The 72,089-nt window shown below is 38.8% G+C and overlaps 3 long non-coding RNA genes across 3 annotated transcripts in view; 2 read left to right on the top strand and 1 right to left on the bottom strand.

Moving 5' to 3' along the window:
* Positions 1 to 14,394, top strand: part of LOC140940231 (uncharacterized) — a 17,778-nt gene extending 3,384 nt beyond the window's left edge. The window contains exons 3-4 of the long non-coding RNA XR_012166314.1: positions 10,643 to 10,695; positions 13,945 to 14,394. This is a non-coding gene — a long non-coding RNA (uncharacterized lncRNA). The remainder of the gene's footprint in view (positions 1 to 10,642; positions 10,696 to 13,944) is intronic.
* The window catches only part of LOC140940242 (uncharacterized), a 17,501-nt gene extending 68 nt beyond the window's left edge, over positions 1 to 17,433 (bottom strand). The window contains exons 1-7 of the long non-coding RNA XR_012166324.1: positions 17,293 to 17,433; positions 13,200 to 13,469; positions 11,918 to 11,937; positions 10,637 to 10,661; positions 9,706 to 9,788; positions 7,232 to 7,301; positions 1 to 1,058 (exon numbers count right to left, since the gene is read on the bottom strand). The exon at positions 1 to 1,058 is cut by the window's left edge and continues 68 nt beyond it. This is a non-coding gene — a long non-coding RNA (uncharacterized lncRNA). The remainder of the gene's footprint in view (positions 1,059 to 7,231; positions 7,302 to 9,705; positions 9,789 to 10,636; positions 10,662 to 11,917; positions 11,938 to 13,199; positions 13,470 to 17,292) is intronic.
* A 31,748-nt stretch (positions 17,434 to 49,181) lies between these two features.
* LOC140940549 (uncharacterized) lies at positions 49,182 to 53,370 on the top strand. The gene is made up of 2 exons (XR_012166360.1): positions 49,182 to 51,451; positions 51,542 to 53,370. It is a non-coding gene; the product is annotated as an uncharacterized lncRNA (long non-coding RNA).
* Positions 53,371 to 72,089: the final 18,719 nt, after the last annotated feature.

The following is a 72,089-nucleotide window of genomic DNA, read 5'->3' as shown; positions in this document are numbered from 1 at the left end:
CCAAACTCAGTCTATTTATAAACAAACACTGATATGCTACTTTTATAGCGGTGCTCCATGCACGGCGCAGAGCCCCATAGCTAAGGAAATGTGGCAATCTACCCATCCGAGAAAATTTGGTAATCACATGACCATACACCGAGCGAGCGCGCGACCATCTGTCTGCACCACAGGCATACCAATGTAAAATAACTCAATCAATAGGTATGGCAACCCAAATGCAACCCAAGGTTTTATTTGAAAGGGAATCACATGGCCGCCCGGACTTTTAGAAAGAAAAAACAACAACAAAGTTGTGTCTTTTCGGTGTTATTTTTTATGTTTACACTAATGTGGATAACGGAGAAAGAGCTAGAGCAAGTTATTGAAAACAAAGGACCCCACAAATTGCATGGGAAGAAAAACATGGAAATTCAAACTGGCGTTGAGAAAATGAGAAATGCTAGTGGCCAGCAAGGTGAAAATGAGCGGCAGTCAAAAATAAAAGGGAACTGAGCACAGGAAACATTATTAGGTAAACACATACGACAATTCCTCCACAAAAATAATGTGTGAGTAGGAAGTTTGACGTTTTAGTCATACAAAACAGCATTGTAGTCGTGAAAAAAAAAACGGCAAGGGAAAGACAAAAAAGCATGCTGCACATGCAAATTTTTTTTTCTAATTAGATGAAAAAGTGTGCTGCACATGCAATTTGTTTTTTTGCTAATTAGATCTATTAGTCTTGAGGCCATTTTATTGTCGTCCCCATTTAGCATTACACGATTTAATTTTTTTGTTTACACATATCATTAACCAGAGCTTTGCTTTTAGCGCGGCTAAATCTATATATTAAACTTACAGGTACATGTACAGCAAAATGTTAAATTAATTTTTGCCCTTTAAAGTGATAATTGATTCAAAGACAAAAAACATTACACTTATAACATTATATATAAGAATAACCTTAGAACCTTAAAACATTTTTTGCAACAACAACCATAAACATGTCCTTTTATTTAATTAGTTTACTTTGTTCTTTGTACTTGTCCACCTCTTCATCACAGAGGATCACCACCCTATGTGCGAAATAAGAAATATTGTTACATTGCTATAGGCTACAGGTCACCTGAAATCTTACAATGAAACTGTTTTCTGCCAAAAGTCTCTGAGCCGGCAACAGTGCAAAATCTATGAAATAAAACTGTCACCGTTATATGTGGCTAAATATCGTTTAGGCAAAGTTAAACTCGAGCTAGTTGGCCAGCAGTCTTCTTCCACTTCAGTATGTGACCTACGGGGCGGCCCGTGGGGAATTGCAGGGCTCCTTGTTTGCCCTTTTGCTAGTGTTGCTTTGCATTGTAGCTTTGCTTGCTGATCGTAGCGGATCATTTTTAACCTTCTTGTGAATCATTGCAGATTCTTGCTGATCGTAGCGGATCAATGTTTGCCTTCTTGCGAATCACTGCGGATTCTAGCTCATCATTAGCGATGAGTTTACCCTTGAACAACAACGGCTCACCGAGGTTTACATGTATTTGTAGGAGTTCTTTTTATAGGCTGTAAGACAAATTGAATCTCAGTATTTTCCTCGGCTCTCCCTTGGGTAACATTGAAACTTAACAATTATTGAAAGCAGTGGCTTATTACAGCATTAATGACGTTACACAATATTTATTCCTGGGGTGTGGGGGACCTTTTGGCCTCTGATTTGTTTATTCCTATATTTATTCAGGCTCCAAGAAGAAATAAGCATATCAAAACAATGTAGCATACAATTAAGACACAGGGGTTTCAATAAGCACTGACTACTGACGAAATGTGTCAGCTACATTGCTCAGAGAAGTCGGCTTCTTTTCCTTCAAAGAAGAAGCAACTAGTTTGAGTAATGTAAAGGACAAAAATATAATTTGTTCACCCGAAAATGTACAGTGTAACTTAGTATAATTATCATTTGTTCATTGCTTGCAGGAGTTCATATTATTGTGTGGCTAATAAATCAAAATTTGACTAAACCCCAAATCTTCTTGAATGGAAATCTCGCTCTTTTATACTCAGTTTAGTCCCCTAAACACTGGAAATCGCTTATTAGGGCTTTGCAATTTTAAAATTTTCTGAGGGAGCATGCCCCCAGACACCTCTTGATAACGTGGACTGTTGATACAGTCAGTTACTCCCTTGTCTATTCAAATCTGCTGGCTACTTCAATTTTATTGAAACCTCTGCAGACAGGCAATTTTTTTAGCTGTTAACCCTTTCTCCTAACATTAGCAATGCACAATCAACAGAAAAGTTATGAGAATTAATAAAAAGATGATGCTGTGACCTTTTAACAAATTCTCCCACTTAATCCTTTAAGGCAATGTATGGAGATCAGTTGGGAGAGAATTTGTATGCAAATATTGAGACATAAAGAGTTAAACCATTGTTACGCTATTTTACATGTCAGTGGTCTAAGGGTATGTTTCTTTTTGGCTTTGCCTGTTCGGATGCGTGTTGCAGGGGCCAATAAGGTTGAAGGTACTATGAGTTGATGTTTTTTTTAACCAATGAGATTCTAAACATGACATTGCTGCGCTAAAGGTCAAACAAGGGCACTTTGAGACTGGCATTTTGTTTCTTCACAATTTAGTCATCTTTTGTAATGGCCAAAGGTGTTTAGAAGCATAACATTTAAATATCTTCATGATTCAAATGCTGAGTACAGTGATGCAGCTGTTTAAGGGTTCATATTTTAGTGTGGCTGCTGGTTCAAGACATTTATGACCTAATTCGGTTATTATCGAACAGCACAACGTGAAGTACAAAAATTATATTTTTCAAAGGTTTACAAATGAAACATTAATAATTGGTATTTAGATATTGACTTTAACTTGCCACCTCAGCACCGGGTAGGCCAGTTCTTGCTGTTCTTTCATTTACAAACACCCCCTGTTGTCTTTTGCTTTAGTGGGTGCAAACATGTCAGTGGCTATGCTTCCAGTGCTGGTCCCTTAGATCCTGTTCCACCTAGTCAACACTGGTTCTCAGCTATGTCAGCCCCATTTTTCACATATTCTGGTTTAGCTAGTTTCTCAGATTGTAGGAGACAATTTGAGTTGCCTGTGTATAACTTAAAACCCTGCTGTTGTTGAAGGAAATTATTCACTCTTGGCTTTCTTGGAAATGGTGTAACCTCCAGGATTCCTTTGCCCATTCCCACTTTTCACAATTATTTGTTGCTTTCTGCAGCTCATTTCAATTTCTCCTTTTCAGCTTGTCATATATCTGGCATAAACTAGTAATAGTTGACACTACCGCTGCCCCCGCTCTGTATATGGTCGGTCAATAGTATTGTTGCTTGTTGTGTAGCTCTTTGAAATATACCGATTCATAATGAAGATTTTCACACATATTCCATGCAATAGGTGAGATAAATACAGCAAATGCAAGGTTCCATGCACAGTTTCAGCTTGATTTACGCAGCTTTGATCAAAACAGTCTCAGTTCCGAGAATAGTTTATTCGAAACCATAAGAAAAGATTTAATTAGAAGTTATTTTTCGTTATTTCTCTTTCTCTTTTTACATTCAGTTCATTTTATTTGCTGGAAATAAACCTTAGAAATTAAAAGGACGTTTGATCAATTCACGCTCATGCATTCTAGTCTTATTCTAAACTTTATTGCGGAAGGACATCTGTGAGCAGGGAAAAAATCAGCACAGAATTTGATTGTCAGCGAATTTCTGTAATCATCCATCGTTCTGCTAGTGTTAAGCTAGCCGTTGTTCACTCATCTTGCTTGTTTGGGGCTGAGTCTTATTCCGGTCGAAGAGAGAGAAAGAGTGTCTGGCAAGGTTTCCGATATAAATCAAATATTTGTGAACTGGTGTCTGGCAAACTCTCCAAGTGTTTATATATACACAGTTATACGCACCCTTTAACTTCATCTGCGCTTAACAAGTGTCTTTTGGGCCATAACTTTCAAAACAACTGCTCCACAGAATGTCACTGATAACACATAGCACAAAATAGTATCGAAGTATGCCTGCACGATAAATGTCACAAAATCTACCTAAGCAGTCCCTTCAGGATTTTCTGTCTTTACGTCATCCTAACCATTTCGTACTTGTGAGCGCGAACAATAGAAACATCATCATTACCTACTGATTCCTCACGGCCCCTGTTCAAGCAATTCAAGATTTTTTCTGGTATTTTTTCTGTTGGCTTCCCCCTCGATGCCCGGCTTTCCCCTATGAATCCCTACAAACTCATTGTTGGACTTACTTGGCTAGCTTAAGAGCTTTACAGTGTAGTTTCTCATTTTGACTCTTGGATTGGTTTCCTCTACATGCCAGTATTATAGTACTCCAGAAAGGGAATTATTTTATGAGTTCAGCACTCAGCTGGAAAAGCTGCATGTACCCTTCAGGTTCCCTATGTCCTGATGAGGAATGGAGACTGTATGTATTTTCTATGTTTTTAGTTAGCTTGCTTCTGCTCTCTTTGTAACTTTCAATTGCTGTATTTTTCAAGAAGGGTTTCCCAGACCCTCTGTAGAGTTATCTTTATGTGCAGTGTGTCATGAGTGGGATGAAGGTTTTCAGGGTCTCTCCTTTGTTTTGCCTTCTGATTACAGACTGCCTCTTGCAGGTGATTTAGAAATTTTTTGGACATATATGGTCGGAGGTACTATGAGTTGATGCGAGGAACCAATGAGATTTTGGCATCTAATTATGACATTGCTAAAGGTCAAACAAGGGCACTTTGAGACCCCCATCTTGGTTCTTCTAAATTTTTCATCTATTGTTACAGCTAAAGGTGCTTAGAAGCATAACATATAAATATCTTTATGATTCAAACATTGAGTACAGCGATGCAGCTGTTTAAGGGTTCAAATTTGGGTGGGTGGATGGGTGCTGCTTCAAGACATTTCTAACCTAATTCGGCTATCGCAAATTATGGTACAATGCATGTATTTCATAATTTCTGAGTTCTGTTACACATGCTTCGAGGTAGAGTGTAAAAGATCATATATTTTTCAAAGTTCTTCAAATGAAACGTTAATAATTGATATTTAGATATGGACTTAAACTTAGAAGTATGCAGCCTATAAATTGTGGTTTTAGAAGCTTGAAAGGCAGCTTATTTTTTTAAAAGCTGTACCAACTAAGTTGATCCTGTAAACAAGCTTTATTCTCTCACTTAAAAAAGGGACAAAGTCCACCATCTTCATGTGCTAGATTACTGTGATAAGTAGAATTCCCTCATGTACGAACCGTGAAAGGGGAAAAGTCCAACACTTACAGGTGCAAACTGTTTGACTACATCTCATGTAGACTGGTTTTTCACAGTCAGTAACTTCACATAGTAACTTGAATGTATGAAGACCTCTTTAGTTTTGTAACCAATGCCTTAAGTAAAGGCTCTTTTCTATAAACAGGCAATAACTTATAACATTTGTAGAATCGAGTCATCAGGGTAAGAGACTGTTTCATTAAGTAGAATTGCACATGGCAACCCCGTGAATAATGATGATGCAACCATCTACAACAATAATAAAAATCGTGACGTTTCCTAGCTATTCAGTATTCGACAAGCCCCAATTATCTTAAGAAATCATAAAGAAACCTTCGAGTCTTTTCTCTAAGCAACATTTGGTGACTTGATATTCAAAGTACTTTAACAATTTGTTAACAACTGCATCACTAAAATGGAGGTTGGGTGCCTGGAGTATCCAAGGGCTTCCACTATTGGCAGCAAGTCCCTAGATTGAAATAATGCCCGCATGACTGACACAACAGCGCAACCCAGCCATGAGCCCCTACACGAAAGGAAAGGAACAGGCACCCATCCCACTGAAAAACATCAGTGGACAAAAAACGAACAAAGCCTAGGGGGAGGGGGGAGGAGAAGAAAATGGCTGACAGAACCTAGCACAAAGGACAACTGAAACACGCCAATAAATCACATGATCGATGTAGCCAGCCACTGGGCATGTGCATGCCAAAGACCGCTGACCTCAGGCACTAAAGGCGCTCTTAGTTGTTAACTCCCTTAAATTGCATTTAAATGCATTTTATTTTGCACCAGCTCTCCAAAGGAAAGACGAAGAAAAAATGTGAATCTATAGTATGAGGATGGACTCAGCTATGCGTAATGTTTTGCATTTTCGTTAATGTACGGCAATTTCCAATTTTGCAGAAAAAAATTGTCTTAATTTAGGATTAAAAGAGTAGATTCTTGGTACAGTTACACTGAAGCGTTCAAAACAGCTCATGCACGTTAAAAGTACCTATGTTTAGCCTTGGCAGATAATGGCCAAACAGGAAATGTTTTAAGCAATAGCTATTACATAGGCAAGGCCATTTTTGTCATTCAGAATGAAGTTTGGGATCACTTGATCCAAGCACAATGCCTGTGGGTTGCCAGTCTAGCTATTTTGTACAAAGAGAAATCAAGTGCCCGAAAGCTCTGAAAAAATTGCAAACTCGTAATTGTAGCTTTGAATGAAAAATGGTCAGTACTTCACGATTAAACTCTTTAAAAATTATTGCAGTGGCAGATACTTAACATAGATATAAGATTATTTTATAAGAAAAAAGGTAAATTGAACAAAGGTCAAACAAATTTTAAATTTCAATATGTTGCTTATCATAAATAAACAAATTCCTTCATGCTGTGTCAGGTGTTCCATAAAAAAAAGTGATCACATTTTACTCATAAAGAAACTGTATTATATACAGGATAGAATACATGTAGAAAGGCAACAATGTATTTTAAAAAATCAATCCTTAAATCAGGGTGCAAAAAATTTTTTAAATTTGCCATTCGGGCAAGCTGAAGCTAGAATATACTAGCCCAAACGTCATTTCAACTAGCCCCCAAAAAATTGATGAGCAGAATTGATTTCACAGTTCTTGATCTGTAATTTGAATTCCTCAAAAAACTCCACTTGCCCATCGGGCAAGTTAAGAACAAAATTCACTAGCCCGATAGCAAAATCCACTAGCCCCAGGCTATCCGACACTACTGTCTTTCTTTGCTCGCTGCTTAAATCCACTTTCACATTATTCCCATACAGTAAAAATGCAAAGAAGATTTCAAATGTTGCTTGACTTGGTAACAATACTCTGTTCTATAACTGAAACCACAATAATGAAATACAATGTTTTCCCTAAGGCTTGCATTTGGACTTTTTATTATTGTCTACAGTACCACTGTATGGTAAAAGGTTATGTGACACACCAAGGGTTAGTGCATTGTTGCCTTACCATTTCAGTGTTTGCCTCCTGATTTCCTTCCTCCTCGTAGTACACTGCAGGCTCTAAGCTAACTTCTCCACTGAAAACAAGAATTTATTGTACATAATTAGTGTAAATGTCTTCAAAACCGTGAGCAATTCCATGAAATGATTTCATTATTTTATTTCTTAGCAGCAGTAGTGTTTATTATATTTTATAGCTTGTGATAAAATGGAAACAAAGGAGAGTTCCTTAACACCCTTCAGCACATGTAGACTCTGGGAAGATATACATGTAATAATAAATTTGTAAACAACAAATTTGCCAAATTCCTGGAATGTTGATTTACAGACATGTATGCATTTTACATAATGCATAATGCATAAAGGTCAAAGATTATGGCAGATTTTTGCAAAGTATTAGACACTAACTAACACGAGCCCGCAAAATAGCTAGAGTTAATCTAGGTAGGTAGTGGAGACTGTTTACAGAGTAAATTTACATTTTGCATAAACCTACATAAAGGCAGTTTCCAAAATAAAATGTACTCCATTTTTAAAGGGTGTTTTTTTTGTTTTAAAAGATTTTGACCAATCATAAGAGTTGAAAACAATAGCCGAGAAAAGTTTACAATTTTTACATGTTCCTCACATAGGATTTATGTGTTACTAAGACTCAGTCAAGATTTTGTTGTAAGGAAGTTGGTTAGAAAACAAGGAATTAAGGTGATTCCCTAGTAAAAGAACCTAACATAGATTGTAGATGAAACTTGGTACACTGATGTGACGAGTCAAGAAGATGATAAAAAAGTAATAAAAAGTGGGGGTCATCGTGCTCGTTTTGACGTCACAATGCTGACAAATACGGCTATTTTGGACCCTTTGACAAAAACTGCGCGCAGCCCAAAACTAGACAAAAAGGAAAGATTTTTTCAATGATGCATGTGGTATCGCACAGAATTTGACTTTAATGTATTGTTTATCCACTTACGTACCAGAAAAATGCCTTTTAATGCCCTTGTTTTTACTTTACACCCTAAAGTAGAATTAAATTGGACACGCGCTATTCGACACGTGATAGCTCAATCCGTACAATTTAGTAAAATTGCCAAAAAACTGAACATAGATTTGTGCCAATTTTTTTCTCACTGAAAGAAAGCACTGTCCTTATTAAAATCACGAAATAAAAATTGGGGGTCACCGTACTCGTTTTTGCGGTAGAGCTGCAGAAAGTGCTCACCACATGCATTTTCCTTGATTTTTGAGAGAGGACTGGGTCGAGTTTCAAAATAGAATGTAGGTGAAAGGGGGGAAAAAGTATTAAAAAATCCGTTTTTACAGAATTTACATCGAGATGTCACATTTAGGACACAATGTGATAAAGAAAGCGTTTAAATGAAAATCAAAGTGAATAAGCACAAATTAAGCATCCACTATCGAGGTTCTCTGCACTGCTTACGTTATGCACATTCCCACCACATTGAGTCTCACCTCGGCAAGAAACAACCGCAGGCAAGAATTGCAATAGCGTTTCTCTTCGGTCAACTTCATTTTAATAATGTTACTTCACATGCTCTTTTTTACGGAGGCCATCTTGTTATGCGCAGTAAGAGGTGCGCAGTGCAAAACCAGGGAATCACCTTAATATACATGCTGCTTGTGTAGTAGTGTTGCAGAGATAATGGTAAAATCAGCACCTTTTTGCTTTCCTACATGTTCATTGTGTTTGGTTCTTTCCTTCTTATCTGGACAATTACCAAAAACTTGAGGCATTGTATTGTCATCTCCAGTTTCTGATTTGCCTGAAGCAATTTTATTGGTTAAAATCAAAATTGAGAAACCATCTTCACTCCGATGAAAATCCTCTCAAAAAGGACCAAAGAAAGGTACAGACAAACATTCAAAAATGATCTGGTTTGATTTGTGGCATAGGAATCAAGAAACCATAAAGCACTTGGGATGCCTGTGGTTTGGATACACTAGCATTTGTCAACTTTTGATGTGCCTGGGTGGTAGTACATGTATAAGAACAATCTTTTAACCCAGTTTTTAAATGTTATCCACTGATAATATTATTCTTTTGCTGAAATTTGTCATAACTTTCCATCAAATTAAAATTAATCTAAATGGCAAAGTGAACCATTACATGCACATAATAAGGCACCATTGTTTTTTTCTTTACAAAAAAGGCATACACTGTGAGATTCAAGTTCTGTTTTAATTTCCTTATGAAGTTGGCTTTATCAATTCTGATATAGTTGCCTGTCCTAGAGACACATATTAATAATAGATTTAAAGCATTATCTCAATTTACGTTCTCAATGCAACTTCAAAATCTAAATTAAAAAAATTGAGAGCAATTTGTTATGTTCATTTTGAATGAATTGTCACATCAGATTTAGTTAAGTTGCTTTAGGACTACAAAATATGTTCACTTCATGAGTGTTTGTGGTCACTCGAGCTAATTGGGTTGGCCGCCTTTAAACTTTTTAACTGGCAACTTACTAAACGATGTTTAGGGGCTGTGTTGTCCTCTGAGTACAAACTTGCACAGGTGTACCATTGTCAGTTACATTTAATTCTGGTTCCTGTTAGAGCAATAAATAAGGCAAACTGTGAGCTTTACTATTACATTGCAAAAATCAACCAGCATTCATTGTTTTAAATTGGCCACATTGGGAAGTTTTCAATCTTTAATTTGACAGAATGCAGTATGTCATGGATAAATGAATGTCACTTCCAAATACCGTATTTATTCTGTCAAGCGGCCCTCTTGGAATAAACATCCACCCCCCACCCCTACCCATCCCCCCCCCCCCCAAAAAAGAAGAAGTGGACATGAAGAATATTGTTTATGATTTCTTTAATGCCCTCTGCTTCTCATCGAATGACCTGGCCATTTGCAGATGTTACACTGTGAGACATCGATAAGGCAACACCAGAGAGTTTGCCTTTTGCCCTTACTGAAAATGAAATAGAAATTTTGACTAGGTATTACTAAGAGACTTCTCCAAAGACCAAGTTCTTAGTCTTCTTTTTCAATGAACAGTTGAAATTCTCCTTTGGTTCACCTTCATGTTTGTTATTATTTACTGTTTTGTTGGAAAATTGACCTACTACTGGCTGAAAATAATGAAAATTTAATACCCAGCCTCGAACAAGCGCCAACCTCAAAAAAGCTCACACTCTCACGGCTCAAAAAATTTAATAAGCACCCAGGGTGCATAATCAATACAGTAATTCAAGTAAGCAGATTGAGTGACATGTTGATTTTACTAAAATTGTCAATATGGTAGCATACAGTGTATGTTTCTCCCACAGGCTGAGAAGGTCTGGGTTTGAGATTCTATGCATTGACATAATTTTATCTACAAAATACATGTAAAAATGTAAAGTTATGATTTTTAAAATTAACTGAGTGTAATCTGTTACTTACGTCTAGCTTATCAAGATCCTGGTTGCTGTGAAGAACAAAGAAATCAAAGAAATCAGAAGGTACCGTAAGAAGACCATTATTATTAATAATAATGATTGTATTATGGTGCCATTAGTTCTAGTGGGCTTGTTATTAACAGCTGCCTTTTATGCCTTTAGTTCTTAAAGTATATATCTATTTATTTCAATTTGATAATACTGTAGGCCCTGCAGTGCTGTCACTAAAGGGTGGGAGCCAGGGATTTCCCCCGGCTCATATATGCATTACTCCCGACTACTTTCATGGGACAAATAAAAATAAAAAAACCTTTGTAACACATTATGAGTCATTAGTGCACAGCTGTGATGCTTACTTAACCCTTTAAGTCCCAATAGTGACCAACATCAATTTTCTCCTAACAATCTACATACACTGTCAAGAGATAAGTTATGAGAATAAATAAAATGATCACCCAAGAGAAAATACCTTGATCTATTATCAAATTCCCTCAACTAATTTTTGAAGGAAATGTATGGAGATCAGTTTGGAGAATTTGTATGTGGATACTGGGGCTTAAAGGGTTAACTGTCCTCAGCTTGCACCCACTTGCAACAATTGTTAAACTGATCAATCAGAGTGTATGCTGTACTATGGTTACTCAATAATTATTATTATTATTACCAATACAGTGGAACCTCGACATAACAAGGGGCGAAGGGAATGGCAAAATTTGTTCGCTATAAAGAGATTTTGTTATATCGAGGTTCTTTTTCATTTATTTTACTATTACTAGGGCAAGGAAAATCGTTTGTTATACCGAGGACTTCATTATATAGAGTTTCGCTTTATTGAGGTTTCACTGTAGCATAAAATATAAGTTAAACTGTCTTGGTATGCTCTAAGAAAAATATTGTGGGGTAAACAAAAATGTCCTCTTCAGGTCCCACATAAAGAATAGCAACAGCGGCAAATATCAGCATAAGCAATGCTAAAAACAATAAGAAATAATAATTTATTAATAAGCACTGCATTCTCCTAAATGTAAATGCACAGCGCTTGTTCAGGGCAAGGGGGGGGGAGTGGGGTACCCTCTTTCAAGTAGACTTGGTGGTATTCAAACTAATCAGCCCCACCAGCCTTACTAAAATTGTGCGAAGTTAACGACATGTAAAAGTTTTTTACTCTGCAATAAGGATAGCAGGTCTAAAGGCATAAACATAAAAAGTAATGATATTAGACAGCCACTTATTTCGACTTTTGGGCATGTTATACTACAATCATGGTACCATTTTCAATACTCACATATGTCCAATGCTGAAAGGCTGCAGTAACATTAAAAGAAACAAAAGAAATGTGAGAATACACAAATCACAAATATTGAAAAAGAAAATAAAGGACAGTTGTTGTAAACAGGGTGGTAATAGAGTGGTATCTGTGGTACAATACAATTCTTTTCAACTATTGTACACAATGACTTAAGAAAGGAAATGCTATTGTTTTTTTATGTGAGTATAATCTTGTAGTAGCCTACAGGATGTATATGAATGTGATGGACTCTGATTCATAGATTGGTGGTCTTGTGGAACCCTTTCTCCTGACTGGGAAGGTTATATTATACGTAAATAATAATAATATACATATACATATATATAGCGCCTTTCTCTTAGTGATCTAAAGCGCTTTACAATCAGGACTCGATTTGTAACTTACTATAATGTTCCCTTGATCCATTGACGGACTGTATCTTTGAATTATTAAATGAAAGCAGCGTAAATTTCGATTGAAAAAGTAGTAGTGGTTAAGGTGGCTGAACAAAGTTTTGCTGGCGGTCAGCGGTAACTCGCGTGACAGCGCGTGTTTCTAATTAGACAAACAAACATGACGGCGAAAAAACACTGGTACACAGAAGACGATTTCTCAAAATCTACGCATTAAAATTTTGTGATATTTGGCAGAATTATTACTTTTATCGTCTTTTAAATAATGAGACTTTAAGAGTGAAATCGCGAGAGCCGCTTGCTCTCTTTCCCTTCCCTCCCACACAAGCATTTTTGTCTTCGAAGGACACGCTAAAATGCAGGCCTGTAGTGATTGTCACGCAACATATACCTACGTTTCGTGACAGAGATCAGAGAGAGAAAACCATCGCTCTCAGTTGATTTTAGTCTTAACCAAGGCGAACGCCAACGACAAACTCTGTACTCGGCTCTTTTGCACCATGTTTCAACACTGTTGCAAGTTGACATCGGCTTTAAGATATCACGCATTGTTTTGGCGGGTGCAAGTTATCAACAAACGATGTCGATTTCATTGTGTTCAGTTGGAGTTATTGATTCACATGAATGATGAATGCTTCCCTAATACGAGGTATTTTATTTTTAGTTACCCGAACTCTTTTGTCTCGGTCACTCAAAATTTAAAAACACGAGAACAGTTTCGAAGGGTCACACTGTGAGGGCTTTTGTTGTTTTCCATGGTACCCTGTGGGTATAACCGCGTGACATCTGTTTGACATTTAAAATAGCGTGTATGCGTGACGTTGAAAACTTAATCGTAAGTTATGTATTAATTATACTTAATTCACCTTCTATAAAAGTGCGCCTTTCTGTCAGGTGAAGTACAAGTGGTCACGTGATGATAACTTCGCTCCGGAGGTTTCACTTCATTTTCAATGGCCATAATGAGATATGATCCGTTTGTACTTGAGGTGTTGAGGCGCTATTTACAAGCAAATAATCTGCTTTAAACACTGAGACAGAAGCTTGTGTCTCAGGTCTTTCACTTTTCGTAACTCCTGTCATATGGAATCACCGCGCATGGCAGTCAGAAGTAGGCAAATTTTGGTACGTTTTCACTGCGAGAAATGAAAAAAAGAGAAACTCCAAATTAATACGTATGCTAGCGACTATCTATATGTTACCCGGCGTTTGCTTTGAATTTTTTAGCTTCTTTGTTCAGTTGTTCGACCATTTTATCGGCGTGTTTGATTGTTCGGTAGGTGGGTCTATGCTGTCATGTTATAATGGAGTTCAGGGGAAGGACGCGTTTTATTTAACCCCTAGACGTCGATTCAATCAATCAAAAACTTTATTTCACTTCGAATTTCAAAAAGATAGCATAAACTTATGCTAATATCCCCGTAGGAAAAGCAAAAACAAATAGAAATTAAATGAAAAAGGTAATTAGAATAAAGTAATACTACATATTATGTACAAATTTAAGATAACGCAGACAAGTATTCTGATGATTGTAAGTTTTAAAGGAAGCAGCAGATTATATGCGTTAGGTCGTAAAAAATAGTCTCACAATATTTTTTATACATTTCGCAGTTTGGTATGGAAATTGTCCAGTAGACGCTGGAATTGAGGGTCAATTCACAAACCATAGCCTGCGTGTGACAACAGCCTGGACCAGGGGACTGCAGAAAGGAATTCCATATAAATTTGTTACGGAGCGTATCGAGAATAGAGATGTTAGATACTTCAAGTAAGATTGAGATTTCAAAGAAGTTCGACTGCTGTGAAGCCGTGTCACTACCCGAGTCAGTTACTTCTGAAAAGGTGACAATAAAACGTGAAGTCGAGGTAGATGAGGAAGAACGGTGCAAGGCTGTTCAAGATTTCTGAAGGGATGTAATGAAGCTGGAACGTCTGCTACTTTTAATAATTGTACTGTCATAGTCTCAAAAGACTTTAAATTGTAACACATGGGAACAATTTTTCACGCTAACTCGATTATTTTCGTGGATATTTTGAAAAATAGATTTCATTTTTTGTTTACCGCTTTGTTGGCAATTAAGTTCAAATTGGTCCAGAGGAGGAATTTTATGTCGTCAGAAACAGCAAAGTTGAATTGCAGTTAATTGCAACGAGAACTTAATTTGCAACGAGAGTTAATTTCCATTATTTTTTTCGTTTTTGGGTTTGTTTGTATAAAATCCCTTAGTCGAGGGAATCCCTCAAACGAGAACGGGGGTCTTTTTTGCATGAGCATGCGCACCGAGACCTGATAAAGAGCACGCGACCAGTGACAGCGACCGTGGTGCATAGTCATAGGGACCAAATTCTTCACTTTGAAAGCTTGCTTGAGATTCAAATGGTAGCAGGCACTTAGGAAAGACCTTCGTTGTAAAAGATAAGTAAAGAAGTGGTGATTTAATATTAAAGTGGAGACTGATGCGCTGAGCGAGTTCAAAGAGCACGTTTCTCAAGGATGTCTGACACGAACATGGCTGCTTGTTGTTGTTTGGCGCTCGACTCGTGTCTTGATTCCCCTTGAAGAACCGCAAAGTTTGGCGTAGAATACATTGCTGATGGGAAGCTATTGACCAAAATGTTCTTTATTTAGTGTTTGTCTATAAATCGGATGCAAATTAGTTTCTCGATGCCGTGGAGGATTTTTGTCAATAATTTGTGGATAGCTGATTTAGCCATATTTCGGGAGTGGATTAATAACGATCAGTGGGCGACTACCCCGTCGTTATCAGTTGGAATAGGAAGTTGTTCTCTTGAGTATTTACCGATACAAAGTTTGTTTATAGGAAAATTGTAGAACTTCTTCTTTTGCGTGGACTAACATTGTAACGCAACTTTTGGTCGGTATCGCATGCTTACTGTACTTCTTGGGAAACCCAATCGTTTGTTTCATCAAAATCGGTCATCAGATTCGACTTTAATTTCGGTCCTATTGAATGCAGTTTTGACTGTGTGTCATTGATATTCATTTTTTTATTGTTCGAGATATACAGAGTGACTACCACCGACATTTCACCAGGTGACTAATCTACGTCTCGTGTGCTCTTAATTTTGTAGCTTTAAAGTGCTGGGAAAATTGTAGAATATCCTTTCCCATTTCAAAACAAAGAAAAGTGAAAGTGTTTACTAACATCAACAAACTTTTCGGCACTTTGTTTAGACTTTGATGAGGTCAGTGCAATCCTACAAGCACTCCATATACGCGCGCTGTTATCCAGGTCAAGTGGGGAGATGAAATTTGATAGTAGCTTGTGGTATGTTAAAGCCGGTCTACTTCGCTTTTGAGCCAATGTTAGAGTTTTTTTTACAAACTACACATTTTGTGAAATCACGAGCACATTCGCCAAGACCAACGAGCAAAATAATCGCGATGATGATAGCTTTGAGACGCGCCATTTTGATGAAGGCAGACCCTGTGGTGAGCCTCCATGCACATCGCTTGTTCAGCGGTCGCGCATGCTCATGCAAAAAAGACCCCTGTTTCAAACGAGGATTTTTACAGATAAATTCCGAATAGCCCACATTCGATATATTAAAATTCTAACATAACCCCGAGGCTTTCTGGTCCTTTTTTGTTTTTGTTTGGTTTTCTTTGTGTTCAAATCTCTTCTGGGAATTGCGAGACAAAGGAATCGTGAAAAATTTGCATTTTTGACCCTAAAGCCATAGGAAACCCACGCTCTAACTTTACGACGACGCTTAACGACTTAATTTAACGATACTTTAAGCGTTGTTAATTTCACAATGCTTTATGTGGTTTGGCTCTCATTTCACTGTTGGTGTCACGCGCCGGCTGTTATTATCGTCTCGCGTCTCGCTTTGACCACAAAGCATTGTGAAATCACAAAAAGGGTCCACTTGAACATAGTTTTTGCATCGTAAAAAACTTCCATTTCACTTCGCACCACAGCAGATTCAAGAATAAAATAAAACAGGTAAGATTTTATGTCTTTTTTAATTTCCATTTTCAGTTTACAAATAAGAGCGTGGGTTCCCTATGCTAAAGCTTGGAGACATGTTAGAATTTTAATATATCGAACGTCGATTATTAATAGTTATGAATTCAATTCATCAGCCCCGCTCTTCCCTGCTGCGTCATCAAGCCCTCCCCGTAGTTTCAGTTTGTTAAATATTCGTGAGGGTTGTACGTTAAATAAAGGCTGTTGAATAACAAAAGAGAAGGTGTGAATTATGAAATAAGGTGTCTTTAGAACCCTCGAAGCAAATTAAAAGTTCATAACTTCACGCATGAACTGTAAATACCCTGTAGGAAATTGAAAGCCGGGTTACCTGTTTAGACAGAGTTCTCGTGATGTACAGGGCTAAATTCTGTCCGGCCTTCTGTCGGTTAAGTTAACTTAACATAAAAAAATAATTGCGTAGTTGTCTGAAGAACCCTCATACCACAAATAAAAAAGCCAAATAGTTTTTGTTTCGAATGTTAGGAATATGTCTGATACTTTTGAATACTTTCATCGCATTTTCGCATGGAAACTTAGATTTTGCCGGTGTATTTCGTGGAACAGTGTAAATTGTTTGTTAGTCCTATTTTGAGCCTGGGCTGCACGATAAGCGTGTTTGTGGTAGTCTAACCGAAGCATTTTTTGCAATTTAGCATCTGTAGAGCACGTTAACGGCAAATAACTGTGAGAGATGCTGACGTAATAACGCTCCTTTTTACGTTGGAAACGGCAAACTAAAGTCTGCCGTCAACCTGTAAAATTGTTGCATGGTCTAGCGGAGAGTCTTTTGCCACTGGACCTGTTGCGCAAATCTCATGGCTTAAGTTGATGTCTCTGAGCCCGTTGTAATCGATTTGGATTTTTTAACCACTTGCTTAACCTTTACATTAGGTTATAACTTTTCCTTGGATTTATACTTTTGTTAATCATAGTTAAGTATTGTTTTGTGTGCTATCCTTACCTTTTCTGCCTTTAGCCGCCATACTTCTCTACTCGCCCAACATACAGCACGTTGTACCATAGTTCAGTGTGGAGTACAGTTGTTTGTTAATTAGGGTAATCCCCTCCTTTGGTAACGGAATGCTTGCATGCCCAAACAGATTCGATGTTTTGACAGTCAGTCACATCCACCATTAATCCATTCAACTGAAACGTGAAGACACTTGATCGCGCTGTCAGAAGTATTTACTTTATTTTCTTGAGTTTTTTTTGTTGGATTTCGCTATCGTGTTGGATTATTGGATTTCTCTATGGATGACTTAATAACGTTCGCGACAATGTACTTGCAATCGATTACGTGGCAGCTCTGTTGTCCGAGAACTCTTGTTATCATTGCAAACAACAATGTTTCATTTACGTGATATTAAAGAAAATTTTGAATCTAACCTTTCTGCTTTTTTTGGTCTTGTGTTTGTTTCTTTTGCTCTTTATAAAACAAAACCCGTTTACTTTATTACTTAGGGCCTGATTACATGAAGGTGGGGGACCCCAGGTAGGTGAGGTAACACGTGGCAAGTCACCCCACCTAACATGTAAACGTGATCACATTAAAATGAGAGATTATATGGACAAACGGGTTACCTCAACTACCTGGGTCCCCCACCTCCATGTAAACAGGCCCTTATACGGAAGTAAGGTCAGGAGCATTAAAACTCTTTATGTGGCGTTTTGTTTCACGTAAAGCTGGGATTTCTACTTTCAGTTTCCGAACGATTTTGAATATTGCTTCGGACAGCAAATTAACGGCGATAATAGGCAGATTTCGACAACGGCTGGATTTGACCGATGGCAGAATTGGCAAGTTGTGTACCGGAAGTCGCGTTCAGTCCTTTCCTCGCGCCTTCTCATTTGGCATTGCATTTTTGTCTTTTATATCAACTGTCTTCTTTCGAAAGGCACGAGTAGTGTGTAATTAAAGGCTATACGCCTAAATAAACTTGATGTTAGAAAACTGTGCACGAGAACCGAACAGTTAAGCGTCAAGACAAAAGTAAGGCATTAGACAAAAGCAAAGTGTTACAGAGGAAAACGCTAACAACAAATTAACAAATCCGCAATGTGATTTGGAAGAAAAAGTGCATAGTTTACCGCCTTGATATTAACAGAGCTCTCTCGCGCGCAGCGGAGCACCATGGGTAAAAAAAATTTGGTAACCTGTGCATCCGAGAAATTTTGGTAGTCACGTGACCGTACACCCGCCCGCCCGACTATCCATCCGCACCACAGGCATACCAATGTAAAATAACCCAATCAACATACAGGCAACTTGAGGTTCTTTTAGCGGAAATCGCATAGCCACCCGCGTCTTGTGAAGCAGAGACAACTAAAGAGTCAATGAAGACGAATTTTTTTCTGTGCCCGTGTTGTCTAAAGTATTAAGCTTAAATTAATTGTCATGTCCACAAATTTGGAATACAGAGAAGAGAGAGACAGAGAAAAAGAGAAAGCGGGCGACAAGCCAGCAAAGCTCAGCGAGAAAAAGAGCGACAGACAGAGCGAGAGATAAAAGGCAAAGGAGAAGTTTTTTCTGCTGGAAAAACAACATGAAACTTTTGTAGCGGCGGTGGGAAAATAAGAAATGCTAGCGCCCACCAAGGTGAAAATGAGCGGTAGTGAAAAAAATGAACAAGAACACGCACGACATTTCCTGCATAAAACGTGTAACCAGGAAGTTTCTGGAAGTTTCACGTTGTAGTCGTGCAAAACAACGGCAAAGAAGTGTACAAAAAAGTGTGCTGCACGTCCAAAGTTGCTTTTTTGCTAATTAGCCCAATTGTTGTTTTTTTTTTCACCGTTCTCGTTTCCTTCGCTGCTTAGCATTTCAGGATTATATATTTTGCTTAAGCAAACTATAAATGTTATCAGAGCTTCTCTTTTAGCCCTGGCTGAATCTATATATTATTTTTTGTTCGCAAACCAGAATTTTCATGTCACCTTACCTTAAAACCTGGTGGTTGTGGCTAATACTTCTTTAACTGGAGGCCAAAAGAGTTTAAAGACGAAGCCATCAAATTATATTCACTTTGAAGTTAGACAGGTAACGACAATTATGGTGGCCGACAATTGCCGTTCGTCAAAAACGACATAAATTTGTTAATTGTAAATTGAACTTTAATTATTTTGAATTGAAAGTGAAGTGAAAGTAAAACGCAAAATTATTATCTTTTTCATTGAACTGGAAATAGATTAATTTTTTTTTGTTTTCAACTCAAAACAAAACATTTTTATTATCACAAGAAAATAAAGATAAAGGTGAAATAAAAGCAGAAGTAAAATTAATATGCGCAAGGTCGGGAACTGCCATTCAATATTTAGCGTTTGTTTTTTTTGGCATCTACTTTTTGGCATACATTGTCTGTTTTAAAAAGCATTTCGTCAGCATTTCTATGGTAACTTGTCGGCATCTCTATAGCACTCACGCTTTTAAGGGAGCTATATGGTGGCCGACAACTGCCATTCGTCAAAGCGACATAAATGTGTTAATTTTAGATTGAACTTTAATTATTTTGCATTGAAAATAAAGCGAAAATAAGACGTCAAATTATTTTGTTTTTCATTGAACTGGAAATAGATTCATTTTGTTAATTTTCCAAACCAAACAAAACATTTTTATTATGAAATGAAAATAAAAATAAAAGTGAAATAAAAGCTGGAGTAAAACTAATTTGTTTACGGCACACGGTATTTAGCATTTGTTTTTTGGCATCTACTTTTTGGCATACATTGTCTGTTTTAAAAAGCATTTTGTCAGCATTTCTATGGTAACTTGTCGGCATCTCTATAGCACTCACGCTTTTAAGGGAGCTAGATCCTTGCCCGAAGCTGTACTTGTTCTGACCTAAGGAATTCAAACCCGACACAGTGGAAGTATCCGATTGCATATGCACCTGAATATTCTAGAAACATGATCAGCGCAGCATTTCTTTAACGCAAAAACCACTTTAAGCCTATTAACCCTTTTTAGTTGTAAAACAGTTGGCTTTCTCATGTGAACGTCAACGCCACTTTACAATTCAAGGACCGTTTTTTGCAGCTAAGGCTCTTTGGCTTACTTGCTTTCCGCTGAAGGAAATTCCATCGTCAGGCTTCGATAGCTCTTTCACACTCTGTCGATCGCACCCTCTCCATATAAAGTAATATCGCGGAACAAATGTGCACAATATAATGTCCAAATATACAGCAATGATCCACGCTCAATTATTTCAACGTCCTTTTAACAATTCCAAGTTCATTTCGTGCATATGATCTTGTCAGTGTTCTTTAGAATATTTCCATTTATACAAAACCCATCTTCGGCTGGCTACTCTTTTGTGTCGGGAAAAAAAGTGTACGCCTTACTAGTACCCTCCAGAATATGCCAAACATATGCGCAAAAGGCACTTTGAGCAAAAGTAATACTAAGTAAGGGAGGTAAGAGTAAAGTGTATAATTTGACTTTAATGAATATATTAATAAAAAGCGCCATCTGACTTGGTCGCGCGTTATAAGAACGGTCACCTCCATACAGAAATGTCTGGGAAACATTTTGGCGAGCCGCGGCGTCGTGCTTCGGGAAACAATCCCGACAATCCAAGTTCTTTTGCTCCTTATCATCATTGGCGACCAATTCGGCCAGCGAAAATTCCTGATCAAGGACTTAGCCTGCGTGTCAGACACGTGTGGAAATCATGGGGAGCGGGGCCTGGGAACGAGGTTGCTGTACCCTCGAGGAAGGGGGATAATCGCGTCGCGTTTCTCGCGCGTAGTTTTTTTTCGCAGCGACATTGCCCCTGGCGTGACCACTATGCACTTGCTTTGTTTTCGGCTGCTGTTCAAACATTGATTTTGACGGGCAAAATGTCTCGAATTATTGTCATTTTTGACAGTTTTTGGACCATGTGCTCCCTTTTCCTAAGGGTCACACGCGTGAAGTTCAAATTGCTTCTGAGTAGACAACATGTGCACCTAAAGAAAACAGGATTTTAGTTGCTGAGACCTTAATACTACAAATTCCGTCAATTTCGAATTCATACCTGAAAAAAGGAATGTAACTTGCCCCGGACGTCTAAAAGCCACAAGGTGTATTAACTTTTTATAGATAGTATGAGGGACATGTGTACTGAACGAAACTGCTAAAGTGACGCTGGAACTCAAAGCGACTCGTTAAGTTTTGCTAACTTCCGCACTGATTGCCCTACTCGGTTTTCACTGCGTCTTTACTAAGCCAATCTCTGCCTAGCAGTGTCTTTGGATCTAATAAAACCAGTGGAAAGGTAAATTGACGTCAGAAATTGATTGTTAATAAACGCAATTATTGGGTAATTTTCCCACACTTGTTTTAAAATGGCATCATGTATCATGGCTTGTTGGCCGAAAAGTTTGTTTTCAAGGTTTTTTTTTTTTTTCGACGTGCAACCCTGGACAATACCCCATAGCCTTTTTTGTCCTTTTTATTTCAAAAGATCGAGTGATGATAGGTTTCGTAGTAATATGGTTTGGAGTCTTTGTTGAGCACAATCGGTAAGGCCTAAATTCACTTTCACTAGCTTGTTATGCGTGTGATTGGATTGTTTTACATAGCGCCTCTTAAAAACAAAATGGTTATTTTGGTGTGAGCGCGTAAGTGCTTGTAAAGAATATGTCCGTGCAGAAAAGGATTGTTTTATCCCAACTGGGCTACAGAATTCAGTCATTTTTGAGACATAGCCGGTTATTTTTTACAAAGGATAGGTTGTTTTGTTGAGTAAACTTGTCGAACGCAAAAATTCGGCCTGATTTGTTTTCCAAGAATTCGTTTTCCGGGCCTAATCTACAGTGATCAAGAGCCATTATGGCTCTTAAATGTGATCGAAGATGATTGCTATTTTGTGGGTGTATATATACGGCTGTCAATTCGATGTGAGATTTTTTTTCACTCTAAAATCACTTAGCGTTAGCTTTCCCTAAAAAGTCACATATGTGCCCTTAGATTAACTGGTTTGTGGATTGCAAGGTTATTGTTTGATTTAAATTATAAATTTATTGATGGGAGCTTTGCTTTTAGCCCTGGCTAAATCTATATATTAGTATATCATTTATAAGAAACTATTATTTTTAAAAAATGCACTTTGCTTGGGTGTCAATGTATTTAGCACGAAAGTGCTAATTAGGGACACTATTTTCACTTCTCCTAGTGGAGAGGAGACTGCCATTTTACGTGGTCATCCGAGCCACGCGAAGGTCTAAAACTCCTGGCCTCAGTCGTTCAAAAGGTGGATAGCGCTATCCACCGAATTAATCGTTATCCAGTGGATAGGGTAATTGTTTGTTTTGGGCTGTAATACTTATCCCTTAATTTTTAGGAAAAACGATAAGTGTTCAAGGATAAAGAAAAGCGTAAAAAATTTTAATTATCATTTCTTTGATTGCTTTTAATTTATTTGATAGATAGTGCTATCCAACGTTTCAACAACCTGGGTCTGGATTTATCGTATTTACCTACCACAATATGCCGAATGTAGGAAACATGCATACATCCCCATACTTTTTTTCCTTGCGCCCTTTTGTGTTCCACTTTTTCTTTCAAGGAAGTGAGGTCTTTCTCTCTAGGTCTTAGCATGGCGATAAAATAAAAGAGAAGTTTTTAAATTTGATATTTAAGAAACCAATTTCGACGTCTTTTTAAACGGGACGGGTGTGCCTTTGTGTAGTGTTACACATGATTGGCTGATATTTGAGTGTCCATTGGAGTTAATTTCCATGAAAACTAAAGTGTTTAAATTTTAATGGCCCTTTCATAAAAAAGACCCAGCTGTGAGGGAAAAAAATTAGCATTGTTTGGTTTTATTTCTTTTCTTATTTCTCAAAAAATTACTTTCGACATAACAAATGCCAGCCAGACTGAGAGGAAAAATGTTTTAAAATAGAAAAGTAAAAATCTTTCTTCTCTCTTGAAATTTTCCCCGGACGAAAGTTACCGCTTTGTATAATACATGTAAAACAACTAATTACCATGCAGTCGCAGCTGATAAAAAGCTAGACAGCTGGACTTTTTTATTAGCATGCATAGGCGAGGCGTTTAAATTAGGGCACAAAAGCTCGTTCTAATATCCTGCAGAGTCGCAAGGACATACGTGAGCTTTTCTGATCGCCGGGTTTCTTATGCGCCTCACAGTGCTCACTATTGGCCTAATTCTTATGTGTGCGTGACGGTTGGGAGCAGTGACATGTCAAAATTCACAAAAGGGAGTTGGCAAGGTTCGCTTACAGTAAACGACAATGTATGAGTAGTTCGAACTTTAAAACCTTCTTGTGAACCAAAAAAAAAGGGTTTGAGAGAATTCCCTTATGTAAAGTATTTTCGAGGTATCCCATGACTAATAATTTAAGGACAATTTAAGGATTTCATTTTAGAAATTGTTTATAATTGCATCACGTGACCAGCCACGCCTCGTTTTATCGAGAAATTCGTTGAGTGGAAATTCCCACCACATAAAGAGCAAGCCGTTTTCCACTTGTAGGTCCCAACAGTGGCTACAGTCAATCTTCTTGAAAAACGGTTGGAATGAGATTATGTCAATTCTCTGCTTGCACTGTCACGCAATGAAAAATAAAAATGCAAACCATTCAATACAGAAGGACTAGAATCTGGGAAATGAAAAAAGATAAGTAAACAAAAACCCTTGCCAAGAATCAGGTCTGTGAAATATTTCAAATGCGAGATATTGGGAAAAACGGTTTACCTAAATTTATAAAGCTTTGTATGGAAACGCCAGGTTGGTGTCCCTTTCAGGAACACCAATATGGCCGCTAGATACCAACAGAAACATCTGTTTTCGAGTTTTCCAACTAATGCGTGAATTCTTCGCTTGAGGAACTCATAAAGATTACAGTAATATTTATTCTGAGACAAGGAATGTTTAGATTACAAAATCTCTCAAAATCGGGAATGTTTTTAACCCACATAAGAGCTTTCCCGGCCGCCAGCTAAATGCCGCGTCACGCAAAAGCCTGGAAATTCAAGCGTCCTCACGCAAAACGAAGAACCCTTTCCAACGAAAAATTTGTTTATGTAATACCTCGTGAAAGTAGAAACTCAGAAGAATCGATAGTTTCTTAGTTTGATTTTTGGTGAGGTCACGTGCAACCTAAGAATAAACATCCTTCTTTTGACGAAAATTTTGGTCAGAGGAGGACTGGCACTAGTTAATGAACACCAAATACACCTACCAATTGTAACTCGTCGAACCATTTCGTGCTGATTATAGGGTCACTGTTTTGATACAGAGAAACTGTAGCTACACGTTTGGCAAGTGGTGGGAATAGTTGGTTACAATTTTTGAACAATAGAGGGCGTGGTCGTTCACATGACCAATTATTTTGGATCTTTTTTTTTCAAGTTTTTTTAGTTTACTTTACCTTACTATCAAGAGAGAATGATTCTCTCTTGTTACTATCTATAATTCCTCGTGCATGTCTTTAACAATGGTTTTTGGAAAATGTGCCAAAAAATAATAAATGACCTAGACCCAGGCCTTAATCTACTTAAGTACAGAAAAATCAGTAAAAAGAAGACAGTAGACGGAAATCAGTTATACGAAACGTAAAACAGAAAACAGAACTCGGGAAACAGAACAGGGAAATCAGGATGAAATAAACGAAAAACAAAAGTCAAAAAACAGAAAGAAAATTGTTCAATTCTCTACACGCTCTCGATCTACACATTTCCAGAGATAACATGTACATGAAAATATAACACTTTTATCGGAGCTTTTCTTTCTCTCTGCTCTCAAATAGTCATGTAGGCGTTAAGTTTATTCACTTTAAAACCTTGTTTCCAAATCACTGTCTCTAAAGCTCAACTAGTTTTTTGCCGTCGTACGCAAACATGCAATCTCAAACAACTTTACTTAGTTCCATTCCAGAGCGCAGCGTTGAAGGTAGTTATCTTACTGCTCTTTGAATTGTTTGTATCAGAATTAAGTGGTTGTGCTCTATTGTTTTTGTTTTCGTTTTCGTGGTTATTTTCCTTTCATTTTCTGTTATTCAAAGGTATCGCAGCATGTCAATGAAGTATTTCTTTGAGTGTCAGATTTTCTGTAAATGTGTTGATAAATTTTTCCCACCAAATTAGGTCCTACTTATTCTGGCAATATGGGGCATAACAACGAGTTCAATCTTTTGTCGATAAATGTTCGTGGCATTCGCACTTTTGAAAAGCTCAAAGCTGTTTTTAGCTGGCTTGTAAATTCCGATGCTGACATATTTTTCTTGCAAGAAACATACAGCGCAAGAGATATTGAAAATATCTGGAGAAAACAATGGAAGGGCGAAGTGTTCTTCTCGCATGGCAGCAATCATAGCAGACGCACTGGTAAGGGATAATTTAGATTTCAAAATACATTCTGCAAAGGTAGATTCTCAAGGTCGCTACATTTATCTGGAGGCTTATATTCATGATTCGCCTTACTTTATTTTAAACATTTATGCTCCAGATAAGTGTAGTGAACAGTTTCTCTTCTTCAAAGACTTATCGGATATTCTAAAAGGTGCAAGAGTGGAACAAGATCACCCATTTATAGTCGATGGGGACTTTAATATCATTCTTGACCACGTTATAGATGGGCAGGGCGGTAATAGTAAAAGGAAAGACTCCGGAAAAATTATTAAAGACATATCCGCTGAGCTTGATTTAGTGGACATCTGGCGCATAAAAAACCCCACAATTACAAGTTTTACTTGGCGTCAAAAGAAACCATTCATACAAAGGCGCTTAGATTATTGGCTCGTACGCGATAGTTTACAAGATGACATAGATTCAGTGGACATTAAAACGCCAAATCAGACCATTCAGCAATAATAGATGATCTTGAAAAAGGACCTAATTTCTGGAAATTTAATTCAAACCTAGTTAATAATTCGGCTTATTGTGAACTTCTAACCACTGAATATGCCTATTGGTTCGAGTAATTCAAAGAAGTACAAGATAAACGTGTCTTATGGGATTTAATTAAATACAAAATTAGACAGCAAACAATCAGATAAAGCAAAACTAAAGCCCTCGAAAGAAGAGCGAAACTACAAAAGGTTGAGGGAGATTTAAAGTAATGTTCGGAAAAATGCGATTCCGATCCGAATACAAATTGAAAAAACTGGAGGAACTCGAGTGTCTTCGGACGGAATATGATAGTATGTATGATTACATTACACAAGGTGCGATCATTTGTTCTCGGGCAACTTGGTACGAATTAGCCGGGAGAAATAACAAATATCTTTTGAATCTGGAAAACTCCAAAAGAAAGAAAAGCACCGTGCGGAAAGTGTTTAACAGGACAGCAGGGGCGTAGCTAGGATTTTTTCAGAGGTACGCAAGATTCCCCAAACTAATTAATTAGACAGTCCGTTGTTAAATGAATGGTACTGTAAACGTAAATAATTATATTTTAACTATCTTATCCTTTGCTTTTTCTTCATTATTCACTTTCATATCTTATTTTATTATTATTAGTTTTTTTTAACCTCGACTTTTTCAGGTACGCGCGTGCGTACCGTGCGTACAGGTTGCCACGCCCCCTGGGAAGGAAAGTTAACTACAGACCCTAAACAAATAATGAATGAGTTAGAAGCATTTTTTTCTGACCTTTATGATGGTGGTGCATGTGCATACACGGGGTCATCTTCCTCATTTTTAAGTGATCTCAATGAAATTCCCCCTTTGTTAGAGGAAAAGAAAAAACGTTTGTGAAGGCAAATTGGGACACGGAGAGTGTTACAATGCTTTGCAGACATTCCAAAAGAACAAATCACCTGGAAACGACGGCTTAACCGTTGAATTCTACCTTGTTTTTTGGCCTGTGTTTGGAAGTTTGTTGGTTGAAAGTCTAAATTATGCCTTTGAGTACGGAGAGCTTTCAAATTCACAGAACAGGCGGTTATAACTTCAGTTGAAAAGAAAGGAGAAGAAAAAAGGCAAATAAAGAATTGGCGTCCAATATCTTGGCCAAGCGGTTGGAAAATTTGCTCCCCGAAATAATTCATTTTGATCAGAGCGCCTTTGTCAAGGGGAGAACTATTTTTGAAGCCATCAGAACAGTTGACGATGTGATTGAACATACGATCAATAGGGATATATCGGGGACCTTAGCGGCCATAGATTTTGAGAAAGCTTTTGATCTCTCTGGGAAGGACATTTGGATGTGAATGATCTTTGTGACATCATCAAGATTCTAGGTGTTTATTTTGGTGGTGATGCTAAAAAAAGAGAAGAACTGAACTTTTGCAAGACTCTGGAATCAATTAAGAAAACGATTAACTTATGGAAATGGCGAGGCCTATCTCTTATAGGCAGAATGCAAATTTCTAAAACCTTTGCCATCCGTAAACTTATGTTTAGGGCATCGGCTATTCAGTTTCTAAGGATCTCGTGAAGGAAGCTGATCTGCTGATTCGATCTTTTATCGTTTTGTTTGGGACGGAAAGGACAAAGTAAAGCGCAACGCAATTATTTCAGAAGTTGAGAATTGTGGCTTGAATATGCTTGCTACTAGATACATGATTCGCACCAAGTGAGTGATATGCTTACAAAAATTTTTAGGGGATTATGAAAGTCCATGGAAAATGTTTTTAGGCGAGCCTCTGAAACCTGTTGGTGGGAAGTTTTTACTGCTTGTAATTTTTAGGTCTCTAAACTAAATATTTCTCTGCCAGCTCTCTCTAAGCAATGTCTTGTTGCATGGTCAGAATTAAACGAAAGGGAACCTAGTTCAGTACACGAAATTACAAATCAAGTTATCTGGAACAACAAGTTTCTCTGTGTTGATAAGAAATCTGTTTACCGAAGAGATATTGCGTATCAAGGCTTTTGTAAAATCTGGGACTTATTTTCAGTTGATGATGAACAACTTAACCCTGAACAAAGTTTTTTCATTATGAGTGTAATAAATTCCATGCCAGCAGCATGGCGTTTGTTAACTTCGAACAGCTAATATTGCACCAGTGATTTCTCCTCTGTCAAATACACCAGCTATTTTGATAAATGATATCTTAATTCCAATTCTTCACGCTTTTTCAAAATTCAAAGCACATCTATCGGTCTTTTCTGGCGAAAAAACAAACTAGAGCTACCGCGAAAGAGAAGCTCATCTGCCCGTAGGGCGTGTGAGGTGCGAAAAAAAATGTATTTTTAGCGTTTCTCCCCAGTCTCACTCTCTGTTTTCAGCCCCGTGCCAGACCTTTTGACTGCTCGCGCGTACTTGAGTACGCAAAAATACGGACTGTTTTACAGTCGAGTGAAATCTCTACCCTTTCATATACTTAGAGCCTGAAAAAGATATCCCTTTCGGGCGGAGCCTCTCCGTATAGGCCCTTAGCAGATGATTGACTGAAGTTACTGGCTTCATCTCTCTCCTTTTCATCCTGTAGTCGCCTTTTTTCTTTTGGTCCCCGGCAACCTTATTGATCCCCTTTGCTATTCCTTCTTCCTGGGTTTCTAGTTCTCTTGGTGAGATGGTTTTAAACACCCTAGGGAAGTTGGCGGGCCGGCCTCGTACGGGGGTGCCAGCACCCTGGGGTAGTCCTTTCATCCTCTTGAGATTTTACTTGTCTTTTAGTCAGGAGCCATAATCGGGGTAGGAGACCGCAACTAGTACCTTTTCCAGTAATGGGGTTAGTTCCATCGAAAAAGCCAGATGTGCTATTTTTAGCACAAATTGTGCCATCTCATGTGACACGTGCGCGCATTTTTTTGCGATGACGCTGCGCAAAGGATAACCAAAAAAAAGCGCGTTGTAAATTGCCTCCGTAGGGGATGAGTAATTTCCATTTCTGTCATCATTGCTTCCTCAGAATATGAAGCCAGACCTCGAGGACAACCTCTTTGACAATAACTCTAAATGTGAGGACTGTGAATGTGATTCTACTTATATTAAACAACGCGGTGAGAGTGTCAGAGATGTCGTGCGATGGATATCCCGTTCGCACGAATCAAACAAAAGAAAAACTTGCGCATGCGGGGAAGAGGAGGGCGGAAAGTTAACAACAACGTAACAACAAATAACTATAACCATTTTTCCTCAAATATATCTTTGACTTCATAATAAATACAGCGCCACAAGCTTCAAACCGCGTCTACTGGTAGAATTTCAATGAAACTACTTTAAATATAATAATTTTCCCGGTTAACGTTACCCTCGGTAGCGTGGCGCAGTGGTCTAGGAACCGACTCTCTGTGCAGATGGTCCAGGTTCGATTCTCTGCTAAGCTTTTTTTTTTCTTTGTTGTATATATGTTGTTTCGTTTTGGTTTTTGTTTTTAATCATATTTTTCCCCTTGGCTTATTAGTCTCGCTTGCGTAAGCAGCGAGACTCTTAATCTGCAATAGGTTTTTCGCCTCGTGGGGGTACTCCCTTATATAGGCTATATAGGTATGAGCGGCGCCAAAGGGTATGTTTTTTTACCCGTTTTTGTCTGAAATGGGGTATCAATTTCGACCATTTTGGTCTGGTATGGTTTGTGCACTCTAGTCTTGAATTGGGTATGTTTTTTAGGAGAAGCTACTTCTTCATCGTTTGGCGATAAGACCATTTCTCTTTTAATGTTTACGCCAACCGTGTAGATGCTGTAACAGTTTGTCACGCGCTCCGGTCACGCGCTGGGCTCCAGGGTTTCAGGTCTGAAATAGGGTATCAAATTTTCGATCAGGTCAGAAATAGGGTAGGAAAAATCACCCAATTTTTGTGGAAGTACCCCCGAGGTTTTTCGACGTATTTTATACACAACTGGGGGATCATTATGCCAGGCGTCCCTTGCGGAGACCGTGAAAACTGGAACTAAGAATCGTTGCGTGATCGAAGCCACGCGTGTTTTGCAAAGAAAGTTTAGGGAAGATTAAATTTAGAGCTAGTGTAGAAGTTGAAGAAGTGTCGGTCCAGGAATTCTATCGCTTGAAAGCGTCGATTACTTTGAAACAAGTGAACACTACTGAGTGGTCAAGAAAAATAAGAATCTTAATTAGCAAAACTGCGATGGTCGGGTAATGTAAACTTTCATTGTATGCAAATTGGTCTTGTCGTGAGCATGCAATTTATTTTCGGCCATGATTGAAATGATGTGTTATGTAAGTCACTTTTTTGATCTCTGGCAATGATGTAATTTCTCTGAAATCGAGGCCCTTGAATTTTCGTGTATTCATACATTCGTATAGCCTGCGACCGCAGACCTATTTCCGGTCGTCGCTAACACACGAACTAACGTCAATTCAGAAACAGGTAAAAAGTATCGACGTCGATAAAGTAGGAAGTAAAAAACATTTATCGAGTAAATCCTGTTTCGTGTAGAATTAATCACTTCCTCATTTCTCGATCTAACCTCCAAGCGAGACTGAGGCGGCGTTAAGCGCGTTCTTGTTTGCCTTTATTCTTACTGCTGGCACATTAAAGCCTCGCCAGGTTTTTGCGACGGCAATGTTTATATAACATTGGCTCGTTCTTCGACTGTGCATACATTGCCTATCAACCTACTGATGATGATGATGATAATAATAATAATAATAATAATAATAATAATAATAATAATAATAATAATAATAATAGGAGAAAAGAATCTTTATTACAAAACCTCAATTAAAATCCTATTTACAATCAACCTGCTGTTACAAAAAATCTAATTAATTGATCAAAAACACCATCTACAATTCCATCCGTTACAAAAGAAACCCCTCGTCCTTCATTAGAGAACAAAAACAATCCTATATATTATAAGTGAAGATAGAAAAAACTATTCATTTAAAAATTCTAAAAAATAGAAGTAACTTAACCTTACATAAAAGAAGAGGAAATACACATATATATAATATTATATAATAATAATAATAATAATAATAATAATAATAATAATAATAATAATAATAATAATAATAATAATAAAACATTGGTATACCGCATATACCAGCAACTCTCTCCCCAAGTTTTTTTTGTTTGTTTCGTCCGAACGGGATATTCATCGCACGACATCTCTATCTCTTGGAAAGTTCATAAAGAACTCAAATAAAATCGCAAAACGATCGCCCATCTCCTGAAATTCCACCGAGAACCGTCCTAATAGTAAGCGGCCCCTTGTTCTAAAAATACCTCATTTGGCTTTTTCGATGGAACCGCGTGGACCCTGCACCCACCCTGCACTTGCAATCTCCTACCCCGATTATGGCTCCTGATTTTAGCCTAATTCGGACATAGCCTGTTGGGGGAGGGGGGAAGGGAAAAAAAATAGTGGATGTGCGCGAGAACGCGATAGCCGCCCGGAGCGTGCGGGGAAGAAAGAAGGGAATCCCTTTCTTGTTTTCAGGCGTGCCTTTGTACTTGCACGACTCTCTTCCTCCATACAACCTCGTCCCTATAGCTTTTCCGTCAAAAATGGGTGGGGCGCCTCCGGCTCCTCCCATTTTCTAAGGGTAAAGCCCTCGGGACGAGGCTGTCCTCCCCAAACACCTGCCAGACATAGATACTACCCTCAAGAGTCGTCATTCACTCTAAAGCGCGAACGTTCGTTTCCAAACTGAATAAAACAAAAAATCATTAGAATGGCCTGCGTGCAAAAGCCCGTATTTCCTTTTGCTTTGTTGCACCAACAAAGGAAACATAAGACGCTCTCGATCAGCACGGAGCAGGGTATGTCAAGAGGAGGACTTCAAATTTAGGTATTTTTGATTCCACTCACTGAAACAATATTTTTCAAAAACCTTGATCAGCAGCCTGAAAAGCAGGCGTTATTTTTTTCTCAGGCGAGCGAAGGCAAGCGCGAGGCGGACGTGGGTGGGCGGGGAACGCTACACACGCGCGGCCTTCTTGTCGCGCGACGCGGAAACCTGGGGTCTAACAAAGAATTCCAAGATGGCGGCCGTCAGTGGATTTCTTCTACCGCGTTTCTAGTATTTCCCAGCCTAAGGTTTGTGGCCATTGTTTGTTTGAAACTTCAAAGCTCGATTGTCCTTTTTTCAATGTAGCACTTGTTTGTTTGGAAGCTTACTTATTTTATACATGGGTTTTCTACATTCCTACCTTGTTTATGCTTCCGGTAGCAAGCTATATTTTATATTCCACAAGAATACTAAATTAACCTCATAATCTGTTACTGTTTGTTCTTTTTCACTTGCGTAGAATGAACGTTTTTTCCGCATAGTCTACGAAATTCCTTTAATAATGTGCTTTAGGGAAACAAACTATTCAACTAGTCTATTGATCTCAAGGAAAATATTAATAAACTTTGTATGATATTAAATTTTGGTTGGAAATAGTAGGATCTTAATATTCAGGGCTCTCAGTAAGATTTTTAGTTGCTGGGTAAATACAACAAGTAGCATAGGCGGGGAATTAAAGCCAGGGAGTACTTTTGGTTCTACTTTTCCTAGGAAAGTCGCTAGGGGAAATCCCACCCTCCCCCCCACTCCCCAGCCTGTAACAACATCCCTGATATTAACAGGGAAGTGGAAAGTTCACTGGGGATTTCTATTGGCAAGTAGTTGTTGAGAGCCTCAAGCTAACTAAAAAGACTGGCAGAAATCGAAAGTGACCATAATCTGGCAAAAAATAACTCCGTTATGATAACAATTATTACAATAACAATGGCAATGATAACTGTCTATATAACTGTGTTATGATATAACTTTATTCCTATATGAAAACTTTGATTAACTGGGAAAACACGTCACAAAAATATCAGTTTATTTAATGCTATGATAAGAAAATTATAAAATTATAAGTGTGATAATTATATAACTTCGACATGTCTATGTCATAGGTCAAAATTAAATTTAGGTTAAAATTTTTTAACCTAGGTTGATTCTCAGTTTCCTTTGTCTCCAGCCCTAATTCCTGAATAATTAGGACTAGAAGACAAAGAAAATAGAGAATCAACCTAGGTTTAAAAAATTTTGACCTGAATTTAATTTTGACCTGTAACATAGACATCCCTCCATGGGAAGTATATACCCTCTGAAATGGGCAGCTATGTAAAATAAATTGGCCATGACAAAATATAATTTGCCTTCTTAATGACTTGGGTATTACTTTTCCATAACCTATAGACAATGTACTGTATGAGGAAAGAAAAGAAAGAAAATGAAGTTGTCAGAAAAAGTAACATATATAAGCTGTTGATCATGACTGACAACTGCACTATGATTTTTACCCAAGCAACATGTGAGCGATCAGGATCAAAGCCCCTTATTTTATTCTTATAAAAATCTCTGCAATGTTTTTTGAAGTAAGACAGGCTTAGGTCTTAAGTTCTAAGGTTCACCTGTATAAAGTAAATATCCTGTTAAAAATTACCTTGACACACTGTTGTGCTGCAATTCTGTTAAGTGATTAACCTCATATACAGGACTCATACAAGTGTTATTCTTTATAAAGTTGTGTTTACTTTTCATTCTTTCATTGATAGACCTGCATTTTGTATTATTGGGAGACATGGATGAAGATGGATGGCATTGCCTCCTGGACAACATTAATTCAATCAGAAGACAAGATTGGCAAGAATAGTCAGCTTGAAGGCAAGGTAAATGAGTTAATCTGAACATTTTACAGTACAGTGGGACCTTGTTTTAACAAACCTCTATATGACGAAGTCCTCGGTATAACAAGCAAATTATATTCCTGGTCCAAGTTTTTGTAAAATATATGAAAAGAACCTTGATATAGTGAAACCTTGTTATGGCAAACAATTTTATTGTTTGTTGCTTAGCCTTTTGTTACACCTGAGGTTCCACTGTAACACAGCGCACATAGTGTACATGTACCACGTGTCATGTAGTTCCTTTAACCCTTTAAGTCCCGATAGTGACCAAGATCAATTTTCTCCCAACAATATCCATATGTTACCAAGAGAAATGGTTGTGAGAGTTAATAAAATGATCACCTAAGAGAAAATGCTTTGATCTTCTACCAAATTCTCTCAACTTATTCCTTACGGAAATGTATAAAGACCAGTTTGGAGAATTTGTATGTGGATATTGGGGCTTAAAGGTTTAACACATTCACATTACTTTCTTTTTCATATTGTCCTTTCAAAAATGTGTTCTCCAATTCTAGTAGCATTCTGTTGGCGTAAATATAGTTTTAGTCAATTAGTCACCTGTTAGACAATCAAATAGGCAGTCAGTCAGTTATGCACTGTGTATGGTCTAGTTCAATTTGTTTTTTAGTTTAAAATGGTAAAGGTAAAACTGAGAGAAACGGATAGCGGACTAGCATAAAACAATAGTCCCGGTTCTTTGCCTCACACACAAACATTCCTTTGGCTGGTCACGCAGTCTTTTCTCCTCAACGTCAGTGTGGAGAAGGAAAGCATACTGCCAGGCAAGGGAGGCTATGCTGCTACTCAAGACAGCTGAAAATGAAACGCTGAATTTTATAAAAAGGAGGAGTTAGAAGAGAATTCAATTTATAGTTTTAAACCAATAGAAGATATGAAACTGTGAAGCACCGAATAAAAAAAGTAGTATTGGTGTTAGTAAGAGTAAAGATGCCACAATTCCATTTTTAAGCCTTGGGGATATGAAGAAATGAAGAACCCAGATGAGAAGGTCAATAAAGAGGTTTTCCGTGATGCAAAAAAGCTGCACTTAGCGGGGAGGGGTTACTCACCTATTTATACATGAACAATAGGCCTTATCATGGTGTAGCCTGTGTAGCAAGCGTTTCTAGGCAGTTTTGGAAAAAAGAACGAGAAACATGAGTCAAAGAGTGCGACTATGCAAATCACTAGGGATATGTGTTTCCCAGGTAGGGGAACACATGTCACTAGGGATATGTGTTTCCCAGGTAGGGGAACACATATCACAAGGGATATGTGTTTCCCAGGTGGGGGAACACATATTGCTAGGGATATGTGTTTCCCAGGTAGGGGAGCACATATCACTAGGGATATGTGTTTCCCAGGTAGGGGAACACATATCACTAGGGATATGTGTTTCCCAGGTAGGGGAACACATATCACCAGGGATATGTGTTTCCAAGGTGGGGGAACACATATCACTAGGGATATGTGTTTCCCAGGTGGGGGAACACATATCGCTAGGGATGTGTGTTTCCCAGGTGGGGGAACACATATCACTAGGGATATGTGTTTCCCAGGTAGGGGAGCACATATCACTAGGGATATGTGTTTCCCAGGTAGGGGAGCACATATCACTAGGGATATGTGTTTCCCAGGTGGGGGAACACATATCACTAGGGATATGTGTTTCCGAGGTAGGGGAACACATATCACTAGGGATATGTGTTTCCCAGGTAGAGGAACACATATCACTAGGGATATGTGTTTCCCCGGTGAGGGAACACACATCACTAGGGATATGTGTTTCCCAGGTAGGGATACACATATCACTAGGGATATGTGTTTCCCAGGTAGGGGAACACATATCACTAGGGATATGTGTTTCTCAGGTAGGGGAACACATATCACTAGGGATATGTGTTTCCCGGGTGGGGGAACACATATCACTAGAGATACGTGTTTCCGAGGTAGGGGAGCACATATCACTAGGAATATGTGTTTCCCAGGTAGAGGAACACATATAACTAGGGATATGTGTTTCCCAGGTAGGGGAACACATATCACTAGGGATATGTGTTTCCCTGGTGGGGGAACACACATCACTAGGGTTATGTGTTTCCCAGGTAGGGATACACATATCACTAGGGATATGTGTTTCCCAGGTGGGGAAACACATATCACTACGGTTATGTGTTTCCAAGGTAGGGGAACACATATCACTAGGGTTATGTGTTTCCCAGGTAGGGGGAACACATATGTGTTTCCCAGGTAGGGGAACTCACATCACTAGGAATATGTGTTTCCCAGGTAGGGGAACACATATCACTAGGGATATGTGTTTCCCAGGTGGGGGAAGACATATCACTAGGGATATGTGTTTCCCAGGTAGGGGAACACATATCACTAGGGATATGTGTTTCCCAGGTAGGGGAACACAGATCACTAGGGATATGTGTTTCCCAGGTAGGGGAACACATATCACTAGGGATATGTGTTTCCCAGGTGGGGGAACACATATCACTAGGGATATGTGTTTCCCAGGTGGGGGAACACATATCACTAGGGATATGTGTTTCCCAGGTAGGGGAACACATATCACTAGGGATATGTGTTTCCCAGGTAGGGGAACACCTATCACTAGGGATATGTGTTTCCCAGGTGGGGGAACACATATCACTAGGGATATGTGTTTCCCAGGTGGGGGAACACATATCACTAGGGATATGTGTTTCCTAGGTAGGGGAACACATATCACTAGGGATATGTGTTTCCCAGGTGGGGAAACACATATCACTAGGGATATGTGTTTCCCAGGTGGGGGAGCACATATCACTAGGGATATGTGTTTCCCAGGTAGGGGAACACATATCACTAGGTTTATGTGTTTTCCAGGTAGGCGAACACATATCACTAGGGATATGTGTTTCCCAGGTAGGGGAACACATATCACTGGGGGTATGTGTTTCCCAGGTAGGAGAACACATATTACTAGGGATATGTGTTTCCCAGGTAGGGGAACACATATCACTAGGGATATGTGTTTCCTAGGTAGGGGAACACATATCACTAGGGATATGTGTTTCCTAGGTAGGGGAACACATATCACTAGGTATATGTGTTTCCCAGGTAGGGGAACACATATCACTAGGGATATGTGTTTCCCAGGTGGGTGGTGGTATTCTCCTGCTACCTAAAACCTTTTTGACAAATCTTTTCATTTTTTGGTTCTTGTTTTATTTCTGGCACGATCAAAACCGAGAATCCTCTTCCACAGTCCCTTTTTTCTCCAAAACCAAGCGGAAACGCTTGCTACACAGGCTAATCAATGTCGTATAATATTACTATAAAACGCCTATTCTGAAAATAATATGAACTGGAAACGAAAGCTACGCAGGAAAGGATTTTACTATCAAATTTTGGGGGTCGTTACTGTACTTAAATTTCTCCAGACACTTGCTTAGATTTTCGATATATTTGTCTGCAATTTTTCCTGGGAAAATTTTACATGCAAATGTATAGAAAATGTTAAAAAGTGGTTCTAGCGCATGTAGGTGCATGTAACGACCTCACATCTTTTAAGTAGAATCATTAGGAGTGATGCCTTAGTTTACAAATCTTATTTTTTCGGAACAGCCATTCTACGGAAATTTTATTCGACATTAGATTCTCATACAAACACTGTAATGTCTCACACTGTTGCCGACTTGTCAAAACCATGATAAGGCCTATAATCAAAATATATTATCCAACATCATATTCTAAGCAATGATGACATGATTCACACCTATGTAAACAGAATGACTAGGATGAATTGAACAACTACAATGACTGGGGTAACTGGGATGATGAGGATAACTGTTATTACTGGGATGACTGTGATGACTTTGATGGCTAGGGTGACTGATAACAAGAATGACTAGGATAAATTGACTGGGACAACTGGGATGACACTAAGGATAACTTAGATTACTAGGATGACTGGGATGACTAGGATGACTAGGATGACTGGGATGACTAGGATGACTAGGATGACTGGGATGACCAGGGATTACTGGTGTGAATTGGTTGGTTAGGATGACTGGGATGACTGTGATGAATGAGATGTAGCGGCTGAAGTAGGGCACAATTATGCAAGTGTAGGGTGCTTTTGTCAGTGTAAAACCATTTTTTAAACAAGATAGTAGCTTGGTGGTGTAATAAATGACAACCAATTTATGATTTTTTCAACCTCCTGCCATGTCATTTCATAAACATAAGCTTACACCGTAACCTCTTTTTTAATCAAGAAACCTGAAAAAGATTTGGGCTCTAACGATGTGGGGAGGGGGATTTGGAAAACTGTGCATAGCTCTTTCTTCAAAAACCCTTGCTATATCCCTGTGTCTTATTGGTGAAGGGTATTAATGTTTGTTATCAAACTTGAGACAAGAGTTAATTCTCTACCATAGAGTTAATTAATGGTTTAAGAACGGCATTGTTTGGATTTGTCATTAGACATAAAGCAGATATTATATGTGTTTTCCAAACATCTATAACTGAATTTAAGAAATGAGTGACAGCCATTAGTTTTTAAGCTATTTTTGCCATTGAATGGAACGTTATCAGTCCTGACATTATTTCCAATCACCATTTTTCAAGCTCATTTATTGTTTCCACTTCTTAAATCTAAGTGGTTGATTTTCTCCGTCTAGGAAATGTTACAATACTTTATTCATGTTCATAAGGTGTTTATGGATTGCAAGGAGTGTTGAGATTTTTAGCAAGAAGTGGCGATCTTATCGTCCCCAGTTTATGTGCTGATAAAAATGGTTTGTTTAATTGTTTTTCAGGCAGAAAAAAGACAACAAATGAGGCAAGCTGGTCAGAGATGGACTGTATTCTTTGGAGGAGAGTCTGGATTTAGAGGGCAACAGCATCACAGTCTAGGAATTACAACTGGTTTGGTACGTAGGAATAATTTATTATTTATAGCTACCCTACTTCATTGAAGAGACTTGGTTTTACGTCATTCTGTCTATGACCAGCCTGGGAGATCACTAAGGGTGCTTTTCATTAATTTTGTCAGAACTGACTGGCCAGACCATTCCCATTGCGATGAGAATTTCACTCTTAATCAAATTATTCAGTGAAATAAGTCAAATGTTAAATAAATTCAATTCTCTTTCCAGCGGGCACTGCAGGGACCTCAAGTTAGTGTCATCATTACTGAGAGTCCGTTATAGCGAAAGTTTATTTCAGGCAAAACGTCTGAAATTCATTTTTGCCTGTGATTTTGCTGCTATCTATATTATCGGGCTGTGCGTTATAGCAGGGTGTCTGCAAGGCAAGAAGGAGATGACTTTTCACCAAAAACTCTTTGTAAAAGTTCTATTTCATTGTCAAATTGACCAGTCCAGCCAAGGTCCAGCCAGCCAGTTCTGACTTTTGGAAAGTGCCCGGAGTGTGGGGTGAAGCTGGCTCAGGGTTTTTCTCTGAAAAGGAAGTGGAAATTTGCAGTGGTTATAATCTCCCAGCTGTTGTTGTACAGCCATTTTTTTTATTAGTAATTGGAGGCAGCATGGCCGAGCAGGAGTGGATAATTAAGTATTTATTATTATTATTATCTTATTAACTTAAAAAATTAATGTTTCTTGAGATAGATCATAGTCATCACAAGCCAATGTAAAGCTGTTGTCAGATCACAAAATTTTAAAATAATATTACAAAAGTATAAAAAGTTAATAGTCTGCAGGCAATTCTTTTTGTTAAAATTTTTTAATGAATTTTAAAAGAAGCAAGACTTCATTTATTTATTCTGTTGGGAAACATTTTTTGCAGAAAAATAGACATCCATGTATAGGTACTGTAGGGAGACTAATTCTTCCTTTCTACCTGACAGTCAAACTTATCTGTATTATTTCTTGCATCTCTGGCCATTTAACAGAACCCCTGCCATGTGGTGATGTTGTGGGAGATTCTTTGGCCATCACAAGTTGGATATCAAAAACATTTCTTCAATTAAAGAGATGACATCTCAAGAAGCAGAGGGATCGTGGACCTCCATTGGTGATTTCTGGCATTTCAGGTATCAGTTTTTTTTAACTTCCTTAACTGCTGAAACTACTACATTTTGTTTTGGATTTTTCCAGAGTTACACTCAATTCCAAATCCCTCTGTTTCCCCCTTTACAGTATCAAATCTTTTTCAGGCATCTTCATTAAATAAATCATCCTACTCATCCTACCCATCCAACTTATTCCAGTCATCCTATTCATCCTAGCTATCCAAGCCAACCCAAGCGTTGTAGTCAACTGAGTAGTCCCAGTCATAACGGTCATTTTAGTCATCAAGTCACCCCAAGTCACTCCTGTCACGCCAGTTGTCCCAGTCATCCCAGTCAGTCCAGTCTCACCTGTCATCCCTGCCATCCTAGTTATACCAGTCAACCCAGTCATCCCAATCATTGTAGTCATTGTAATTATCCCACCCACCCTAGCTGTCCTAGTCAATGAGGTCACCACTGTCGTGTCTGTCTCCTTAGTCATCCCAGTCAACCCATTCATCCTTGTCATCCCAGTCTCTGTAGTCATCATAGTTATCCCAGCCATCTCAGTCATTCCATTCATCACAGCCACCCCATTCATCCCAGTCATCCCTTTTATTCGACATATCCCTGTCATCAGAGTTATCCCAGCCACCCGTTATCTCAGTAAACCAAGTCATCCTATTCATTGTAGTCTTGCCAATTATTGTCCTGGTTGTTGTAGTTATGCAGTCATCCTAGGCATCCCAGGCATCCCAGTCATTCTGTTTTCAAGTCATCTCATTAATATTCATCCTAATCATGTGTCATTCCAGTCATCCTAGTTATCCCAGTCATCCCAGCCATCCAAGTCATCTCATTATTATTCATCCTTTTCATCCTAATCATGCAAATTATCCCAGTCATCCTGGTCATCTCAGTTATCTCAGTAACCCTAGTCATCCAAGTCATCTTATTATCCCACTCATTCCACTCATCCCAGTCATCTTAGTCATTTCCTTCATCCTTGTCATCCTAGTCATTCCAGCCATTCCAGGCATCCCAGTCACCTAGTAAGTCATCCTAATGATCCAAGTCACTCCCGTCATCCCTGTCACCCCAGTTATTCGAGAAAACCTAGTCCTCCAAGTCATCCCAGTGATCCTAGTCTTTCCAATTATCCCAGTTATCCAAGCCATCCCAGTCACTCCAGTCAATTACAAGAATTGAAAGGACACAGAGGCGTGCCACTAAATATATTCTCAAATTGCCTTTTTCCTGCACAATTTCTTACATGAATAGGCCTAAAAATCTTTGGATCTGCTTCCATTAACATTCTGGCACGAATATCTAGAAATGTTTTTTTTTTTTCAAAATCATTCATGGTCTCGTGTCGGTAGATCCATCAATATTATTCCTAAAGCTCGCATCACAAGGCCTACCAGATCTTTATCTAGTGGTGTTATTGAATTTGTAGAGCCTGAATGTCAGACAGCAACTTATCAAAAGTCCTATTAATATCATCAGATGCATACGCATCTGGAACATTGTTGTTGATGAACTGAACCTGTGCATGAATGCCCTGAACGATTTTAAACAGGCAATGGTAGAGTATTACAAAACTGCCTTAAGTAATTACGACTGTGAAAATCCCCACACTTTTAAGTCTGTCTGTCTTAAATGTAATAAGTCTGGTAGTCTTGCCCAGCCTGTCTCGTAAGCTTTTAATTTAATGATTATGTATTTTAACTATTCTTATATTTTTTAATTTTCTGGGCCTGCAGTAACTGGCTCACGCTGTTTCCGAATCCTTGCCACTTTTTCTTTGTTACTTTTTACCTGAATGTAGTTATATTATGTTGGTGGAGCTAATAAAATAAAATATAAAAACGCTCCAGTCATCCAAATAATCCCGGTCATCTCAGTTACCCTCAGGGTTCACAAGCACCTTGACAGTCCTTGAAAATTGCAGTCGGTGCTGGAAAGTTCTTGAATTTCGGTGCTAACTTTATCCGACCCAGATTGTCAAGTGCTTAAAGGAGCAAACTCAAAAAGACCTTCAGGATAAAAATTAAAATTGCAGTCATGTTGTGAAAGAACTAAAAAAGACAGACCCAAGTCTGTCATTGGTATTCTTGAAAAATGCTTGAATTTTTTGTTCAAAAAAGGGTGCAAACCCTGCTACCTAGTCATCCTGGTCATTCTAGCTATCCTTGTTATCCCAGTTATCTGCATCATCCCAGTCATCCTCTCATCTTAATTATTCTAGTCATAATCATCCCATCTCAGTTATTCCAGTAACCGTAGGACAGCAGACATCGGAAATAAGACATCAGACATCAGATATCAAACATCGAAAATCGGACGTCGGACATCAGATGTGGGGCATAGGACATGGAACATCAGACATAAGACATCCGACAGTCGGGTAAAAAATTGGACAAAAAATCAGACAAAAAACTTGACAAGAAATCGAACAAGAAAAATCGGACAAGAAATGGGATAAAAAAAATTGGACAAACTATTGGACAAGAAATCGGACAAAAAATGGGACAAGTGGTCGAGCAACAAATTGGACAATAAATCGGACAAAAAAATAGGACTTAAAATTGAACAAAATTGGACAAAAAATTGGACAAGAAAAATCAGACAAAAACTTTGGACAGTAAAAATCGGACAAGAAATTGAACAAAATATTGAAGAAAAATCGTACATGGGACATGGGTCATCGGACAGTGGACATGAGAGATCGAAAATCAGACATCAGACATCGGTATAAAAAAAAATCGGACAATAAATCGAACAAAAAATCATACAAGATATTGAACAAAACAATTGGCCAAAAAAGTGGACAAAAAAAATCAGACAAAAAAAGTATAAAAAATCGGACAAAATATCTTACAAGAAATCAGACAAGTTGAACAAAAAATCGGACAAACAAGCAGACAAGTAATTGGACAAGAAGTCGGACAATAACATGGGACATGGGACATCAGACATGAGATATTAGGCATCAGCCGTCGGACATCGGACACCAGACATCAGATATCAGAAATCGAAGATCGGACATCGGACTTTAGACATCGGACTCTGACATCAAAAATCCGGCATTGGACATCAGACGTCAGAATCATATATCGGACATAAGACATCAGTCATTGGACATCAGACATTGAAAATGCGACATTGGACACTGGACATGGGATATAGAACATGGAACATCAGACATCGGACTTAAGACATCAGAAATCGGACATAAGACATCAGACATCCGACAGTCATACAAGAAATTGGACAAAAAAATCAGACAACAAATCGACAAAACAATGGGAAAAAAATCGAGCAAAAATTTGACAAGAAATCGGGCAAAAATATCGGACAAAAAAAGAAGGCAGAAATTGAGCAAAAATTCGGACAAGAAATCGGACAAAAAATTGGGCAAAAAAATCGAGCTAAAAATGTTTTAAGAAATCAGACAAAAAAATAGGACAAGAAATTGAACAAAAAATTGGACAAATAATGGAACAAAAAATCGCACGAGTAATTGAACTTGAAATCGGACAAAAAATGGGACGAAAAATTGGCCAAAACATAGGACAAAAAATTGAACAAGTAATTGGACAAAAAATTGGACAAAAGTCGAGCAAAAAACCAGATAAGGATGCAGACAAAAAATCTTAGAAGAAATCGGACAAGAAACTCGTACAAAAAAATCGGACAAGAAATCGAGCAAAAAATCAGCAAGATATTGATAAAAAAATCAAGCAAAAAATTGGACAAAAAAAATTGGACGAAAAATTGGACAAAAATGGGGAAAAATTGGGGCAAGAATGCGGACAAAAAAATGGGACAAAAAATCTTACAAGAAATCAGACAAGAAATTGAACAAAATAATCAGAAACGATATCGAACAAAAAATTGGACAAAACAAAATCAGGCGAAAAATGTACAAAAAATCGGTCAGACATCTTACAAGAAATCAGACAAGTTGAGCAAAAAATCGGACAAACAAGCAGACAAGTAATTAGACAAGAAGTCGGACAATAAAATGGGGCATCAGACATTGAAAATCGGACATTGGACATCAGACATCAGATATTGGGCATCAGACATTGGACATGGGACTTCGGACATGGAACATCATCAGACATCAGATATCGGACATTAGACATTGGAGATAAGACATCAGACATCAGATATTGGACATAAGACATCAGACATCCTACAGTCAGACAAGAAATTGGACCAAAAATATCGGACAATAAATCAGACAAAAAAAATTGGACAAGAAATCTGACAAAAAATGGGAAAACAGATCAAGCAATAAATCTTACAAGAAATCGGACAAAAAATTGGACAAGAAAAATCACACAAAAAATCGGACAAGAAATTAGACAATAAATCGGGCAAAAAATCAGACAAGAAAAATCAGACAAGAAATCTTACAAAAAAAATATTGGACAAAAAATTGGACAAAAAAGCCAACAAAAAATTAGACCAAAAAATGGGACAAAAAATCGAAAAGAAAATCAGCCCCTAAAACTGGACAAAAAATGGGACAAAAAAATCAGGTTAAAAATCTTACAAGAAATTGTACAAAAAAATCAGACAAGACGTTGAACAAACAATGGGACAAACAATTGGATGAAACTTGGACATGAAATCGGACAAAAAATTGGAGGAAATATTGGCCAAAAAATTGGACAGGAATTTGGACAAGAAATCAGACAAAGATAGGACAAAAAAAGTGGCCAAACATATCCGTCAAAAAATCTACAAAAAATTGGTTCAAAAAGTCGAACAAAACATCAGAGAACAAATAAGACAAAAAAATGGAGAAAAAAAATCTGACAAGAACGAGCTGAGGAGAATAAAACTAACCTTTATCCTTTATAAGGTTTCTCAGGATAAACTGGATAAAAACAGTCAAATTGGTAAGGTTGGCAAAATCAGTTAATAAACTCCATTGTCTGCCAACGTGTCGAGCGGGGGCTAAAGGCTCAAACTTCCTACGAAGAGTATGTGAGAATACGTTCAAGAGTACATGCATAAGCAACATAAACATCACACCAGTCAATACATCTACTTCTCCCCAGCGTGACTTTCAAAGTTGGTGCAAAAAGTAGTGCTGCCAATATTCTGCAAGTTGGAGAAAGTTTCGACAGGTTCTGTGAAGATCCAGGGTTAGTTGTCATGACAACCAATGTTCTGTTCACAGTAAACCCAATGTTTTACTTTTTTAACAAGAGCCATAATGGGGCTCCTGTTTCCAAAATGTGTTTCTGCCATTTTTGCATATAAATCATCCTATATCATCATGTGAAATACTGCCTCTTCATTTAGAGTTTTGGCTACTTTTATAAAAAGGTAAATACAACAAAGCGTTTTTCTTATAGTACATTAAAAGTCATAGACTCAAGTCTCTGATTGAAATCCTTAAAAAATGGGAAATGTGTCCTTGAAAAAATATCCCTGAATTTTTTGTTCAAAAAAAGGTACAAACCCCGGCTGCAACCTAGTCATTCCGGGCATTCTAGTTATCCCTGTCATCCTCTCGTCCTAGTTATTCTAGTTATAGTCATCCCAGTCATCCTTGTTATCTCAGTTATCCTAGTAACCCTAGTCATCTGAGTCATCCTTGTTATCTCAGTTATCCTAGTAACCCTAGTCATCCCAGTCATCCTTGTTATCTCAGTTATCCCAGTAACCCTAGTCATCCCAGTCATCCTAATATCCCACTCATTCTGGTCACTCTAGTCATCTCAGTCAATCCAGTTATCCCAGTCACCCCAGTTACCCCAGTCATTCCAGTCATCCTACTCTTCCTATTCATCCCAGTCATACCAGATACCCTAGTAATGTTAGTTATCTCATCACCCTAGTCATCCTTGTCTAGTTCTTCTACTTATTCTTTCCGTCACAGTCACTTATCCCAATCTTCCCAGTCACCCTAGTCATCACAGTAATTCTACCTATCCTTTTCATCTCAGTCACTCCTGTCATCCCAATCATCCTATTTATTCTAGTCATCCCAGCAGCATAAATAATCCCAGTCACCCTGGTTATCTCTCAGTTATCTCAGTCATCCAAGTCATCCTAGTCATCAGTTTTTCTAGTTATCCCTGTCATCACAGTTATCCCAGTCATCCCAGTCACCTGAGTCATCCTAGTCATCCCAGTCAACCCAGTCCTCTTAGTCATTCCAATCATCCATATCATTCCCAGTCATTCCAGTCACCCCAGCCATCCTATATCCTAGTCTTCACAATTATCATATTCACCCTTGCCATCCTAATCATCCCAGTCACCTCAGTCATCTTAGTCATCTCATTTATCCCAGTTACTCCAGTCATCTTAGTCATCCCAGTTATCCCAGTCATTCAAGTCACCCTAGTTACCTCATTAGTCATCTTAATCATTGCAGTCAGTCTTGCAGTCTTAGTTAGGGATGCACATGTGCACCATGTGTTCAGGTAGCTACACCCCTCCTATGAAGTCATTTACATTAATTTTGTGACTCAATCTTAGACGTTGAACTCAAAAAATACCTACATGCCAAAAGTCAGCAAGGAGTCATGAATAAGTTAACAATTGAGTAAAAATGAATTCTTTTTTTTTTTCTCAGGCTGAAAAGAAGAGTGGATTTGGCAAACTGGTCAGCAATTCATCAATAGCAGGAGTTCAAAAGCCAACAGTGGAGAGGCTGCAGCTGGTATCATCAAAGTCAACTCATTATTAATACCTAGTTTAGTATTTAAATAATCATATAATTTATTACTTACAGTTACAACCCTGCCTCAACACAGGTACTGGGTTTTAGAATATTTCTGACCCTGCCCGGGAGGTCATTGAATGCGGGGTGCAGCTGGCCCGGGGTTTTCCTCCTAGGAGCAAGTGGACGTACGGGGAGGTTTTTCACCCAGCTGTTGTTCCACAACCCCCATTCAACAGCAATAGGCAAATTCATTTAGTTTGGCAGTGAAAAAAAAAGCAACAAAAACAAAAACCAAAAACCGAAGAATATTGACTATTTCAACAAATAGGACTTCATGCATTGTTCAAAGCAGGTCCATGGTATTCCCAACAGGAGTGAATTGATTCACTTGCAATATTTTTTTCTTTAATTTCTACGCGTAGTTTACAGCTTTCCAAATTCAAAGAAAACCTACTTCATTTCTCCAATCAAAATTCAGTCACTGTAGGATCTTTAGCACATTTCAGCTATAGGGTAGATTGCTGTATGTAGTGAGATCAAATTTTGATTAGGAATTCTGTAATTCACTATTGGAGGGAATACTTAAGGTATCTGTATTACAAGAAAAAATGATATACTATACAGTGTGTGTGCCACCATGTTTGTACAAAAATAAGTGTCACTGAGAAAATTTGATCAAAAGTTTCTTTAGGTTTTGAAGTAAATGAGTCACCATCCAGTTCAATTTAGCAACTGGACAGAGACTTATCAATTAGGCAAAGTTTTCCAGTTGGATTATTTCGTTCCAAAAAAAATGAAAATCATATTTTGAAAAACATCCAGTGGCTTATTTGTACCACTTAAGTTCAAACACAAGATTCCTTTGAGTAGTACATACATCATTCAATTTTACAAAGGAGATTCACCTCTGGGAAGAAAAGGGAAAAGGATTCATTCTTGCAATGAATGAAACTCTGTAGCCAAGAATGATTATATTAATTAGTGATTATAAATGACATTTCCTCAGGATTTGGCAATTTTATCAAAGATGAAAGACAGTATTTCATTTGCTAACTAGATACAGAGAAATTGTTTCAACAAAATAATTTAAGACCAGTTTGGTCTGGTAAAGAATAGCAAAATTGAGCTGAACTAGTTTTGATATGGGCTAAGGGTTCAGGGGCCCATTTGTCGAAAGTCCCGATAATTAACGGGCCCGGTAAGCTGTCTCGGTTGCCATTAAAGATCGAGGTTTCAACAGTTTTGCATCTAACATGATAAAACTATCAGTTAAAGAAACAAAATGGAGTAGTTTGCTTGCCAGAAGCCGTGCTCTTATTCTTTTTATTTCGATTTGAATATTTGATTTCGGGCCCGAAAAGTTACCGGGACTTTCGAGAAACGGGCCCCAGGGTCCCAGTGACACATCCCCACCCAAAAATTCATAAAGTACCACCCTCGGGCCTAGTGCCTCACTGCTCAAAGGAAATCTTGCTAAAATAATAGCGATAATGATATTAGTATAGTATTTAATATAAAGTTATAGTTGTTGGGTGGGTAAATTTACATATTTTATAGATTATTACATACCTAAAACCTTAAAAGCTCAATTAAGCCCCTATCTGCCTTTTAAGGAGGGTTGGAGGAGTTAGAGGTGGGGGAGGAGGGGGGTAAACGATTTAGGGGGGAAGAAAGGATTTTTTTATCTCGATATGGAAGGGGAAATTAGGCAAAGGGTGGTTCTTTTGATCAATAATCTGACACAAACTGGCAAAATCCTCTTGCACTGGTTTGATGGGAATCAGTTCCTGACATTTCCTGCAAAAGGAATGGCTTTCAAGGTAAGTTGTGGAGGATGTAATGGATACTAAGGGGATCAGGTTAAAAATCTAGTCTTAAAGAAATAGAGGCTGCGATCAGTGATAGGTAGGGGGGTAGGCTGGGGCTTATAGAGCTTTTGCTGCATATACACTTGATGACATTGTGCTGCCAGTGTGTAGGTGGGAGTGGCCTTGTTTTCCGTGTAATTGTCTGGGACTACTAGTCAAAATACATTAGCCATTCACTGACTTTCACTTTCTTAGAACAGGAGGAAGCACAATGTTGCCTGTATCTTAAGAGGCATGGGAAGCATTACAACCTTATCACAGCAAACATTAATCACACAGGCAGAATTTTTAACTTTGCTTTAATTTTATTCCTTTTGTTAAAGTTCACCACACACTCAATTCTTTTTATAGGTCCACCTTCTATTGGAACTCGTCTTCATTATAGGAGTTGTTGTGCTTCCTGTGTTATCTTAACACAGTGGAACTATGATTTTCTGAACCTCCTGTGAAAATGAAGATTGGTCTTAGAAAACTAGGAGTTCAAAGAATTAGAGGGATATTAAGTTTTTTGGGGGGTTTTGGGCTTTCTTGCCATTTTCTGTTTGAGAAAACCCAAGGTGAAATATAAAAAATACAGTGACTTCAGGGGAAGGAAAACAAGTTTTAATTTGAATAATCAAGAGGTTCAATGGACCAGGATTCCACTTATACAGTATTAGTGTTAATTTTATGCTAGAATTAAACAGTCTTCAGCAAGCTCATTAGCACATTATTAGCTCTAAACCTCCTAAGTAATATATTACCTCCATCAGGGACTATACAGGCTGCAAGAAATAGTAGTACTGTACAGGTATACATCTTTAAATTTTCATGACAACATCATGGCAATACAGATAACCTATAAGCTATAATATAATTATATTGGTAGAATGTAGACACCTTGATCATAAAACTTATGATGATCTTCCATTAAGGGACAAGATAAGCTTTGTCAGGCAAGGCATCTCTCTGGCTATCAGTGGCCAGGAAGCTACAGCTGGAATTGGATCTTCATTTACATAGCACAGCATGGATAGGAATAGAAAAGCAATTAACCACAGTGACCTTAATCCTTGAAGTCCCAATTTCACTTGACAGATTCTCCTTACTGTTCCTTCTTACCTCTCTTATGGTACTAGTAAGGAGAATGTATGAAAGTATCAAGTAGGTAGAGTTTCATTTTTTTGTTATTGTTAATAAGTTGATGATTGATTTTGGTCTCTGTTGGCACTTCAACGTAAGGTTGGTGAACTAAGGATTTTGCCATCTTGAGATTAATTTTAAAAAAAAGAACTCAAAGCAACTGGAAATTCTTAAGAAACAGTGAGCCTGGGAAAAATCTTAGGAAAATTAGGATCTTAAGTATTATAAAGCAAAGTAGATTATTCATAAGCTTACATGAACATTACGTCTAAGGCAATCTTCAGTCTGCTTCTGCTTAATTTTTTTCTAGGCAACTTGAAGTAGGAAGTTAGAATGTTTTCGAAGTTGCTGATCTTTTCAAAACTGAAACAATTTTTATGAACTTTTGAGAACTTATTCTTTTGCACAGCTTTCACAGACTGCAGACTGTTGATTGCATTTATATTCTATTTAAATATATTAACTTTTTCTTGTGCTGCATTTGCTCTCTGGAATTTTTTTTTTTAATTTCCATAGGTTCTCGAAAGGTCTGGCATGTCAGTTTTAGGAATTGACTCCTTGGCATTCTTTTTCATTTCCATTTTTCTGCACATAATCAGAGCATTAGTTGAATACATGTATACATTATGAGGGCACTTGTAGCACTAAGAAATATCTAGTAACTGTTTTGTTTTAAATATGCTAATGAGCTTGCATTAGTTATCTTAATATTATTAATTTTTTGTTAGGCTTAGTTTAGCTAAGCCTTTGAAAACAGCTGACTTTTCGAGATGCTATCACTGGTTTTCCCGCAAAATGGTGACTCATGACATGTCACTAGCCATATCTGGGTATGGCTTCTGATTGGTTGAGACACATTATCCTTGTGGCACGACCTATCAGAAGCACTACCCAGATCCGGGTAGTGACACATCATTAGTATAGAATTTCTTCACTTATTCTTCATTTTGGAGTCATTTCATGGAGAAACCAGTGGTGTCATCAAGAATCGTTGGTTGTTTTCTTAGGCCATTAGCATTTCATTATTTTTTTTTAAGTTCTTATTTAATTTCAGACCTCAGGTGGCACACGCACAAGATTAGGAGCCCATCACTTGGGCAGGTCATGTTTAAATCTAGCCAAACTCGTCCCTGCTGGGCTGTGGAAGCTCTGCCTCTGAGAAGGTGGGAATTCTGATGTCCTCTGAGATATTCCAACTGAGAAATCCTGGGAAACTTTATCTGATCCTGTAGTTCACGCTGGGGGCAGTTGGACACTTGGAAGATTTGGCCGTTTGTTCCCAAGTGGGGAGGACAGCGTGAAGGAAGGTGAGAGTTTGCTTCTCGTGTTCTTAGAGTTTCATTCAGTTTGTTATAATACCACACCTTTTTCCAAGAAAATAGATAGATAACCATTTCGATCAAGAAAGTTGCTTGTCTGCAAACAATATGTCTGGGAATGTTTCACTGTTGAGGACGAAAAACGGGGGTGCAAGAACGTGCTCCCCGGCTCACGTAGTAGGTGTGTCGACGGATGATTCGAGGGCAGAGAACTGAGCACTGAATCGCATTGGTCTGGCTTGGGTGGATTTTCACAAATGACATCAAATTGAGCTGGTAGTTACTAAGAATCTCTCTGATGGGGGCTACTGGTTGAGGATTTCTCTTCTAAACCTAAAGCTTTTGATTTCCTAACAATAAATAGCCCTCCAAAGAATTGCACAAAACCAAAAATAGCATATAAATCATTTCCATAATTGCCAAATTTTGTCCTGATATTTTTTGACTACCTGAAAATTTAACTAAAACCGTGAAAGCGAAACAACGCTCATAAATAGGTCCAAATTTATTTCATTTCAATCTTTTTCCTACTTGATTAGCTGAAAATTTAACTAAAACCATAAAAACAAAACAACGGTCATAAATAGGTCCAAATTTATTTCATTTCAATCTTTTTCCTACCTGATTAGTTGAAAATTTAACTAAAACCATAAAAACAAAACAACGGTCTTAAATAGGTCCAAATTTATTTCATTTTCATCTTTCTCCTACGTCAGATCATAGCAAATTTAACAAAACTAAATTTAGGTTACATCAACATCTGTTTTTGTTTACCTGTTGTTTTTTGGTCAACTGAAAACAACAGGCGAACAAACATGGCTGTTCATGTTAGACTAATAATATCAGCTTTAGATACTAAACCATTTTCGAAATAAGGAAATACTTGATTAATCAGACAGCTGTGGTAATCTGCGCTATATCCTTGTTTTTAAGAAGGGCATAGAATAGATTTCCTCGGCCTGTCTGAAAAATCAGGTTAGTTTGACCTAAATTTCGGAAAGCCTTATGTAAACAGCTAGAATAAACATTTTTGCTAAGTGTTAACTTTTCACGATGTAAGGCAATTTCTCGGTGGCGACTTCAATTGATACTTCAAATTAGGGTTTCGGATATAGGTCTGGAACCATATACTTAAGATCATTTTTTTGATATTAAAAATTATATATTTGGCTAGTTCCAGTCATTTATCGGAATCCTGAGTTGAAGTATCCATTCCAGTCACGACCGTATTTCCACGCTATTTGGCCGAGCTATTGTCACGATCGTCACGCAATGCTGGTACAGTCGGCTAGCGTGACCATCGTGACTAAAGCTTCAAATCTCGTGGGAACTTAAAAATAGGACAATTTAAATTATTATTATTCAGAAAAACATTAAGATTTAAAGGTTTAAAGACTTGCTGTCGAATCCAAAATTTCCTAGGAACTGAAACATTAAATTTTACTAGCTTCACATTTCTTTCGCACAAATTTCTTATTTACGTAGAAATAAACCTTTATTTCAATGAGAGAATTAATCGAATTATTTCTACGGGAAGCAAAACAGGCAAAAATTTAAATCATCTGCAAGATCGCTTTAATCCCTTTAGTTGCCCTTTACGCAGCACTGATTTAAACGAATTCAACATTAGATTTTTAAGGGCAACCAATTTTAAGATATAAAACGAAATATTTAACGCACAATTTACGCAGCACTGTAGCAGTACTGCGTAAATTTTGCTTCATAATGTTTCGCTTTATTACTTTCAGATAATTTCGACTCTTTAGAATAACAGCAATAATAAGCGACGCGTAAACAGTACGCGTAATTTTGACTTCCAAATTTCCTTTCATGTAGGTCTAAACACTAAATACTAAACAATAACTAGGACGAGAGAAATCCAATATCAGTAGCTTCGCAGAGGAGAGATTATTATTGACTTGTGCTCTTTGGTGAAGTTTGTGGGATGAAGGCCGGTCAGACCAGCGCGATGCTTTGTCCAATTTTCTGGGCATCGATGACGGAGACCCACTGAAGACTGAGTTTCACTGTCTTGCGCCCTCTTTTTTCTTGTCCACGACTCTGGATATTTTTCACGATATATTGACTTTGTAGACACGCACTTTCAAACCAAAATTATAATTTTCACTTCAAATTGTTTTGGCTAATTTTAATTCCAAATTAATTTGGTGTGGTATTGTGACAGAGTTGAATGGGACCCTCAGAGCATGAGGAGTGAACTCTCACTTTTCTTCACCCTGCCCTCCCCACTTGGGGACAAACGGCTGAATTTTCTAAGTGTCCAACTGCCCCCAGCTTGAATGAAGGGATCAGATAAAACAGACCAGGATTTTAAAGTTGGAATATCAAATGAGGACAGAAGAATGAATACCGACTCGGAGCAGAGTGGAAGCAGCCTGGCAGGGACGAGGGAGGCTAGATTACTTTTTTTTTGTATTTTTTTTATTGTAAGTAAATGGACAACAGAGACAAGCTTTATTTCTTCAATAAAATACTGTTATCTTCAGTACCTGTGCTGTTTACTTTGTAATCCAACTACTTGAGTGAACCAGATAAACCCCCTTAAGGCTCAGACACAGTAAAACATTACACGCAGTAAAGGCTGGTTTTTTCTAACGACATGAACACAAGCGTCAGTTTAGTGAAGACATCAACAACAAAAAGATAAGCACAACTTTAGGAAACCCACGCACTTATCATAATTCTTCTTTCTCGCTAAGAATTAACACAACATAAGCACAAGCAAGATAAACCAAAACAAAGTTTGTTTTGTTGTGCTCAGCTCGTGTTGTAGTAATCCTTTACGACGAGAAAACAAGAATAATCTTGGCGCTCACATTTTCAGTTTTGTATTTTAATAAACTTCAGTTGTTGATGACCTCGCTAAACTTAAGTTTGTGGCACGCTGCTAGTAAAAACCAGCCTTAAAATTACGCTGTGTTTCGACCCCCAAACACCCTGTCGGAAATGTTCCAAAGCAAAAAAAAAAAAATACTGCATTGTAATTTTGCTTTATTACTCTTTATAGGAGTAGAAACACAGTGCAAAGTTACTGCGCGAAATGTTTCACTGTTTGTCCGAGCCTTACAATAAGCCAAGTTCTGCTTCACATACTATAGAGCTTTAAGCAATCATCAAAGCGACGGCAGCAAGATCGGCACTTGAAAAAATAATTAGCAGTTATGCGAACATCATTTATTGTTTAAATTTTCTCAGCATTTTAACTGATTTACTTTGCACGCGCACGTTTTGAATTGGATATTTGATGGCTAAATGTTTGTGTTTCGTCTCCAATCCATGATTTTTTAATTACTTTTCTTGTTGCTTTGCGTACAAAAACGAAAAAACGTGTAAAAAGTTAAAGCGAGCGAGCTGGGAAAGCCTTCGGTCGTTTTAATTTACTCAGCATTTTAAATTTACCTATTACTTTGAACTTTGTACGCGCGCGTTTTGAATTTGATATTACTCGGCTAAATGTTTGTGTTCTCAAAATCTTGAACTTCTGATTATCAGATTCTTTTTTTTGCATACAAAAGTGAATAAATGTGCAAAAAAATGAAAGCGAGCGTGCAATTTGAAGCCTTTTGTTAGGTGCCATTGTTGTTGCCGTCTTCATTTGTGATTGCTTGAGCTTCAAAAATTGGAAAAACATAAGGAAATAAATTTTAGACTTTTTCAGTAAGCGGTTTGTTTTTCATTAAACGGCATCCCACAAAACACATGCACATAGAAAAAACCCTAACAGAAAGAACTTTACTGTGCTCTAAATCCGATGTCAAACTTACGTGTGATCTTCTTCAAGGCCGTTTTTGAGCTTCACGACTTTGCGTGACGAGCCTAAATAACGGCCGAAAAAAAGACTCCAAGTTTGATACGAGTTGTTGTTAATCAGAATTTCAATTTGCACATGTATTTATGGATTGCATTGTTATGGCAAAACAAACCGCAGATCTGACGGCCTAAGAGTACTGTGAACTTTCAGTCCCAAGTTTTAACATGTTATTTTCTTTACTAACCGCTGCGGATTTTCCTTACCATCAGTTCTGAGAATTTGACTGTTGATCATGACAAAGCCTCCCCCCCCCCCACCCCCATCATAATTATGTTTATTTTCAACACCCTTCCGCTTGGTAATTTACTCGAGGAAGTAACGAGAAATAACATGTTGATCACTCTGGAATTGAAAAAGATGAGTGCAAATTTGCTAAATCTCCCCACTTTACCTCCTCGGAGGAACACTAAATTTTCCACGCTCAGTTTTATTCAGAGTTTGTCAATCGTACTTTAAAACACTGCGGCAGAAATTTTGGCGACTCTATTTTAATCATTTCATTGTTGCTGTTGTTGTTGCTGTGTAATTCTTATTCCATTTTGGAAGCAGTAGACTGATTTTATTGGTAAAATTAATTCATACTCAAAGCACTTGCTGTTGTTTTCCACAAAGAAGTTTGAAGGTTAGGCACGCAATCCAAATTCACAATCAATAGTTCACCCATGCCAAATCTTATTTTCTTGTGATAGAAACTGTGGATTAAATTTTCCCCGAACGTGGAAATGAAAATGGAATTGAATTTAAGAATTTAGACATTTTATTCACTTGAACTGAAAAATCACCTTCAAGAATAGGAAGGTAAGAAGTTGCAGTGTTGAATGTCAGTCAGAAATTCAAGCTCTCAAACAAGACAACAGATCAGTTTGCCAATTTGCCACGACTGCAGTTTTACCAACGAACAAACTCTCCTCTCCTCCCACCGCCCAGCCCCCCCCCCCCCCACCCCCATCAAATGATGGCTTAGGTTGGCTGACGATTTTATTGGTTGTATAACTATTGCAATCGTTGAAATAGTTAGCAGCCAGCAAGAAGCACTACACTGCACATCATCAATGTGAAGTATCAATGTGAAGTGCATTCAGTCATTCCAAATATAAGACGTAAGCAAGAGGAGATTTGAGATGCACTCATCAACTTCACAGAATACGAATATACAAGTCAGCACAGATATGCAGTCTACCAACTATACCATTAAAATACGAATCCAAAATAAGGCCACTGTGAATTGGTCAGACCCTTCAGCTGTCATACAGGTCAGTTCAAACATCGGTCTGTCTTTTGAAACAGTCGGGTTAAATGTCAGATTATTCTGCATTGATTGCATTGATTCTGTTCAGCCAGAATGAAAACCAACAGGCGGTCAGTTATTCAGTTTGACAAATCCTCGTTCGGCCAGTATTCAAACAAGTAGGTCAGTAATAACTTTGGAATTTTTTTTTCCATTAGCCAAACAAGTGACTTTAAAAGTCCTAGTCATTCTAGTCACCCTATCTATCACAGCACCCCACTCCTCCCAGTCATCCTAGTCATTCCAGTCACCCTAATCGTCCCAGTCATCCCCGTCATTCCAGTCATCCTAGTCGTCCCAGTCATTCCAGTCATCCTAGTCGTCCCAGTCATTCCAGTCATTCCAGTCACCCTAGTCGTCCCAGTCATCCCAGTCATTCCAGTCATCCTAGTCGTCCCAGTCATCCTAGTCATTCCAGTTACCCTAGTCGTCCCAGTCGTCCCAGTCATTCCAGTCATCCTAGTCGTCCCAGTCATTCCAGTCATTCCAGTCACCCTAGTCGTCCCAGTCATCCCAGTCATTCCAGTCATCCTAGTCGTCCCAGTCATCCTAGTCATTCCAGTCACCCTAGTCGTCCCAGTCGTCCCAGTCATTCCAGTCACCCTAGTTGTCCCAGTCATCCTAGTCATTCCAGTCACCCTAGTCATCCCAGTCATTCCAGTCACCCTAGTCGTCCCAGTCACCCTAGTTGTCCCAGTCATCCTAGTCATTCCAGTCACCCTAGTCGTCCCAGTCATCCCAGTCATTCCAGTCACCCTAGTCATCCCAATTATCCCAGTCATGGTACTCATCCAAGTAATTCCAGTAAGGGTAACTGGGCTGAATAGGGGGACTAGGATAACCATCCCAGTCATCTTAGTTATCCCAGTCGTCCTAGTCCCCCTACTCACCCCAGTTACTCCCACCCATCCCAGTCATCTTAGTTATCCCAGTCATCCCAGTCATCCTAGTCCCCCTATTCACCCCAGTTACCCTAACCATCCCAGTCATCTTAGTTATCCCAGTCATCCCAGTCATCCTAGTCCCCCTATTCACCCCAGTTACCCTAACCATCCCAGTCATCTTAGTTATCCCAGTCATCCTAGTCCCCCTATTCGCCCCAGTTACCCTAACCATCCCAGTCATCTTAGTTATCCTAGTCATCCTAGTCCCCCTATTCACCCCAGTTACCCTAACCATCCCAGTCATCTTAGTTATCCCAGTCATCCCAGTCATCCCAGTCATCCTAGTCCCCCTATTCACCCCAGTTACCCTAACCATCCCAGTCATCTTAGTTATCCCAGTCATCCCAGTCATCCTAGTCCCCCTATTCACCCCAGTTACCCTAACCATCCCAGTCATCTTAGTTATCCCAGTCATCCTAGTCCCCCTATTCACCCCAGTTACCCTAACCATCCCAGTCATCTTAGTTATCCCAGTCATCCCAGTCATCCTAGTCCCCCTATTCACCCCAGTTACCATAACCATCCCAGTCATCCCAGTCATCCCAGTCAATTTAGTCATCCTAGTCATTGCAATCATCATCCCACTCCCCTCGGTCATCCCAAAACTCAGTGTGTCATCCTAGTCATAGTAGTCATCCATGTCATCCTAGTGATCCCAGTTATCCCAATCATCCTAGTCATCCTAGTAGGCTTTCATAGATTGTGCTAGTAAAAGTAGCTCATTATACCACTAGCACTGCTCTTTTTTGGCCAAATTATGCTAAAATTATGCTCGTTTTTGGAAATTATGCTACCTTTTTTTTTAATTGTGCTCTTCAAAACCCATAGCGAAAAAGTCCAAAACTACATTTTCTTTAATCAGAAGCCGTTTATTCTTGTTAGCTATAATACATATCCTTTCTCGTGTCCGTTTTTTGTCCATGCTTCGAACTTCTTTTAACAACGATCTTCAAGAAAAAACACCGACCGTACACTTCCGGTTCCCGTACACCCTAGTCCCAGGCCCCCATTTCCGGGCTCAGTTAACTGCAAATACCACTAAAACATCGAGCAACGTCAGCGTGAGATTTGGAAATCAACGAGACTGTCAAAACCTAAAAATGTTCCGACAATTATCAAAATATGCGAATTATGGTAGCGGTGCTACGTTTTAAAAAGTGGGAAAAATTATGCTAATTTTCTCAAATTATGCTAAAAATTATGCTAGCACAATCTATAAAAGCCTACATCTTAGTCATCCCAGTCAATCCATTCGTCCTAGTGATCCCACTCACCCTAGTCATCCTAGTCATCCCAGTTATCTTAGTGATCTCAGTCATCCCAGTCGCCCTAGTCTTCCTAGTCATCCCAGTCACCCCAGTCATCCTAATCATCCCAGTCACCCTAGTCATCCTAGTGATCCCAGTCATCCCAGTCATCCCAGTCACCCTAGTCATCCTAGTCATCCCAGTTATCCCAGTCATCCTAGTCATCCCAGTCAACCTAGTCATCCGAGTGATCCCAGTTATTCCAGTCACCCTAGTTATCCCAGTTACCCTAGTCATCCTAGTGATCCCAGTCATCCCAGTTACCCTAGGCATCTTAGTGATCCCAGTTATCCCAGTCGTCCTAGTCATCCCAGTCACCCTAGTCATCCTAGTGATCCCAGTCATCCCAGTCAACCTAGTCATCCTAGAAATCCCAGTTATCCTAGGCATCCCAGTCGTCCTAGTCATCCCAGTCACCCTAGTCATCCTAGTGATCCCAGTCATCCCAGTCAACCTAGTCATCCTAGTAATCCCAGTTATCCTAGGCATCCCAGTCATCCTAGTTATCTCAGTTACCCTAGTCATCCTAGTGATCCCAGTCATCCCAGTCACCCTAGTCATCCTAGTCATCCCAGTTATCCCAGTCGTCCTAGTCATCCCAGTTACCCTAGTCATCCTAGTGATCTCAGTCATGCCAGTGACCCTAGTCATCCTAGTGATCCCAGTCATCCCAGTTACCCTACTCATCCTAGTCATCCTAGTCATCCCAGTCGTCCTAGTCATCCCAGTCACCCTAGTCATCCTGGTGATCCCAGTCATCCCAGTCACCCTAGTCATCCTAGTGATCCCAGTTATCCCAGTAATCCTAGTCATCCCAGTTCTCCTAGTCATCCCAGTCACCCTAGTCATCCCCCTAGTCATCCTAGTGATACCTTTTATCCCAGTCATCCTAGTCATTCCAGTCACCCTAGTCATCCTAGTGATCCTAGTCATCCCAGTCACCCTAGTCATCCTAGTGATCCCAGTCATCCCAGTCACCCTAGTCATCCTAGTGATCCCAGTTATCCCAGCCGTCCTAGTCATCCCAGTCACCCTAGTCATCCTAGTGATCCCAGTAATCCTAGTCATCCTAGTGATCCCAGTCATCCCAGTCACCCTAGTAATCCTAGTGATCAAAGTAATCCCAGTCGTCTTAGTCATCCCAGTCACCCTAGTCATCCTGGTGATCCCAGTAATCCTAGTCATCCCAGTCATCCCAGTCACCCTAGTCATCCTAGTGATCCCAGTAATCCTAGTCATCCTAGTCATCCTAGTCATCCTGGTGATCCCAGTCATCCCAGTCACCCTAGTCATCCTAGTGATCCCAGTCATCCCAGTCACCCTAGTCATCCTAGTGATCCCAGTTATCCCAGCCGTCCTAGTCATCCCAGTCACCCTAGTCATCCCAGTCATCCCAGTAACCCTAGTCATCCTAGTGATCCCAGTAATCCTAGTGATCCCAGTCATCCCAGTCACCCTAGTCATCCTAGTGATCCCAGTTATCCCAGTAATCCTAGTGATCCCAGTCATCCTAGTCATCCCAGTCACTCTAGTCATCCTAGTGATCCCAGTCATCCCAGTCACCCTAGTGATCCCAGTCATCCCAGTCACCCTAGTCATCCCCCTAGTCATCCTAGTGATCCCTGTTATCCCAATCATCCTAGTCATTCCAGTCACCCTAGTCATCCTGGTGATCCCAGTCATCCCAGTCACCCTAGTAATCCTAGTGATCCCAGTTATCCCAATCGTCCTAGTCATCCCAGTCACCCTAGTCATCTAAGTGATCCCAGTCATCCCAGTCACCCTATGTCATCCTAGTGATCCCAGTCATCCCAGTCATCCTAGTCATCCCAGTCACCCTAGTCATCCTAGTGATCCCAGTCACCCTAGTCATCCTAGTGATCCCAGTCGTCCTAGTCGTCCTAGTCATCCCAGTCACCCTAGTCATCCTGGTGATCCTAGTCATCCCAGTCATCCTAGTCATCCTAGTCATCCCAGTCACCCTAGTCATGCCAGTCACCCTAGTCATCCTAGTGATTACAGTCATCCCAGTCACCCTAGTCATCCTAGTGATCCCAGTTATCCCAGTCGTCCTAGTCATTCCAGTCACCCTAGTCACCCTAGTCATCCTAGTTATTCCAGTCATCCTAGTCATCCCAGTTATCTTAGTGATCTCAGTCATCCCAGTCATCCTAGTCTTCCTAGTCATCCCAGTCACCCTAGTCATCCTAGTCATCCCAGTCATCCCAGTCACCCTAGTCATCCCAGTCATCCCAGTCACCCTAGCCATGTTAGTAATCCCAAAAATTTCAGTCATCTTTGTCATCCCAGTCGTCAGTATCATCCCCGTTATTCCAGTCATAGAGGTTAGCAGTCCCAGTCATGTTATTTATTCCAGTAATTTCAGTCATCCCAGTTATAGTAGTCATGCTAGTTATCCTTGTCATCACAGTTATCCCATTCAGTTATTAAGTCAGACAGTCATTTGAATAGATCAACGTGGTAAGAAATTTGAAGGGTACAATATGGACTGCATATCTGCACCAACAGGTACTATAATAACAACCTCATAATAATAATGATAATAATAATAATAATAATAATAATAATGATATGGATTCCATATTATTATTATTATTATTATTATTATTATTATATCAGCAGAACTTGGCTATTGATTTAAACGTTGTGACAGTTGAACAAAGTCGACAAATGCTAATCCAGGAGAAAACTTATAATGATCACGGTTTTTGCATTTAAGTTTTCTGATTATGAGTACTTCACCAACAAGTGCATGTCTCTTGGAATTTTAGCAATCAATCAAATAATTTTGTTCTTGAAACCAAAAAGATTTCAATGTGTTTCAGCTGTCTTTGTTTTGTGATTCCCTGCCGACATGAAACTGGCGATTGCAAGCATTTATTTAATATAAAATGTCCAATTCAAACAAAGTTCAACAGAAATGCTAAATGTACCCCTTAAAAGTAATGGTTTTACTTGCTTGGTCTTAAAAAACCAATATCATTTCTTACGAAGTCAATTATAAAGTATTTGTTCGATCCTGTTGATTTCTTTTAAATACACTTTAGAAATGCCAGTCACAGAATCCCCAACAGCTGTAGCTGTTCAGGACTACACTCATTTGGATGATCCTGGGTTAAATCATTATATTTTCATCACAATAATTTTGACCACGCTGTACAACTGTACTTGATTTAATTTTATTTTGGAATTTGCTCTTTTATGTTGCATTTTATTTTGCACATTTTTTTAGTTTATATTGTTGTTGTTGTTGTTTTACTGGAAAAAGTATACACTTGATGCTGAAATAACTTTGAAATGAAAGAATTAGGCACAATGTAACCATGTTACAACAGCTTTCCCTGGATTAGCTTAATCAAACTTTGAAATCACCTGGCCAACAATCCTGTTTATCTGGTTCACTCAAGAGCTGGATTACAAAGCAAAACATAGAGCACATACAGTACTGAAGATAACAGAGGCTCTTTGCTTGTGAAAGTCCTTGTCCAGTCTTTCTGTGGCATCTGATCTGGAAACAAAAGTTTAAAATATTCAATGAAGCTCATAAGTTATTTTCAGAACAGACCAATTTTCCATTAACGTTCAAACCTTGCTTTATGGACACCCACTTAATACAGAAACCTTATAATTACGGACACTTTGCTTTGCCCCTGAGGAAAGAAAACCCTCTCTAAATTGAAGCTACTTAATCTAGACATCCCGTTAATATGGACACTTTCTATGGCCCCCTTTAAGTGCCCATATTTAAAAGGTTTGACTGCATCACATTTTCATGAATACCAGTGGACAAACATGTTGGAATAATTTACCACATATGATTATAATAATAAATTAACACCCACCCCTTGACTGTACTTGCAAATAACACTTCTGGTATCAATTTTATAGAACTTTTACAAATATAATTTTACAAGTGTACAGCTGTAGGAATATAATTTCACACTGTTTCCACTAATTTAGGACCAGTGGTTTTTTGGGCTTAATTTAGGTTCCAGAGGTCTGTTTCTCGAAAGTCCCAGTAACTTTTCGGGCTCAAAATCAAATATTCAAACCGAAATATAAAGAATAAGGGTGCGGCTCCTGGCTAGTAAACTACTCCATTTTGTTTCATTAACTGATAGTTTTATCATTTTAGATGCAAAACTATTGAGACCCCGATATTTAATGTAAATAGCAATAGCTTACAGGGCCCATTAATCATACGGACTATTTTGAGAAATGGGACCCACATCACTAATATCCTGCCATTTAGTGTAACGTTTGTGACCATTACTCGAGGATCGCTTGTATACCATTGCCATACTTTATGTATTATCCATCTCTGTTTGGATAATATCTTCGCCGTCAGGTGTGTGTTTTTAATTCCTTTAGTTTATTTCTTTAGGTTCTTTCTCTTTGTACATTTCTTTGTTTTGTATTTATTATTTGGTTTGATTATGTATAGCTTTCTTTTGGTTTAATTGTTGTTATCAGAAACCTCTGTATGAGAAAACAGAAAATTGAAGTTCATTGGAATGGAGTAAAGAAGTTTATTTGTTCAGAGCGTGATTAACACAGACTCTAAACAATGGATACACTTGTAAATTACACTTGTAAAAGTTTCATTAAATTGACGCCTCCTTTGCAGACCCCAGTCAGTTCCTAAGTCAGTCAGTCAGTTGGTTGCAGTTAGTCAGTAATTTGGTAAGTTACTTAGTTTAGTCAGTCATTCAGTCAATTGCTCAATCAGTCATTCTGTCAGTCAGTCAGGTACTCAATTGCACAGTCAGTCAGTCAGTTGCTCAATCAGTCATTCTGTCAGTCAGTCAGGTACCCAATTGCAGAGTCAGTCAGTCAGTTGCTCAATCAGTCATTCTGTCAGTCAGTCAGGTATCCAATTGCACAGTCAGTCAGTCAGTCAGTTGCTCAATCAGTCATTCTGTCAGTCAGTCAGGTACCCAATTGCAGAGTCAGTCAGTCAGTTGCTCAATCAGTCATTCTGTCAGTCAGTCAGGTACTCAATTGCACAGTCAGTCAGTCAGTTGCTCAATCAGTCATTCTGTCAGTCAGTCAGGTATCCAATTGCACAGTCAGTCAGTCAGTCAGTTGTTCAATCAGTCATTCTGTCAGTCAGTCAGGTACCCAATTGCAGAGTCAGTCAGTCAGTTGCTCAATCAGTCATTCTGTCAGTCAGTCAGGTACTCAATTGCACAGTCAGTCAGTCAGTTGCTCAATCAGTCATTCTGTCAGTCAGTCAGGTATCCAATTGCACAGTCAGTCGGTCAATTTCTCAATCAGTCATTCTATCAGTCAGTCAGGTATCCAATTGCACAGTCAGTCAGTCAGTTGCTCAATCAGTCATTCTGTCAGTCAGTCAGGTACCCAATTGCACAGTTAGTCAGTCAGTTACTCAGTCAGTCATTCTGTCAGGCAGTCAGGTACCCAAATGCACAGTCAGTCAATTGCTCAATCAGTCATTCTGTAAGTCATTCATGTAGCCAACTGCACAGTCAGTCAGTCAGTCAGTTGCTAAATCAGTCATTCTGTCAGCTGGTCAGGTACCCAACTGCACAGTCAGTCAGTCAGTTGCTAAATCAGTCATTCAGTCAGCTGATCAAGAGACCAATTGCACAGTCAGTCAGTCATCCTGTCAGCCAGTCAGGTACAGAATTGCACAGTCAGTCAGTTGCTCAATCAGTCATCCTGTCAGCCAGTCAGGTACCCAATTGCACAGTCAGTCAGTTGCTCAATCAGTCATTCTGTCAGCTGGTCAAGAACCCAACTGCACAGTCAGTGGTGAGTCAGTCAATTGCTCAATTAGTCAGTGTCTTGGTACTGTACGATGCTCATCCAATCAGTTATATAATCAGTCATTCCATCAGCCAGTCGGTAAGTCAGTTACAAGTAGACTGTCAGCCAGTAACTAAGTTGCTCAGTCAGTCAGTCAAAATGGTTAGTTGAATAGTTAGTAGTTAGTATACTAAGCACATTTGATCAGTCAGTCACTTCATGAAACTTTAAACCAAACAGCTCTGTTTATCTGGTTTACTTAAGAGCTGGAAAAAACAAAAACATACAGCACTTACATTACTTAAGATAACAGAGGCCCTTGGCTCATGAAGGTCCTTGTCCAGTCTTTCTGTGGCATCTGATCTGGAAACAAAAGTTTAAAATATTCAATGAAGCTCATCATTTATTTTCAGAACAGACTAATTTCCCATTAAAGTCAAACCTTGCTTTACAGACACCCGCTTAGTTCGGACAGCTTACTATTACAGACCTTACTTTGTCCCTAGGAAAAGAAAGCCTTAAGCTTTCTCTAATTAATAAATCAACCTGCTCAATACAGACAACTTGTTATTATGGTTCACTTAGTGCCCATATTAAAGACGTTTGAAAGCATCATATTTTCATGAATACCAGTGAGCAAACATGTTGGAATAATTTACCACATATAATTATAATAAATTAACAACCACCCATTGACTGTACTAGCTAGGTAGTCCTCCTTTAATAACAGTCCCCTCCTCTCCTTACACAGTCAGTCACTCAGTCAGTTAGTCAGTCTGTCAGTCAGGTAACCAGTCGGCTAGTCAGTGGCCTTTCAGCTCAGTCAGCCAGTTGGTTGCTTGAAGTTAGTCAGACACTAGGTGTTCAATCAGTCAGTAATTCTGTCAGTTATTCAATCATTCATTCCGTTAGCCAGTCAGTCGATCAGTTAGACAATTGCTGCTCCGTGGCTTGGTAAATATGCATCACTAGCCACCTCCACTTCAGTGAATAATTGTTATATATATATTCACTAGGACAGTTAGAAAGGCTTAATAAAGCAATAGCAGACAAAAACAAAACTTAAATTTAATTTGCTTTGTTAGTTTTAAGAACCAGAATTGAGAAATGTGCTGCTTGTTATGAACAGCATTTTATGACCCATAGAAAAAATAATTTTTCGAATTTCTGGTTACTGTAGGTCAAATTAGTCACACTTTTTTTTGGCGGGGGGGAGAGCAATTGGGGGAGGGGTGCGTGAAAATAATGCTTATTGTTTCCTACTTAGAATGGCTCACTTGCTTATTTTTATTCATAACAGTGGAATTTGAAAAGGTACTATACAGTCCCGACTTAAAAATAGTACTCATTTTTCTTGTTACCAAAGTCTTTCAAGATGGTACAATGTTCAAATAAGTAAATGCTTAACTCTCACATGAGATGCTATGTCACGCAATGGTCAGTGACAAGCCTGGTGGCCTGAGTGTGTGCAGCCACCCTCTCCCCCAGGAAATTTGGCAGCCCAGTTAAAATCGCCCTATGGCCATTCTTGTTTTCAAAGCTCTTGGACGTTTCTTCAGTTTTCTGAAGCTTTAGATGTATATTCAAATCGAAACTTTTATGTAAGCAATCACGTCCCATAAAAAGCAAGGAGCAAAATATCAAATGCAGATGTTATCACATAGCGAACTTCTCCACGATGGCTTCAGCACTCTATCACGAAAACAGTACATGTATTTCTAGTCAAGAGGTCCAATTACAAGTAAAGCTTCCAGTGGAAAAAAAAAACATCCTCAGACTGTAGACAGGGTTCGTACCCTTTTTTGAACAAAAACTTCAAGGACTTTCAAGGACACATTTCGCATTTTTCAAGGACTCAATTCGGTGCAAAAAAGAGATTTGAGTCTATGTCTTTTTTAGTTCTACCACAACATGAGCAATTTTATCCTGAAGGTCTTTCATAATTATTAGGTACTTGAGAATTTGGGTTGGATAAAGTTAGCACCGAAATTCAAGGACTTTCCAGCACCGACTGCAATTTTCAAGGACTTTCAAGGTCTTGAACTTTTTATTTCAAATTTCAAGGACTTTCAAGGACTTTCAAGGTGCGTGCGAACCCTGTGTAGACACAGATAATCAGACATTCAATTGCAATAATGCCGATGCACAGTCACAAACAGGCAATCGAAAAAATATTGGCAAGTAAAATTCTAAAGCAACAAGAAGCGCCTTGAGACTTTGTTTAAACACCGTCGAGTATTTACATATGTTTCCTTTTACATGTACATGTATATTTGGATTTTGCAGATAAAAAGTCACAGATTGCTTTTCAAGTTCAACTATTACCGACAACTTCAGCTATTTAAATGATGCAAAAATGTCGTCCAAACATTTTTAAGATTTCAACGCAAAGTGTCACCCAAGCAGTGCCAGTGAATGCGAATGTCAACTGCTACTGTATAATTTGAATAGTTCAGAAATTTCTCGCAAGAATCAAACACTGAGTAGAGTTTGTTATTTCATAGAGTAGAAAGATTTTTTTGACATGAGAGAAGTTACGTGTAGAAGATTGCTTAAAACTTGAACTAAGGTTGTTAGATTCTCGCCGCAATCGAGAACTGAGAGTAGAGAGCAAATTACTTGAAGCAAAACCCTTTATAATCGATTATAAACAAAGGCCATTCCAGTTTGATGAGTCATGCAGCAATTGAGAATTGAGAATCGAGACGCAACAATCAAGAATCAATTCTCGTGAGGATCGAGAATCGAGTGTCAACTTACTTTTGAACAGTACTATAATTTTTATTTTAGTGAGTCAATGTCTTACCCAGTAAGCCCTTCAGTCAATCAATAAATTGAAGTCAATTAATCAGCCACAAATGATTCAGTAAGATGGTGGGTCCCTGGACAGTAGACTCAGTCAGTCAAACCATTTAGCCATAAATCATTCAGTCAGTTGGTCAGTCCCAAGACAGTAGAGTCAGTTATTCAGTCACTCAACCAGTTAATTAAATCATTCAATCATTTGGTATGTCCATGGACAGTAGAGTCACTTAGTAAGTCAATCAATCAGCCATAAATCACACAGTCAATTGGTAAGTTCCCGGACGGCAGAGTCAGTTATTTAGTCAATCCACCACCAATTAAATAATTTCATCATTTGGTAAGTCCCTGGACAGTAGAGTATGTTCTAAAGTCAGTCAATCTAACAGCCATAAATCATTCAGTCAGTTGGTCAGTCCCTGGACAGTAGAGTCAGTTACTCAGTCAATCAACCAGCCATAAATCATTCAGTCAGTTGGTCAGTCCCTGTACAGTAGAGTCAGCTACATGTACTTAGTCAATCAACCAGCCATAAATCATTCAGTCAGTTAGTTAGTCCCCAGACAGGAGAGTTAGCTAGTCTCACGATCAACAAGTCATAAATTATTCAGTCAGTTGGGCAGTCATCGGACAGTAGAGTCAGTTATTCAGTCAATCAGCCAGAGATACATTTGTAAATCATTTAGTGTGTTGGTGAGTCTTTGGACAGTAGAGTCAGTAACATAATATTACAGTGAGTCAATGTATTACCTAGTAAGCCCTTAGTCAATTAGTTACTCAACCAGCCACAAATCAATCAGTCAGATGGTCAGTTCCTGGACAGTTGAGTCAGTCAGTCAATTCATTAGCCAAAAATCATTCAGTCAATTGGTCAATCCCCACACAGTAGAGTCTGTTATTTAGTCAATCAACCAGCCAATTAAATCACTTAAATATTTGGTAAGTCCTAGGACAGTAGAGTGAGTTATTCAGTCAATCAACCAGCCGTAAATCATTCAGTTAGTTCGTCAGTCGACAGACATTACAGTCAGTTATTCACTCAATCAACCAGCCATAAATCATTGGGTCAGTTGGTCAGTCCCCAGACAGCAGAGTCAGCTAGTCAGCCAATCGACCAGCCGTAAATCATTCAGTAAGTTGGTCAGTCCCTGGACAGTAGAGTTAGCTTGTCAGCCATAAGTTATTCAGTCAGTTGGTAAGTCGTCGGACAGTAGAGTCAGTTATTCAGTCAATCAACCAGCCATAAATCATTCAGTCAGTTGGTTAGTCCCAAGACAGTAGAGTCAGCTAGTCACACAATCAGCCAGCCATAAGGTATTCAGTCAGTTCCTAAGTCGTCCGAAAGTAGAGTCAGTTATTCAGTCAATCAGCCAGCTATAAATCATTCAGTAACTTGGTTAGTCCCTCGACAGTAGTGTTAGCTAGTCACGCAATCAGCCAGCCATAAGTTATTCAGTCAGTTGGTAAGTCCTTGGACAGTAGAGTCAGTTATTCAGTCAATCAACCAGCAATGAATCATTCAGTCAGTTGGTTAGTCGCTGGACAGTAGAGTTAGCTAGTCACGCAATAAGCCAGCCATAAGTTATTCAGTCAGTTGGTTAGTAGAGTCAGTTACTCGGTCAATCAATCTGCCATAAATTATTCAGTTAGTTGGTTAGTCCCTGAACAGTAGAGTTAGCTTGTCACACAATCAGCCAGCCATAAGTTATTCAGTCAGTTGGTAAGTCATCGGACAGTAGAGTCAGTTATTCATTCAATCAACCAGCCATGAATAATTCAGTCAGTTGGTTAGTCCCTAGACAGTAGAGTTAGCTAGTCAGGCAATCAGCCAGCCATAAATCATTCAGTTACTTGGTTAGTCCCTGGACAGTAGAGTTAGCTAGTCATGCAATCGGCCAGCCATAAGTTATTCAGTCAGTTGGTAAGTCATCGGACAGTAGAGTCAGTTTTTCAGTCAATCAGCCAGAGATACATTTGTAAATCATTTAGTGTATTGGTCAGCCCTTGGACAGTAGAGTCAGTCGCACAGTATTTTAGTGAGTCAATGTATTACCCAGTAAACCCTTAGCTGATCAGTCAGTCAACTAATCATCAAAAAAAAGTGAAGTCAGTTATTCAGTCAGTCAACTAGCTATATAATCATTTAGTGGGTTGATCAGTTCTCTGACAGTAGAGTCAGTTAGTCAGTCAATCAAACAGCCATAAATTATTCAGTGTGTTGGTAAGTTCTCTGACAGCAGAGTCAGTTATTCAGTCAATCAAACTGCCTTACTGACAGTACAGCCATACATTTGTAAATCATTTAGTGTGTTGCTCAGTTCTCGGACAGTAGAGTCAGTCACACAGTATTATTTTTAGTGAGTCAATGTATTACCCAGTAAGCAGTTAGTCAACAGTGCTCGACACTAACGCTAGTCCACTAGCCCAGGACCAGTGAAAATTCACGCTGGGCTAGTAAAAGTGTGCTCGTACTAGCCCCTAGACCAGAAGCTTACTGCAGTTCTTTTTCTAAAATGCTTTGTCAGTTGTTAATTTTGTGGCTAGAGTATCAAAATTAATGTAAATGAAAGGACTTGCTATTCATGTAGTAAAAAGGTATCATAGCTATTGATGACTCGCTAAACAGACGCCATGTTAGAAATGCAACTACGTAGAGTTTTCATGTCACTCAATAAAGTAGGGGCCTAAGTAAGAGCTGTAATCAAAGTTGGGTCCGCCATAGTGGGTCATACTGCAGTTTTTTTCTGCACATTTACGCAGGATCAGGAATGAAGAAGATTTCGAAGGTTTTTTTTAACAACTTATCTTGGAGAAAGCGTCCTGTTCAATGGTCTTTTGACTCAAACAAGCATATTATCAACCACCTACTGAGTGCAGCTTAATGGAAGGAAAGCTTTCCCTAGGACTTTTTAGTCCTAGTTTGATATCCTTCAATGACAACGCAATCGTAAGAAATTTTACTCTTCGAAGTTTTTCAAAGATTTGCGACCAACTTGAAGGAAATTTGCATATGATCACCTTGGATTATAGAACTGCAAGCATATCATTCTGATCACAGCATAACTGAGCCAATAAACTAAACGTTACTGATCATTTTCATTCCCTATTAACCACGAAAGTTGATCTATAAAATCCTGCAAACGTAGTAGCTGAGGACTCATAGCCTTTATCATAACAAATCAATGTAACTGACGAGTTTTAAAAATTACAACAGGTGACATTCAGATTGCATCTTGAACTTTGGACTGACAAGAAACAAAGTACAATAAGCCATTCATTTTATTACAGTTGATGTCGTTTTGCCTCTTAAGTTGAATTTTCACAAAGATTGTTGTATTAACTGTTTTAATAAAGAATTGAAGACTAACCAAAACAACTGAGCAACTTTTATTCCTTTTATTTCAGTTTATTTTACCAGTATATACATAGTATTTCATTTAAGAGGGTGTTGTAGGGGGAACCTGTAGACGAGGAGAAGACTGGCTCCTAACCCCTCCAGTACTTTTTTTGGACCAGTGGCTTGTCCTTCTTGGCTAGTAATTCATTTCACTCACTAGTTCACATCCTCGGAGACCCAGAGGCAGTCAGTTGGGTCGGGAAGAAAAGGTGGGACGAAAGTTTTCAAGTACGGGCAAAAGAGCCCCAGGGTACCGACTCTCACCTAACTATTTCCAAAAATTCAAGAGGATCCTGATTGGGCACAAAAAATGCTTTGTATTATTGTGCCCAATCGGTGAACAGTTTCTCCTGAGTTCTTTTTGTGAGTTCGTACACAATGGCTATTGTCTTGCCACACTTGCCCAGTTTGTTCACCAAGCTTGTGCGTGCAAGGAAAACTTTTATTTTCTACTTTCCTTACCAGAAACGAAGGAACTACAGATGAGTCGAAAAAACGTCTGGGATGCTATCAGCAGGAGCAATTCAATTTGCCCCGAGAATATTCTGTTTTTGACGGATCACAATGTATCTTAAATAATAGGAAGTTTAAGATGCGGCGGCAACGAGAAAGTCGAATTAGCAATAGCTTCACAAGGCAAAACAATAACTATGGGCGTGCATCACACTTTTTTGTACATTTCTTTGCCGTCAACTGCTCAACTACCCGTGAAAATGCCTAATTTCACGTTTTGTGAAGGACTTAAACAAGGAATGACAAAATTCATTCTCTTCATGAACTTGGATATGGTTAATGGAATTTCAGGTCCAGAAGAGTTCGCTTGCGTTTGAAAAAGTAAGTGAGTTGGAATAATCACAATAGAGACTGAAAAAATGTGAATTAAATTCACTTTTCCATGCGACGTTTTCGTGGCTGTCAGCCATCGTAGTATCTTTTAAAAACTCCCTAGTATTTACGCAAGACGCGTCTGACACGTGACCGATGCAAGCGTGAATACCTGTTGTAAGCTCAAGCTTGTATTTTTGGAAAAGTGTCTTTAGTTTTCGGGCAGACAATATTTTGAAATCAGATGGGGATTTCATTTCCTGACGGCGTGCATTTCTTTGGTGCATGAGTCCGACAAGCCATGATCGAGACAATAGCCACCGTGTACGAACTCACGAAAAGAGCTCAGGAGAAACTGTTTGCCGATTGGGCACAATAATACAAAGACTTTTTTTGTGCCCAATCAGGAGGCGGCATCCGCTTGAATTTTTGGAAATAATTCAGTGAGAGTTGGTACCCAGGGGCTCTTTTGCCCGTACTTGAAAACTTTCATCCCGCCTTTTCTCCCAACCCGACTGACTGCCCCTGGGTCTCCGAGGATGACTAGTTCATTGCCTAGTGTCCAAAAAAGTTAGTGTCAAGCACTGGTCAATCAGTCAGTCAATTAGACTTGCTACAAGTCGACCTCTTGGCAAGCAGAGTGAGCCTTGTTTGGCCGCAAAGCGGCCGATTGTGAGCGACGAAGTCACGAGAGGTCGACTTGTTTCGTTTGATGGGTTTCCATTTGTATTTCGCGCCAAAAAAGGAGAGTTGCGTGACTTGCATTTGGGGTTTCAGGTTTCATTTGCTAGTCCTTGACTTCAATGGCAGAATGTGCTGATTCCACTCCGACTAAATCTATTGAACGTGTGTGTGTATCTCCATCATCGAAGGAGCAAAATTTTTTACTCTGTGCAAAAGTTGACAACCTCAGGGGACCAGAAAAAATCAAAAGCTTGTTTCAATCTCGAGTCAATACTGGGAAAGGAGATTTCACACCCAAAGAATCCTTGACATCCGCACACATTTTAAACCTACAGAGACTTTTCAAAAAACGCATT

This window comes from Porites lutea, chromosome 6 (assembly GCF_958299795.1).
Source record: "Porites lutea chromosome 6, jaPorLute2.1, whole genome shotgun sequence".
Lineage (NCBI taxonomy): Eukaryota > Metazoa > Cnidaria > Anthozoa > Scleractinia > Poritidae > Porites > Porites lutea.
The sequence above is the reverse complement of the archived record's forward strand: the minus strand, read 5'-3'. Positions and strand labels throughout refer to the sequence as shown.